Below are 72,089 nucleotides of genomic sequence, written 5' to 3' on the forward strand. Positions count from 1 at the left end.
CTTCAGTAACCACCACTCTGGTCAGTTAGAAAACAACAATGAGGCAAGACCCTCTATCAGAAAAAAAGATTATAGCTTACTGAAGGCTCAGATGATGGTTGACACTTCTGAATCATAATAAAAGGTGTCTTTTTAGACACAATGCTATTACACACTTCACTAACTACAGTATAGTGTAAACATAACTTTCATATTTACTAGGAAAAAAAAATTAAGAAGTTGTGACTTGCTTTATTGCAATATTCCCTTTGGCCTGAAAAGGAACCCACAATACCTCCAAGGTTTTTATAAATATCCCTTTCAATACAGCACTTGTAGATGTTAATCTCTTTATTCCTAAACCTAGAGGTACAGATTGAAAGGATTATGAGAAGAAAGGGAAATCTCATTTAAGATAGAGTTGGGAAGGCCTGAAGGGAGAGTTCTTACATACGACCTATTACTCACCCCTTTCACAAGGTAAAAGAAGAAAGAGATTTCTTTTTAACCCAGTAATAGGCGCTTGGGCCTGCAGCCAATGATACAATTCCACTACTTCAAACTTCTCTCTTGCTCCAATGAAAGTTCTTTCAAAACTGCTCCTCCAAGCTTCTTCCTTTGGACTACAGAGAACACTCCTCTCTTGTTCTCCAGACTTACTCAAGGTTTCCTATAGTTTGCATGTCCTGAAATTCTGTTATTCATCAACAAACTATTTCTACTAATTTTGTTTGCTTTAGAAAGTGACTTTGCATTTAAATGACCAAATCCAAGCTGATTTTTCTTTTTATTTTATTTTTTCCTCTTTTGTTGCCCTTGTTGTTTATCATTATTATTATTGTTGTTGTTGTTGTTGTTGTTATTGCTGTCTTTGTTGGATAGGACAGAGAGAAATGGGGAGAGGTGGGGAAGACAGAGAGGGGGAGAGAAAGATAGACACCTGCAGACCTGCTTTACCGCCTGCAAAGCGAACCCCCTGCAGGTGGGGAGCAGAGCTTGAACCCGGATCCTTACGCCAGCCCCTGTGCTTCATGCCATGTGCGCTTCAAACCTGCTGTACTACCATGCGGCTCCCCAAGCTGATCTTTTTAAAAAGCCCATCAAAATCCATAATCAAATTCATATCTGTTATACCTTTCCTAAATAGACCTTATTGTTTCACCTCAATTTTCAATCTGGAGCGTAAAATGTCCCCATGATTTCTCATTCAAAGAAATGCAACTCATTCCCAAAGTGGCACTGTGCTTGCACACTATTATAAGTGCATTGTTGTTTGCACATTTTTCTCCTCACTGGGCTACAACCTATTCAAAGGTCACACTTAAGCAAGCTATCCTTTCAATATTGTTAGGCAAAGGAGCCAGGAGGGGAAAGAGACAGTACTGCTTTTTATCTTTTGGTCTTAGAGATCATACAGTGATAATTCAACTCCATCCTACCTGTTAGAATTAACTCACAAAGGCTAGCTGGTATATCAAAATTGCTACATGTTTAAAGCTACCAAAGCAATTAATCACTGATACTGAATTATAGAAATCAGAAGGCCTTCTTCATTGCACACAGAAGACTCTCATCTCCTCTAGAAGTAGAAGACAGAAGCAACTAAGCGTCAATCAGTCTCAATGCAAATAGGAGAGCCATGAAAAAGGGAGGCTTATCAGAGATATCAAGGAGTATTGGGGTATCTCTCCTTCTCTCTGTGTCCTCTCTTTGTCTCTCATGCTCTGCCTGGAAAAATAAAAGAGTTTGGTGGGAGTGTGGAATTATGCAGGCCTGAGGCCTTAGTGAAAGCTAAGTTGCAAGAAGGTAGTAAGATACAAGATCTTAGAGATATGAAATTAAATTCTTCTAATATTAGGTTAGGTAGAGACAAAGAAACAAATTCTTAAACTTGAACATCATTAAATTCTTAATGAATCTGAGACTCTGATCTTTTACTTGAACGATCTCCAGAAAAAAAAAAAAAAAACCATCATGAACCTCCCGCAGAGAAATAGCTAAGGGAAGGAACATATTTTTGTACTTGCTTTGCTCCAATTTCTGCTATATAGAGTGCTCCTGTCTTCCCACTGATATCTAAGAGATGAGGTAAAACTTGATCTCCTAGCTGGATTGTGCTGATCACAGAACAGCTGCCAATGCTTCCTGGTGGTGGGGCTGCCACAAATAAGACTCTGCTAAGATTCAGTTGGGCTATAACCAAGTACTTCCCGTCAGGAGTAAATCTAAAGAGAAAAACAAACAATAAATGTATATAAGAATTAGATGGGTTTAGTTTGCAACAGTTTCATCCCTTAGAGTGCTAAGCAGCAAATTACTTGCTGAAAGTTTTTTTTTTTTAAGGAGAATTTAAGTTTGATCTAATTCTGTCTATGAGGAAGCAAGAGATTTATGATGCTAGACATAGCCAAAGGTCAACTTTCTAAAAAAAAAAATATATATATATAGTCTCTAGAGTGAAACCATTTGGTAGTTGTCTAGAGATCTGACTTACATGAACTTGCAAAAAAATATATATATATATCCAAACAAAACAAAACCAAGAAAACTGTTTCTAAGACTTAATGAGAACTACAGTGGTTATCTTTGGGAGGTGGGAGAGTGAGAATATGGAACTCTGGTGGTGGGTATGGTATGGAATTATAAATTGTAATCTTACAATCTTGTAACAAAGTAATAATAACAAATTTAAAAGTTGAAAACATATGACACAAGATAAAAATAATGAAGAGGTAGTATTAGGCTGGATCTGACACTACAGACAGATTTTGAATTTCATTCTATGCTTAACATTTTACTGGATCATCTGCTTTGCTCTGTACGTGAGCCAGATTTTGAGTTCCTGGCCCCCTTCTGCACAGGGAAAACTTCAGTGCTGTGATGTCTTTGTTTCTCTGTCTTTCTCTTTTTCAATCTGATAAAGTTAGTCAGGAGAGTGGTGAAATAGCCAGGAAAAAGAAAAGACCAAATTATCTTGAGGGTAAAATGCAGTGAGAGGCCCAGTATGTCTCATCTCTGATACTTAAATCCTACAATGCACTTGTAGTTCAATCATTTTCACTCTGCCTAGAATTCAAACTATACTTAGATATTTTTTGCATGTCTATTTCCTTTCTTTATCCTCTACCCCTCAACCCTTGCTACAAATTTAACAGCAAATATTTTAAACTTATAGCTAGCTCTACAAAGCTACGTAAACTGAACAATCACTTTAAAATTAAAAAAAAATTAAATAAAAAGAACAATTACCTGACTGAAGATGGGCCCTCTTCTGTGAAACAAGACTTCCATTCTCCTAACCACTCTCCAGTGTCTTTATCAAATATCTGAATTCTTTTGTTTCCTCGGTCAGCAACCCACACCTGAGAAACCATGAAGTATGTATTTATCGGGAAAGATCCACATGATAATGAGAAGACAAAAATTGGGGGGAGGGAATAAAATTAATACTTATTTTCATTAGCTTGCCATATATTATCTCTATTAGCATTCAGAGGATTACAAAGAAGGCATTTTATAGAAGCACCATTTTTACATAGGAAACTAAAATTCAGAAAGGTTAAATAATATGTTTGAAGTGAGCTTAAATTATAGGAGAGCTATGATCTAAAAGCCATCTGTCCTAAATTAAAGCCTTTAATACAACCTGCTAAACATGTAAAGAAAAAAGAGAGACTGGAGTATTTCATTATCATGGAGAAGTCTAGTAAAAACTGAGAAGTGATAGGATTTGCTCACTTCTCATGTAAATACTTACTTTCACTGAGTAATCTGTCAATTCCTGGGCCAGGCAGTAAGGCAAAGAAAAGCAACCCTACTCCTCAGGAGATGATGCTCGGAGGAAGTCAGGCACTTATTCATATTTGCAATATGACTAAACCTCTATCAAAGCATAACCATTTAAAGATGAAGCTTGGGAGGGTTTATGTAACACAGAAAGAGGCAAAAACTAGATTTGATTTAGATTTGTTATAGGTTGTAATGAGTCACTAAAGAAACCACTGCTATCAAATAAGATTCACTCCAAATGAAGTTTCAAGGTTTGCTGCTACTATTGTTTTGTGGTGCCAATGAGTGTACCCAGAAGCACATGAATGTGTGATACTGCTAAATGGAATTCCCAGCCTAGATTTTTATTCTATATACTTAGAGAGAGATTAAAAAAAAAAAAAAGGAATGAGAACAAAACCCTGCTCCACCATCCATGGAACTCCTTAGCTGTTAACCATGTAGTAATGAGGTTCAAACTTAAGGTATATGCTGTGTCCACTGAGCCCTCTCCCAACCCCCATTTCATCCATCCATCCATCCTTCCGTCCTTCCTTCCTTCCTTTCTTAATCTTTATTTATTGGATAGAGACAGCAAGAAATTGAGAAAAAAGAAGGTGAGAAAGAGAAACAGAGACATCTGCAGTCCTGCTTCACCACTCACAAAGCTTTCCCCCCTACAGGTAGGGACCAGGGGGCTTGAACCCATGTCCTTGCACATTGTGACATGTGCACTCAACCAGGTGCGCCACCCCCCACCCCCCATTTCTTATATTTGATGTATACAATCTACAGCTGATATAAAGTTTAACAGCTGTAATGACCTATGGTTAAAGATATAGAGAGCAAGTAAGAATAGTCTGGAAGAGGAGCTATTCCTTGATTTCTATCTTGCTGCTCAAGATCTTTGAAATTCTTGGATTTGTGGATTCAGAGACTTATCTCTTCAAGACAACCCCATAAGATGTTTGCTAATGAGTGTGTTTTGGTAGTCAGTGAATTCACTTCCAATCAGAAACAAAGACTCATTGTGAAAATGCTACTAGCCACCCTGCAAGGTGGCACAGTGAACTTAAAAGCATGATCCTTGTTATCACTTGTACTAGAGTGATACACTGGTTAAAAATATTGACTGGGCTTGGCGTACTGTACCAAAGCAAAGAACTCTGGGGGTAGAGGGGAGGGAGGGGACTAAGGAAGCACAGGGTTCTAGTGCATGATGGTGGAAAAGGACCTAAATTGGGGGTGAGAATACTCTGCTATTTTTCAGACAGCTACCATGGGGAGATGAGCAGTTGTACCCATGTGTCAGCTACTGCACTATAAACCATTAACCCCCTCAAAAGAACTTCACATATATCTTAAACCTCTCTGTTTGGGCCAGAGAAAAAGTTCAATGGGAAGGACACATGCCTTGCAATGCCTGTGGTCCAGGTTCCGACCCCGGTACTACATGGGAGGAGCCAAGACACTGGAGGAAGCTTTTGGTGCTCTGGGGCCTCTCTCTTATCTTTCTAGCTGAATGAAAAAAAACAGCCCAGAGTACTTAGATCTGGGTTCAGTTAAAAATAATAATAATAATTAAAAACAAAGTTTTGTTCCGCAGATAAAATGGAATTAATAAGAATAAAAGCTTGCTTATATGGCTCTCACCTTCAAACTTTTACGGTTAACCTCTCTCATCTTGCTTCTGATCAACACATTCTAGAATTAAGTGAATTCTAGAATTTAAAAAATACATTCAAACACATTATAATAGATATTTTCTTAACAGAAGCCTCTATTATCTTTAGGTAACTTTATTTATATCCAGTTCCACTATTTGCCCTTCCAACCTTTTCTGAGGGTTTCTCACATAACTATTACGCTGTCTCCTAAGCCCACCCTTCCTACCTTTTAATCGATATAGGTAATTCATCTTGCTTATTTCTCAATGTTTGGAGAGTTCCATTATAAGATGCATGCGTATTCACTAAAACACACAGATGCAGATGAGCAGACTTGCATCTGTGCATCAAGACCCATATATACATGCCTAGACATACAGATACACAGTTCCAGACACAGTAACATTGTATTTTTACCCGACCGACTGCATCAACTGTAACACTGTGAGGTATGTTGAATCTAGCATGTCCTGTTCCATTTTCTCCACGGAGCCAGAGCACCATGAAATCTGTAAGTGGTGAATATATATGGTCAGAGCAACATAGAAAATGTCTTAATGCATCTCCACATTTGATGTTATAGGTTACAGATGCACAGTCAAGCCCACAGTTGGCAGTTGCCCTCGTTCATAGCTACTTGTGTAATTTTTATGCTTTTTTTTCTTTCTTTCTAGTTTTTTTATTAGCTAGGATAGAGAGAAACTAAAAGAGGAGGGGGAGATAGAAAGAGAGAGAGAAAGACACCTGCAGACGTGCTTCCCAGCTCACGAAGTAGACCCCCGGCAGGTAGGGAGCAAGGGCTTGAACCCAGGTCTTTGCACTTCGTAATATGTGCACTTAACCAGACCACTGCTCAGCCACTGTCCAGCCCTACTTTTATGCTTTACAAAAAAGTCTGTTACTTTAAGCAATTCAACTACTTTAGTAATTATCTCCAGTTGACTTTTTTCACCAGCCAAAAAAAATTTGTTCACCAAGTGATAAAGTGATCAGAGAATCTCCAAATTACAGAAGAACAGATATACTTATAAATCACTATGTCTTATAAAAACTCAACTTATAAAATCATTTTCCTACAATAGATTTTTTCCAAAGAATTGTGTGTGTGTGTGTGTGTGTGTGTGTGTGTGTGTGTGTACACACTTATAGCTTCAAAATCTACTAAAAAGTTTCTAAGGCTATCCTAAATTTGATTTTCTGCTCTTCAAAACAGTGTACCTAAAACTTTCCTAGAAGCCATGCTAAATTACCACTTGCCCATGAGGTAAGGAAAAATCTTGTGAATATTCTGATCATATTCTTCTTCCACCAAAACCAACTGAGTTCAAGAACAAATCCTACCAGGACGACAGACTAGCAGTTTAGTTGTTTCATCTAAAGTAGACCTGCACCAAGAATGCCCCTGAAGATGCAGGAAAGAACACAATAAAACACTTGCTGATCAGCCAGGCTGTAAAATACCTCCTCTCTGGAATGCAGTTTCTTAACCTCACCATTCTCTGCTTGCATGCTTGTTTGTGTTTTACCAGAGAACTACTCAATGCTGGCTGTCAGTTCTGTGGGGGGATCAAACCCAGGACCTTTGGCATTCAAACCCTGTACACTAATCTCACCATTCTTAACTTGGTTGGATTCCATTTATTTCTTGAGTCCACTATAAATGTTCATGCTGTCTCCAGTTCATTTTGGAGAAAACACCTAGCTCCAGGTGAAGAATAAGAAGTTTACCACAGAACCATTTGTTACAGGCTGCTCCACACACATTGTTTCTGTTTTATTTTTTTCCCTTGAACACTTGATCACTTTACACAGGGTTTCATTTATAAAAGTTACAATATGATGCCAAGTGTCAAACAAATTAAACTTATTAAATAACAGTCTCATAATAGCATATAAAATAAAAATCATGTACCTTGGGACAACTTGATCAATCTGTTATTCAATCCTCCATCACCATCCACAATGTACATATCTCCTGTGTCCTCTACATATAATTCTGCAGGGTTATCAAACTGTAGGGGGTTCAAACCAGTGCCTTTTTTTCCTGGGGTACCCAGAACTTGAATGAGATCACCAACAGGATTATATTTTTTAATAGTATGACCATAGGGCCCTATAAAGACAAAGAAACATATATTACATTTATAAACACTCAGCATCTTCATATTTCAAGTAAGCCAAGAACAAAAATCTGACTGAATCAAACAGTAGTAAAATCAATAGGATCAGAAATTTATATGTAATATTTGACAAGCAACTGCGTTTCTTCATTAGGTACAGCCAAATCCCTAATTACAAATTAAAATCGCAGGTACTCCAAAATAAGTAGATGCTTACGTTCAAATAAAACCAAAAACCTTGACTCCTTATATAGAAGGTATATAGAGCTTTCATTTGCCCCCCCCCTCCCCCTACAGCTTTATTGGGTAGTTTAAAATTACATTTCTATTTTCTAGGATTTCAGTTGCTTTTTCCATCTGACTTTAAAAACTGCGTCGCCATAATCATTGTTGTCATTGTTGCTGTCGTTGTATGATAGGACAGAGAGAAATCGAGAGAGGAGGGGAAGACAGAGAGGAGGAAAGATAAGACACCTGCAGACCTGCCCCACCATCCTGAAGTGACTCCCCTGCAGGTGGGGAACCAGGGGCTCCAACCAGGATCCTTATGCCGGTCCTTGTGTTTCTTGCCATATGCACTTAATCTGCTGCACTACCGCTTGACCCCCTCTATGGAGTTTTCTTATACAGGAACTGTATAAGAAAATGTTTTCTTACATGTACACATGCATTCCTTTACGCACATATTCAGTACAGATACTGCATACGTGTATAGAATATGCACTCTAATACAGAATAATTTAAATTACTGGCACACCATTTTCTGTTTTAATCTTATGACCTGAATAAGCATACATGTAAAATGAAATAATATATTTTTGACAGAACTGAGAAAGCAGGGGTGGAAACATCCAGCCTGTGAATATCTGGCCTGCAAAACCATTTGGTCTGGCTCTGTTGAGTTAATTGTAGGCAGGACTCAAAATTTAATGTGTGCTAACTTTCAAGTGGATAATGTTGTGTGGCCCACAAATGGTGGTCTAAAAATCCAAGTAACCCTTGGCAGAAAAAAAGGTTCCCCAACCCTGTGATAAAGACTAATTTACAGGGACCAGGTGGAGGCACACCTGGTTGAGCACACATTACAATGCACAAGGACCCAGGTTCAAACTTCTGGTCCCCACCTGCAGGGGGAAAGCTTTCCAAGTGGTTAAGCAGTGTTGCAGGTGTCTCTGTCTCTATTCCTATCATCCTCTTCCCTCTTGATATCTGGCTGTCTCTATCCAATAAATAACTCAAGATTTAAAAAAAAAAATTAAACAAGGATCAATTTACATTTGAAAGTCTTATTTCAGCCATTCATGGGCAGATTTCTAATTTAAAAGGTCAATAAAAAATCCCCTATACGGTAGCACAGCAGGTTAAGCGTGCAAAGTGCAAGGACCAGCACAAAGCACAAGGACCAGAGCAAGGATCTTGGTTCAATTCCCCGGCTCCCTACCTGCAGGGGAGTCGCTTCACAAGTGGTGAAGCAGGTCTGCAGGTGTCTTTCCTCCTCTCTGTCTTCCCCTCCTCTCTCGATTTCTCTCTGTCCTATCCAAAAACAACAACAGCTATGACAACAATAACAACTACAAGGAGCGAAACAACATGGACAACAAAATGGGAAAAAATGGCTTCTAGGAGCAGTGGATTCATAGTGCAGGCACCAAGCCCCAGCAATAACTCTGGAGGCAAAAAAAAAAAAAAAATTCCCCTATAATACAGATTTTTCAAAAATATATTCTACTCTATTTGTTTTCTAGTGAAAATAAATTTGAAATTTATCCCACTAACTTCTCTGTCCTATGAAGAAGAAACTTTCCAAATTACTAGTATCTGCTTATTTACAATAAAATTTACTTGACTTAAAATCATCTCACAAACAAGAGTATAAAGCAGACTATTCATAAATAAGGGAAAACCATAAAGCATGAACTTGAAGTCATACCAAGATCAAAATAACTGAAAAGTATTCGAAAGATAAACTGTATATACTGAGTTTACCAGGAAAAAAAAAAAAAGCAAATCAGCTTACATTATAATTCTATCTTGGTAAATGTGTTTACTACTTTTGTATCAAGTATAAATATGGTTTATACTTGATGTGGAGGCTTGAGCTAAAGCTTACAGCAATAGAATATCCAAATGATATTGTTGGATATTCTCCATCTACACAGTCAGCCTCCTTTGCAATGCAAACCCCCCAGGTTTCAGCCCAGTCCATACAGGACTGTGGGAAGCTTAGGTTCTATGGCTGGTATTTCTTTCTTAACTGCCTGAAAAAGTTATCCCAGAATGGTGAAGCTCTCATGACAACAACAATAAAAAGAATAAAACATTACTGAAGAAGCAAACTTTAAGAGAGAGAGAAATGGACATAACTCTTAATTGAAGAAATGTTGGCTAAGAATTTCCCTAAACTCAAGAAAGAGATAAACTCAGGGGTCAGGCATGTGGCTGCAAAGCTCAAGAACCAGTGCAAGGATCCTGGTTAGAACCTGGCTCCCCACCTGCAGGGGAGTCGCCTCACAGGCAGTGAAGCAGGTCTGCAGGTGTCTTTCTCTCCCCCCCCCCCGTCTTCCCCTTCTCTCTCCATTTCTCTCTGTCCTATCCAACAACAATGACAGCAATAACAACAATAATAGTAACCACAATAATGATAAAATAACAAGGGCAACAAAAGGGAAAAAAAAAAAAGGTAAACTCTGCTCCAAGAAGCTCTAAAAACACCAAGAAAAATAAATCCAAACCTAATTTTACCAAGACACATTGATTAAAGTGGTAAATGTTAAACAGAGAATATTAAAGATAGCTGGAGAAAAACAGAGTCACCTATAAGGGTAGATAGCATAATGGTTATGCAAAAAGACTCTTATGCCTTAAGCTCCAAAGTCCCAAGTTCAATCCCCTGCACCACCATAAACCAGAGCAGGACAGCGCTTTGGTAAAAATAAATAAATAATACAATAATTTAAAATAAGAGTCACCTATAAAAGAACTCCCATAAGTCTATCAGTTGAATTCTCAACAGAAACTACAAACTTTGAATATATCCTGCCAAATACTTCTATCTAACCAGTATCTATCCACTTAGATATACTCATCAGGTTTGAATGACTGATGGAAAGCTTTTCAAATAAGCAGCAGCCAGTGAAATTTACTACCACTACCAAACCAGACTTGCAAGAAATTCTAAAAGTACTTACATAAAAGGAAAATACTGAATGCTCTCTCCTATGGAAAAAACAAAGAGACACAGTAAGACAACAAAGTCAAATGAGAATAAGCCTTGGATAGAGCTAGAAGGAATTATGTTAAGTGAGCTAAGTCAGAAAGATAAAGATGAGTATGGGATGATCCCACTCATGAACAGAAGTTGAGAAAGAAGATCTGAAAGGGAAACTAAAAGCAGGATCTGACTAAATTGAAAGTAGGGCACCAAAGTAAAAACCCTGTGGTGAGGGGTAGACATACAGCTTCCTGGGCCTGCGGGGGTTGAGGGTGGGTGGGTGGGATGGGACACAGTCTTATGGTGGTGGGAATGATGATTATGTACACTCCTAATAAAGTGTAGTCATATAAATCACTAGTTAATTAATATGAGAGGGGGGAAATTAATTGTATGTCTCGAAGCCTCTGTCCAAGATGGGTCAGAGAAGGTGGGTTCATTATTCTTGATAGCTGTATAGTATTCCATTGTGTATATATATATATATATATATATCTCCTCTGTTTCTCCTTGGTCTTTCACCCTTTTTATGAAAAGAAGGGGGGAGGGGGAGAGGGAGAAGAAGAAAATGAAAGAAGAGAATGAGGAAGGAAAGAAGAGAGGGAGAGGTGGAGGGAGGGGAGAGAGATGGAGAAAGGGAGGAGAGGGAGGTAGAGAAAGAGAGAGAGAGAGAGACACTACCAGAAGCTGTGGAATCATGCTGACACAAAGCCCTAGTGAAGTCATGGAAGTGGAAAAAAGAAAAGTTTTGGTTTTTTATTCTACTTTGACTATTCTTATCAACTAAAAAACCAAGCTTAATAGTAAAAGGATCATTCGTTGAAGTTCAAAAATCTTTTTGTTAAAAGATTTTATTTATTTATTTATGAGAAAGATAGGAGGAGAAAGAGCCAGACATCACTCTGGCACATGTGCTGCCGGGGATCGAACTTGGGAACTCATGTTTGAAGAGTTAGTTCAAAGCTTTATCACTGCACCACCTCCCAGACCACAAGTTCAGAAATCTTTTAGGGTTTGAGAACAGATATTAGACAAAGCACTTCTTAGAAAGATGTCATTATTCCCAAAGTAATACCTGAGTTAGAAATGGGAAATCAGGGAATCAGGCAGTAGCACAGCAGGTTAAGCGCAGGTGGTGCAAAGCACAAGGACCGGCGTAAGGATCCTGGTTCAAGCCCCAGGTTTGCCACCCGCATAGGGGAGTCATTTCACAGGCGGTGAAGCAGGTCTGCAGGTGTCTATCTTTCTCTCCCCCTCTGTCTTCCCCTCCTCTCTCCATTTCTCTCTGTTCTATTCAACAACGACGACATCAATAACTACAACAATAAAAAAAAGGGCGACAAAAAATGGGAAAATAAATATAAAATTTAAAAAAAATGGGGAAACAAAAAAATTCTTTAATCCATGAATGTAACTTGGTCAAGGTATACTGTAGTCTTTTTTTTATATTTATTTATTTATTCCCTTTTGTTGCCCTTGTTGTTTTATTGTTGTAGTTGTTGATGTCATTGTTGTTGGATAGGAGAGAGAGAAGTGGAGAGAGGAGGGGAAGGCAGAGAGGCGGAGAGAAAGATAGACACCTGCAGACCTGCTTGACTCTTGTGAAAGGACTCCCTTGCAGGTGGGGAGCCAGGGGTTCCAACCAGTAGACTGTAACTTGGTCAAGGTATACTATATTGTCTTTTTAAAAAATATTTATTTATTAATTCCCTTTTGTTGCCCTTGTTTTATTGTTGTAGTTGTTGATGTCATCATTGTTGGATAGGACAGAGAGAAATGGAGAGGAGGGGAGAGAAAGACACCTGCAGACCTGCTTCACTGCTTGTGAACGGACTCCCTTGCAGGTGGGGAGCCGGGGGCTCCAGCCGAGATCCTTACTCTAAGGTCCTTGTGCTTCGCGCCATGTGCACTTAACCTACTGCACTACCACCCGACTCCCTATAAATACTGTCTTAATAAACCCAAATCCTTCCTGAGATTCTGAGATAGTACCAGGTTGTCTCTGGTAATATCTCTCCATAAACCACAAGCACATGCAAACAGCTACCTCTGGAAACTTATCTGCATAGCTATACCCTCAACTATATATTGCTTTTCAGCACAGTCTACTAAAATTATTTGATAAAAGAAAGGTTTCATATAAGTTGCTGTCAGTGGGGTTTCAGAAATGTCAACACCAGCCATTTCTGCAAATCTTTCACTTATGCTTTCTCAGGAAGCATAATATCTTTTAAAAAGAATTGATGAGATGGAAGAATTCCACTGATTGGTTTTAGATGACAACTTGGCTTCACACAGATGTTTACAGAGTTTAATCTGAGAATAATTCATGTTTAAAGATGAAAGTCCAGGGCCAGGCAGTGGCACACCTGGTTAAGGGTACACATTGCAGTGTGCAAGGACCCAGGATCAAGCCCCTGGTCCCCACCTTCAGGGCTGCAGGTATCTCTTTGTTTCTTTCCTTCTCTATCTCCCCCTTCCCTCTCAATCTCTGACTATCTAGCCTATCAATAAAGATAATAAAACATAAATAAATAAATAAATAAATAAATAAATAAAATAAAGATGAAAAGTCCCAAGGCCAGGTAGTGGCTCAGCCTGTAGAGTACATGTTATACCAGCACCCAGGTTCAAGTGTCCAGTCACAACCTGCAGAAGGGAAGCTTCACTACTATCTTTCTCTATCCCTCACCTTCATAAAAATATATAATATATATATATTATATTTTTAAAAGGAAGGATGGACAGGAGTAAGGAAGGAAAAACAAACAACAACAAAAATGTCATGGGCAAAGATGGGAGTCTTGCAGGAACTGAGCCTCAGAAATAACCTTGGTGGCAAAAAATAAGAAAAATTCCTTGATGAGTTAAAGGAAAGACCATTATCATTTCAGTCTTCATGTTAACGTTCCTGATTTTACGGAAGTACAATAAATTTATAGAAATAAGTAACTTCATAAATCGTTAAAGAAGTGATTAGGTTCAGACACTGATTTTTTATTTATTTATTTACTTATTCTTTCCTTTTTCCATTGCCGGTGCTTCACTAATCTGGACTTACTTTTTTTTTTTTCTTCTTCAGAAAGAGAGAAACAGAGAAAAGCACCACAGCAGTCAAGTTTCCTCCACTGCAGTGGGGATTGGGCTGAAATCTGGGTGTTGTGCATGGCAAAGCAAGTGCCACTATCCAGGTAAGCTATTTTGCCAGTCCCAGAAACTCTTGATTTGAAAATGTACAAAAGCACGGGCAAAGTTGTGATTTTAAGTAAAGTAACTTAATAGATATGGCTACACATACCACTTCCTACATCCGTGATCCAGATAGACTGCTCATGTAGTGTGCTGGCTGCAAATATACCATGAGGCATGTCAACTGTGTAATTCCAGGCTCGTAGAAAATACCCATTCTCTGTGAACACTAACACCTTGGGGACGTCATTCCCTCTCTGAAAGCAGACAAAAATTATTACTTACATAGGATCAGTTTTAATGAAGTAATCTTTATTTTGGCAGAGAGAAACAATAATAAAGGTGAGTAATGTTTTAAAATAAACAATGTCATAGTGTAACAATATTAATACATATATCACATTCAAAGTCAAAATAGTTAACTCAAAAATAAATACAATTCACAGCATATAAAATGTTGTCAAGTCAGAAGAACAAAAAACTAAACAGAAAAAGTGCGATCTATTGTCTTGAAAACAATTTAAACTGGTAAATATGTCTAGATTATCATAGGCTGCAGAGAAAAAATTCAAAAAGAGGAAGTAGGGTCTGGTTTTCTGCCAAGAGTCTATCCATATTTAATTTGCCTGGGGGGAAATAATGCATATTTATGAAGGAAGAAAGTGGGCATTTCCTGTTAATGATCCTAAGTCACCGCTGCAGAAAAGAAGAAAGAAATCTCACCCAGAGAGTACTTTTAGTATGATAAGGAGGAATGAGAAGACTACAGGTCCAGGAGGGTTTCCTAGCACAGCCTCCAATGACCAGTTTTGTCCAGTGTGGGGACTGGAATCCTAATTAATGATTTTAATTATTGGAATGCACATTTTAATATGCAAATTAAGTTTTAAAACATACACACACACATAAGTATTCGTCAGGCAATTTTACAAAAGAATATTAACAATGGCCACTCCAAAAAAGAGGTAGTCACATAGTCACAAAGATCCAAACTGAATCTCACTGAGTATTTTTTACTTCCTTAGTTCTAGGAGTTCTCTCATTCTCTCTCTTTTACTTTCTTTTTTTTTTTCTTTTCTTTTCTTTGGTTTGATAGGGTGCTTGTTTATTTCAGGAAAGTACTGCATAGCTCAGGCTTTTGGTTAGGAGTTGGGGGGTATATAGAATCTGTGACTTCAGAGCTTCAGGCAGGAGACTTTTTTGCATAGCCATCATGCTATCTCCCTCCCTTCCCCAAAGTCTCAAATTTGGCAAGGTAAAGTGGAGGAGGCTTTTATAAAGTTTTTGTTATTTATTATAAATCACGTATATTTGCATAGCACAATAGAAAAAAATATTTTCCTGTTATATTAAAAAAAACTCGCAAAAAGGAATCGAGTAAAAAGTTAATTGGTTTTATTAAGCACTCATGGATTAAACATATTCTATGTAGCTGACAAAGAAATGCTCCAATATTCAAGAGTCATCTAAGCAAGTCAATTAGATGTTTAAATTTACTCTACTGTTTTTTTTAAATTGTTTAATCCCAATTTTACTTACTTGGCCTACATAAACCAGTCCCGACAGGGAGTCAACCGCAATACAAAATGTTGTTCCAGTAAAGTATTCTGAATGCTTAGGCCAATCCACATCCAGCTGGTAAAGACTTTGCTCAGCTCGCCCGATAACTTGGAAAGCAAAGTTCCTTAAAACCTACAATAAAATCACAAGACGAAGATTCATTTAGCCTCAAAAAGAAAGAAAGAGAGAGGGGGCGGGGGGTATTTAAAAGCCTGCCGTAACACTTGACAGAGATGTTCGATCTGCTGGACTGAAATCATCAGAAAAAAAGGGGAGTGTCTAAAGACCAAGTTGGCCACGTAAGAAAAAAAAATCTGCAAATTAGCCGAATATAGTGGGAGCTGAAGAAGAGTTGCAATTCGGTAGAAAAAAAAAAGGGGGGGGGAGATATGCCATATACACACTAAGAAAGGCCGTGCACCTGCAGGCAGCTTGGCCCGCTGAGCGGACAGTGACCGGCAGGAGCGGAAGCCCGCGCCCTCATCTCCACCCCGCAAGCGCTGTGCGCACACCCGACAGTCGTTTCCTCACTACTCAACTCACAGTAGAGTCACAAAGACGCCAATGCAAAACCAAAAATGCAAGAAAGAAAACGGCACAGGTCACGCAGACCCAGAATCTCGCCATGACCAAACACGCAGCTCAACCGGGTGGAGGGTTCCAAGCGTCAGGTTCACATGGCCCCGGGCTGCACAGAACGCGAGCTCGTCCTCAAGGCAAGAACCCCAGCCCCTTCGTCCTCATTCCTAGAAGCCGGAGCTTTGGGAACAAAAAAAAAAGAAAAAAAGAGGAACAACCAAAGAGGAAAGAAATGAAAAATCAGAATTCTGTTCCGGATCCCTAGTGTTTCCTCTCGTCATGTGCTTTTGGACTGGACCAGTGACCACCCGTTCCTGCCCCCTTGGGGCGGTCCACATTGCTGCAACAGCCAACCCTCCAAAATAGAGGTGCCTGTAAATGTGCCTTAATAACTCTGTGTCTATTGTTTTTTTATTTATCTTGAACGTTTACGATTTCACACGCATAAACCGAAAGCGTATGGGTGTCATACTCAAGAAAACGAACCCTGGGCTTGGGGAAGGGTTTAAATCGCATCCATATCCGAGACATCCAGGCACCTGCTGAAGACACTGTCATTCCCACATCAGGACCCCTCCACTTGCTTCCAGGGGAAAAAAAAAAAAATGGCCTAAGTTGGCGGCGCAGAGTTGAGTTTATTCGGGCGCGACGGCCTTCACTGAAGGTCCCTGTACACTGGTGGGGACAGTAGGGATAAGCGGGAAAAGCCTCCCGGGCTGGGGCTCGGCGTTGTGCAGGATCCCCCCCTACCCGAATCCGTTCCCCCCTTCGCCCGGTTTCGGGTGCTCTCCGGCGGCTGGCCCGCTCCCGGAAGCCGTGGCAGCTGTTAACAAAGAGCCTGCCAGGCCACCGCTGTGGGTTGCTGCGGGGACCCGGAGCACAGCGTTGCTGCTGCTGCGGGGCGGGTGGTGAGCGCCAGCCCGGAAATGAGTCCAGGATCACGGAGGTGAGGGGCGGCGATCGAGGCGCCGGCGCGGGCCGGGGGTCCGGCGTGTCTGCTCGCGGTGCTCCCGGAGCAGGTGCCTCTCTCTGCTCTCCCGGCGGCGCACCGCGGCAAGCTGCTTCCTCGTCCTCCTCCAGCGGCGCCTGGCCCTCAGCGCTGGGGACCAGCTCTGAGCCACAGCCAAGGGACTCAAGAGGACCCGGCTCTTCTCCGATGTTGTCTGGAAGCTTTGTCAAAAAACTGGAGGATCCGTTTTGTTTTGTTTTTGATAATAAAAGTTTTGCTGAGCCTCCGATTTTAGACTTTTTTTTCCCTGCAGTTTGCAAGTACTCTACCTCTAAAGCACTTCCTCCCTCCCTCCCCCCCCCGTTCCTGAAATCGTTTTTCCTCCTCGGATCTAAACATTTTTACTATCGGAGCAGACCAGGGATGAATGTTGTGTAATTTTACGTGTGACTGTTGAAACCATAGCGGAGACTGTCAAGATGGATAAAAAATCCTTTGAAATGGTGCTGGATGAAATTAGAAAGGTAACTAACTGCGCGTGATTCCTCAGATCACTCGTGTGAGCTACACATTTCTCATGGTTTATGTCCTTTTGAGGGACTGCGCAAAATGAGGACTCGAAAATGTGTCCGAATTTTAACTTGTACGGTAGGAGTTTTGTATCTTGATTCATTTCACCGCACACAGAGAAATTGTGTCAACGCTAGGTTCATGAAAATCAGTGTGATTGATATTGTGGAAATGATATTCACAGAGCCCAAGGTTCCGAAACTTGCTCTACATTTGCTTTTTGTAGGGTTACTTTTGGAAAAAGTGACTTGAAATTTCTGAGTCTGTTTCTTCATCTTTTTTAATTTGCCTGAAAACAGCGGGGGGACTATCTAGAAGGTTTCTTTAGTAGTAGGCATTACTACTACAAATCTTTCAAATCTAAGTATAAGAGTATTTGTTGAGTGGCAAGATAAAATAAATTAGGGGGGAAAGGGAGTGTTGCAATTTAAAGTCATTTAATAAGCTTGATTTCAAAGCTTCTTCCCCCTCCCAAAATAAAAAATCCTCTTAAGGGTATTTTGCATAACGTATCTACCAGGATGAACCAGATAGCAAAAGCAGAGGACCTACTTAGAACTAAAAAGACTTAGCATACTGTTCTTGTGATTCTAATGCAGGGTCCTTAGCGGAGAATTTCCGGGCAATTATTATGCCATTTCCTTCCCTCAGAGACCCTTGCTGACTGACGGGGAATAATTGTTATTTGTGCTCAAGTGCTTACTACTTTTTTGGGTTTATGAAGTTATTACTAAAATTGCTCATGAACTTCATTGTTTATAATGCAACGTTTTTTATTCTTCATTTATAAAAGCTTGTTTCTCTTTTTTTTTTTTTTTCAAATTTGCATGCCAAGTTGAATTTCAGTATTTGATAATAGGAGTGTTCTCTTGTATGGGTGAGGAAGCTCTCAAAGTGACTAAAAATGCCAGTTGATGGCAAATACAAGATTGAGGTTACTCTTTGGCTCCTCGTTCTTGGGCCCCTGCAGAAACACCTAGAGTCCGTGTTCAGTAATCTCTTCTACTTGGAATCTTCTCAAATTGAAGTTACACTTGCAAGAATTCTATATGTAATTTCTATTACTGTTAAATCTTGCCTATCACAGTTTCAAGATCTTTTCTTTGTGGGAATAAGGGCTCAGAAAGTTTTCCTGCTATCTCTGTATTCCTTAACAGTATGGATGGAGCCTAGAATGGTAGACTATCATGTCACCACATTGATTTCAGCTGCCAAGGCAAAAGAAGGTCTGCCACTGTTTGGATTGTTTAGACAGTTTTGATATATGCATATTACTGTTTTATGTACATATACTTACCCTCTTTTTCTGTTTTTAGGCTGTCTTGACAGAATACAAATTAAAAGCAATTGAATATGTACATGGATATTTCTCTAGTGAACAGGTATTCCTCTCTTTGTTTAATTATAAGTCTTTTTTGAACACCGATAGATATTCTAGCCTGGTATGTTATCCTGCCAATCAAATTCAGAATGGCTTTTACTGAATTGTAGTTTAGGGCCATTTAGAGACAAGCACATTGCCACAATTTCAAGTTGTAACACAATTTCAAAGTGATGTGTCTTTTTGAAAAGACATTTCAAAGTGTTTGCCATTCTGAAACAATATCATAAGCTTGTAAATATATGATTTTAAGTGAACCCAGATTTGTACAGGATTTGTGGAATAATTGCTAAAATGTATTACATATTGTAAAAAGAAAAAAAAAAGGGGGTAAATGATGAAATGTCTTCTTTTAGGGAGCTACTAAAAGTAAGAAAAGAAATGCATGGAGCAGGTGGTGGCAACCTTGTAGAGTATACATATTACTCTGCGTAAGGACCAGGGTTCAAGCCACTATGGACTAGTGTATGGACAACTTGTATGTGTGGGGGCAAGAGGGGGGCTTTATAAATGGTGAAACAGTGCTGCAGGTGTCTCTCCTTCTGTATTTCTTCCTTCCCTCTCAATTTGTCTGTTTCTATCCTAAATATTTTTTTTTTTTTTTTTACCAGAGCAATGCTCAGCTCTGGCATATGGTAGTACGGGGAATTGAACCTGGGACATCGGTGCCTCAGGCATGAGAGACTCTTTCCATAACCATTATGCTATCTACCCCCACCCCAAAAAGAATTTTTTATAAAAAAAAAAAAGAGAAAAGAACTAACAATGTCAGTGTATAGTTTATATAGCTGCTGGCAAACTAATATTTTAAGCATTATAACTTAGTAATGACTTAAGAGGAAGTTTGCTAACTTAACAGGAGATAGAACAAGGAAGATAGAGAACCAGAACATCACTCTGGTATATACATACGATGGTGAGATTCAAACTCAATACCTCATGATTTTAAGTTTAACATTCTAGCCACTGTGCCACCTCCAAGGCCATTTTTTGCTGACTTAAACACACACACCCATACACTCCAGATTTCTGAGGGACTCATTAAAAATACTGGATAGGGAAATTAAAAATAGAAATGTCTATCAGAACAGCTTTTGGAAAGCATGGAAACAGGGGAAAGGTTAGTCAGTGAGGGAATCTATGTATTATCTCCCAACTTTTCATTTATCTCCTAAGACTTTGAAATTTGAATAACCTAGAGAAATCATGCCTACTAAATCCTGGGAAGCTAGTTTTTTATAGCCTATTATTATTTATTATAAGTTACATTATAACTTACATATATTGCTGCTGCTTTGTTTTCAGCTGTTCCATTGCTTTTTAAAAATACCTTTGTTTTGGGGGAGTCGGGCTGTAGCACAGCGGGTTAAGCGCAGGTGGCGCAAAGCACAAGGACCAGCATAAGGATCCCGGTTCGAACCCCGGCTCCCCACCTGCAGGGGAGTCGCTTCACAGGCAGTGAAGCAGGTCTGCAGGTGTCTATCTTTCTCTCCTCCTCTCTGTCTTCCCCTTCTCTCTCCATTTCTCTCTGTCCTATCCAACAACAACAACAATAATAACTACAACAATAAAACAACAAGGGCAACAAAAGGGAATAAATAAATAAAATAAGTATTAAAAAAAAGCTTAAAAATACCTTTGTTTTTTTCAAATACAAATGTTTTGAGATGCTTTATAATTTTCTCATAGCTAGTAACTTTTTAAAAATATACTCTTTTTTAATGTTTTATTTATTTATTAGATAGATACAGAAATCCAGAGGCAAGGGGAAGATAGAAGGGGAAAGAGAAAGACTTCTGTAGTCCAATTTCACCAGTCTGGAAATTTCATCCATGCAGATGGGGACTAGGGGCTTGAACTCAATCCTTGCACAATGTAACATATGCACTCAACTGGGTATAGCACCTCCCTGCCCCTAGCTACTAACTTTTCTTGCCTTTCTTATGTGTATATATGTTGAAAACTTAGTTGTTACTGCCATATGGTAATGTCATAAAGAAGACATTTTCTATGGGGCTGGACAGCAGTTCACCTGGTTAACCACAAGGATCTAGGTTCCAGCACCTTCTCCCCACCTGCAGCAGGGATGCTTAGCTAGTGGTAAAGCAGGTCTTCCCGGTATATATCTTTCTCTCTTCTCTGTCTTCTCCTCCCCTCTCAATTGCTGTCTGTCCAATTGAATAAAATAGGGAAGAAAAGTAAAAAAGGCTGACGGGAGCAGTGGATTTGTAGTGCAGGCACTGAACCCCAGCAATGACCTGGGAGGCAAACAAACAAACAACCAAGAATTTTTTTATGTGGTGCCAAGTCTCATGCTATGCACATTTCCACTGAGATGCCACCCTGGCCCAAGTAAGTGTGTGTGTGTGTGTGTGTGTGTGTGTGTGTGTGTGTGTGTGTGTGTGTGTGTGTGTTTTATAGAAAGGGGATAGAGCCAGGCAGTGCCTCACACTGTATTCTTCCTCTCCTCTCTGTCTCCCTCCCTATTTCTGTCTCTCACCAAGCAAGGAAGGAAGGGAAGGAAAAGAGAAAGGGAAAGGAAAAAAGCTAATAAAGAGAAAGGAAGGGGGAAGAGGAGTTTGCTAGTAATGGTGGAGCTGTCCAAGCACTGATAATGGTGGTGGGAAATAAAAAGGGGAAGTTAAGCACATCTTCACCAGCTTTGAAACTCTCCTTGCTGCTTCCATCCAGCTCTGCTTCCTTAGTCATTCCTTTGGCAAAGGTGGCTTCCCTGGTAAAGCACACACTTTAACATTTTTGAGACACACCCTACCCACCCCCCAGATACCACATACATACAAAGAAGTGTCTCTTGTCTCTCATCTCTCACTGCCTCATGTTCTCTTGCCTTGTACCTGAGGGATTAAAGGGGGAAGCGTCTGTAGGGAGTAGTGGAATAATTGGAAGAGTGAAGAAGCTCTGGTGGCAAAAGTTAAATAAAAATTAAATGGCCTACTGTTTAGAACTGGCAAAGAAGGGACTGGGTGGTGGTGCACATGCTGAAGCACACATTACCATACCTTAGGATTCGGGTTCGAGCCCCTGCTCCCCACCTGTAGGGAGTCGTATATCAAGCAGTGAAACAGGTTTGGAGGTATCTATCTTTCTCTCTTCGTCTCCCTTTTTCTTTTTTTCTTAATATCTTTACTTATTTATTGTACTGATACAGCCAGAAATCAAGGGGAAGGGAAGAGTTAGAGAGGGAGAGAGACTCCTGCACACCTGCTTCTCCACTCAGAAAGCTTTCCCTCTGCAGATGGGAACTGGGGCCTTGAACTTGGCCTTGCCTATTGTAACATGTGCGCTCAACCAGGTGTGCCACCACCTGGCCCTTCACTATCTCCCCCTTCCCTCTCAGTTTCTGCCCTATCAAATAAAATAAAAACAAAGAGGGGAAAAAACTGCTGGTGGAGGGTGCGGGAACAGCACAATGGTTGCGCAAAAAGACTTTCATGCCTGTGGCTCAGAGGTCACAGGTTCAGTCCTTTGCACCACCATGAGCCAAAGCTGAGCAGTGCTCTGGTCTCTGTCTCTCTGTATCTTTCTCTCTGCATATCTCTCATCAAAATAAAACAAATGAAATATATAGAAGTTGCTATAGTAATTTATGGTGTGTCTTAGCATTTTCAGGAAATAGATTTATGGTGTAAATTTGAGATTTTTTTTTTAAGTTTTTTAAATTTTATTTTAATGAGAGGTAGAGCAAAACACAGAAAGATCAGAAAGCACTGCTCAACTCTGGTTTATGAACTAAACCTGGGAATTCAGAGCCTCAGGGATGAAAGTCTTTCGCATAACCATTATGCTGTCTCCCCACCCACCCCCCCTTTTTTTTTTTTTAAATCTGAGCACTGCTTGTGGTGGTGTGGGGACTGAACCTCAGACCTTGGGGCCTCAGGCATTAAAGTCTGTTTGCATAACCACTATGCTATCTCCCCCAGGCACACTGGAGTATTTTAATTTATATTCCAGGAATAGTAGACATTGGGGGACCTACCCTGAGCCTTACTACTGAACACCCTGTTGTGACTGATGAGCTCTTTCACTTCTCACTACTGTTTTATATCTTTATGCAGTCCGAAACTGACACTCTGTATCCATCTAGTGCTTTCCTAGCATTTCTTTAAGTACTTCCTTCTTCCTGTAGTTAGGCTTTCTTTTCTTTCTAGACCACTGTTAGCAGATAGATGCTCTGTGATGGAATTTTTTTCTCTGTGCTACCCATTATGGTAGCTACTACCAGCTTCATAAGACTAACACTTAAAATGTGGTTTGTGCCCATAAAAAACTAAATTTTTGATTTGCTTTGCTTTCAGTCGAGATAAGTGTGAGTAGCTACACATGGCTATTCTATTAGCACAGTCTAAGTGGTGCTCTCCTCATCATTCATCATCTATGCCCCAACAGCAGGGTTTGCATAGTCACTCAATGTACTAAGATAAATCATGTAAAAATGTTTGCAAACTCATTGTCATTAGAGCTAAATTAGTTCTTTGCTTTCAGGTGGTTGATTTACTGAGATATTTCTCTTGGGCTGAGCCTCAGCTGAAAGCAATGAAAGCATTACAGCATGTAAGTAATTTCTTCTTCCTTACAATATGTATTTTGTATTCTAAGTTCCCGATAGTTGAACTCATCTTGTAATCTATCTGTATTAGAAAAACTGATCCCCGGAGTTGGGCGGTAGTGCAGTGGGTTAAGTGCACATGGCACAAAGTGCAAGGACTGGCATAAGGATCCCAGTTCGAGCCCCCCAGCTCCCCACCTACAGGGGAGTCACTTCACAAGTGGTGAAGCAAGTCTGCAGGTATCTATCTTTCTCCCCCTCTCTGTCTTCCCCTCCTCTCTCCATTTCTGTCTGTCCTATCAACATCAATAACAACAACAATAATAACTACAACAATAAAACAAGGGCAACAAAAGGGAATAAATAAATAAATAAATATTTTTTTAAAAAGGAAGAAAAACTGATTCCACAGTTTTATTAAATTACGATTATACAAAACAGTTGTTACAGTTAAAACCTTCCATACTGTAAATTTAAATTACACTTACTTTACTGTTAAATTGTACATCATAGTGCTCTAATTATCAGGTTGAATGGGAGATAAAAAACATAGGATTGAAATTTTTTAAGTGCTTTTTATGCACTTTTGTTTTTTACATCTTTATCCTCTTGTATTAAGTCTTAGAATAGTCAGAACAGGTCTTTATATTCTCTAGAAAAAGATTATCCAAATGAACTCTCAGTAGTGATGGGGTTGTTTTTATTTTTGCTATTGAGTATGGTAACTACTGGCTACATGTATCTGTTGATCACTTAAACTATGTCTAGTCTGCCAGAAGAACTGTATTTTCTTTTGCTTATTGTTTCAAATTTTATCTTTATTTTATTTGATGGGACAGAGAGAAATTGAGACAGGGAGGAGGATAGCCAGGAAAGACCGAGAGCTATCTGCAACAGTGCTTCATTGATTATGAAGCTTCCCCGCTGCAGATAAGAGACCAGGGGCTTGAACCCAGGTCCTTGTGCATGGTAACGTGTACATTCAATCAGGTGTGCCACCTCAAAGGCCTCCTCTGTTGCTTCTGTTTTTAACTGGCACATATTTTTAGGAGTAACTGTATTAGAAAATTCCCTGTCTGGTGGTCCTGGAGGTGGCACAGTGGATAAAGCATTGGATTCTCAACCATGAGGTCCCGAGTTCGATCCCCGGAAACACATATACAAGAGTTATGTCTGGTTCTTTCTCTCCTCCTATCTTTCTCATGAATAAATAGATAAATTCTTAAAAAGAAAAGAAAAGAAGATTTCCTGTCAGAGCCAAGAATTACAAACAGGAACAGTGTTAAATGGTATCTGGCTATATAGGAGTATTTTTCAGGAAGTATCAGACATGCAAAACTTGAAATCTGCAGATCCCTAATTTCTTAAACTAATCTGCTTAAGAAAGTGCAGGTTAGTTAGTACTTCTGCTTTTGTTTAGTTTTTTTTAATAACTGTTTTATTCCTCTAATTTATAAAAGAAAGGATTATCCCACCCCTCCACTCTACCTGGAAATGAAAATCGTTCTCCAGGAACTCAGCTGAGAGCTTCTGTAAGAAATTCTCATGGAGACCTTGCCTTATTTTGTCCAGACAACACATCCCAGGGAAAACTCTGAAGCCTGCTTTTATGAGAGAGACAGTGAGTGAGAGGTCAAAGCACTGCAACTCTGACTTACAATGCTAGGAATTCACCTGTGATCTCTAGGCCCACAGACCTAAAAAAAGTGGCCTGCTACCTCCATGCTATTTTCTGGCCTTGCTATGGGATGTTAATCGAACAGATCTTCCTTACATCTACTTTACCTTTGAATTCCTTTTGCTGTTAAAACAAACCTATAGCGTATCCTGGGATTTGACACCATGATTAAAACATTGAGACTCTAAATCATCAAGTTCCAGCTTCAGTCCCCATCATCACATGTGCCAAAGTGATATTCTGGTTCTCTTGTCATTGTGAAATAATTAATTAGATTTAATTAATCTTTAAATTGGCCCAATTTTTTAATGATTTTTTTTTAAATTTATTTATTGAGAGAGGAAAATGCAGGGATAAAGATACAGAGAGAGCTAGACGCAAGGACTGATCAGCTCTGGCTTATGGTGGTGTGGGGGATTGAAGCAGGGACTTTTGGTGCCTCTGGTGCCATTTCCCCAAACCAACTGGCCCAATTATTTACTTGCTTTTTAGTGTTACAGGGATCCTGATCAGTGAAACCGCATTGTTTTTTAAATATTTTAGCCATCATCATATATATTAACGTACAACTTTTAATCTTTCTAAAGGGAGTAGTACATGTAAATGCTTTTTGATTCTATAAATAAGTGTTGTGAAATAGGTGAAAAAAAAGAGCACATAGAAAAATTAGCTATTGGGAGTCGGGCGCAGCAGGTTAAGTGCACGTGGCACGAAGCGTTAGGACCAGCATAAAGATCCCAGTTCGAGCCCCAGTCTCCCCACCTGCAGGGGAGTCGCTTCACAAGCAGTGAAGCAGGTGTGCAGATGTCTGTCTTTCTCTCCCCCCTCTCTCTGTCTCCCCCTCCTTTCTCCATTTCTCTCTGTTCAATTCAACAACAATGACATCAATAACAACAATAATTACAACATCAAAGAAAAAAAACAAGGGCAACAAAAAGGAATAAATATTTTTTAAAAAAAGAAAAATTAGCTATTCAGTTGAAATAGCTATATGAAAAGCCTAAGTTAATTAAGTTAATTCACAGAGTGAAGTCTTACTTTTTGAGTAAGCATTGTACTTCAAGTATTTATTTTTCAAATATTGAACTTTCCTTCTCCTAGAAAAGCAATTTCTGGCATGAAAACCTTTCAGATTGAAACTAAAATTATTTTTATATCACTAGAAAATGGTGGCTGTTCACCCTGCAGAAGTGGTCAATATACTCAACTGCTTCACCTTCAGTAAAGACAAACTAGTTGCTCTTGAACTGTTAGCTTCGTAAGTATTTCTTTCTTTTTTTTTTTTACTTCTTGGAGAAATTTTATGACTTGAAATATCTTTTAACTTAAATGAACCTCAGAAGTTTTTGAAAAGGGGGGCTAGGTGATGGTGCACAGGTCAAGGACACATAGTCCAAATCCTAAGGACCTAGCACAAGGATCCCAGTTCGAGCCCCCGGCTCCCACCTGCAGTGGGTTCACTTCACATGTGGTGAAGTAGGTCTGCAGGTTTCTATCTTTCTCTCTCTCTAGCTTCCCCCTATCTGTTCTATCAAAAATATCGAAAAATGGCCATAGGAGCAGTGGATTCATAGTACAGGCACCAAGCCCAGTGAGAACCCTGAAGGTGAAAAAAAAAAAGTTTGAATGGTATGATTACACATGGTTTTGGCATAAAAAAATTAAGCTGCTTGTCACAAGTATTTCTTTTGATTTGCCTTACATTACAGTGACTTGCTCTGCTTTTCTTCTCTAACTTGAAAACTTGTTGCTAAAGCCTTAAGACTTTCAGTTTCTGCTACTTTCTTTTTGTATTATTATTTATTTTTATTATTAATAGTATGTTACCAGATTGTAAGATTGCAATGTATAGTTCCACACCACACCCAATACCAAAGTTCTGTATCCTCATCTTCCCAAAGATAACCACTGTAGTTCTCATAAGTCTTACAGTTTGCTTGCTTCTGTTTTGTTTGATGATATGTAGATATCAGTTCATGTAAATCAGATCTCTAGATTCTGCATATGAGTGAAACCATCTGGTAGTTGTCTTTCATCTCTTTACTTACTTTGCTAAGTATGATCACCTCCAGCTCTATCCAAAAACCACAATATCATCTTTTTGATTGCATAGTAGTATTCAATGGAATGTATATCCCATAACTTATTTAGTCAGTCATCTGATGATGGATATCTAGGCTGCTTCCACTCTTCGGCTATTATGAATATTGCAGCTATGAACATGGGGGAGCATATGTCCCTTCTAACTAGTGTTGAGTGTTTTAAGAGTGGCATTATTGGATCATAAGGTCATTTTACTTTTATTTGTTTGAAGACTGCCTGTACAGTCTTCCAAAAGGGCTGTACCAGTTTGTATTCCCACCACCAGCAATGTTTTGTGACCCATTTTTTTTTTCTTTCTGGAATCTTTATTTGATAGAGACAGCCAGATATTGAGAGAGGAGGGGGAAGATTAAGAGAGACACTTGCCGCATTGCTTGCACCTCTCTTGAAGCTCTCCTCTCGCAGTTGGAGACTGGGGATTTGAATCCAGGTCCTTGCACATTGCAACGTGTACTCAACCAGGTGCACTACCACCCGGCCCCTGTTCTGCCACTTTCTGAGGACATGTTTTTGGTTGGTTTATTTGACTTATTGTGTACTTATTCTATCTATACCTTCTTTTCTTTAATTGTAAAAGTGAAGACTTTTGCTTATTAGTACAGTATATGGATTTTAAATACAGTAAAAATATATGAAAGCACCTAGCACATTTTGTAAGTGATTATAATTAAAGTGAGCTCAAAGAGAAAAGAAACCTATTCTTTTGCATAATGGGAAAGTCTAGACGTTGCTGTTTTATTTAAGATACGGGTTTGTTATATTGCCATAACTTTTTTTTTGCCATAACTTTAAAAAAAATTTTTTTTGATTTATGAAAAGGAAACATTGACAAAACCATAGGATAAGAGGGGTACAACTTCGCACAATTCCCACCACCAGAACTCTGTATCCCATCCCCTCCCCTGATAGTTTTCCTATTCTTTGACCCTCTGGGAGTATGGACCCAAGGTCATTGTGGGATGCAGAAGGTGGAAGGTCTGGCTTCTGTAATTGCTTCCTCGGTGAACATGGGCATTGACAGGTCAATCCATACTCCCAGCCTGTGTCTCTCTTTCCCTAGTGGGGAAGGGCTCTGGGGAAGCGGAGCTCCAGAAAACATTGGTGGGGTTGTCTGTCCAGGAAAGTCTGGTCTTGCCATAACTTTTTAACTCTCATTGAGATGTATTCCTAATACTGAGATTTATTTTCAAGAATCTCAAAATAGTGATTTTTATTTATAGTGTTACTTTCTGTTTATTAGATAATCTTTAGTTCAGTTACATGTTAGCTTTATATTAAGTATATTACTTACACTTATCAGGTAAATTAAAATAATTAATCATACTTTCCTCCCTATGTCTTAGGACATAACTTGCTCCCATATTTTTGTGCAGGCAACAATTGCTGGTCTTTTTATTTGCCCAGATTCTTGAATGAAAAGCTAAATTGTATTTCCTTGGCAGAAACATTGTTGATGCACAGAATTCTCGTCCCATTGAAGATTTATTCAGGATAAACATGTCTGAGAAGAAACGGTGCAAGAGAGTACTTGAACAGGTAAGTTTCTCAAAATTGCTGAATGAGTGGTTCAATTGTATTTGTTTTAATGTCGATGAAAAAAGTTCCTTGTTAACCTTGATTGTCTGACTACACTTATTCGATGGGTTAAGGATGAACATCCCTATAGTCTGTGGGGTAGGACTAGAGTGGGATGAAAAGGGCTACTGGAAGATGAAGATATAACTTAAGAGAAGCAAGTTGGCTATCCAGCTTGAACCTGAAAAGGTATTGTATTATACCTTGGCTTCTTGGTAGTTTTACTGTAACTCTTAAGTTTTCCTATTTAGTTTTACATATTTATGACTTTGAATTCTTACCTTGTCATTAGGATTTTGCCAATCATTCATGAAGTAGGTAAAAATTCCAGTTTATTAATCTAAAATTTCAGAAAATGGGAGAGGTAGTCTTTTTCAATCCTAGGAAAATTGATTTGTCATCTCAGGTAGTTATTTCCTAGCAATCTGGGGAAACATCTCCTTGAAGAAGACGCAGACCAGTCATACATAATCCTCACACTCAGGGAGGGTAGATAGAGAACTTTGGCCTTAGACGTAAATTATCATAGCAGAGGCAAGGTCTCAGTTTATGTTTCTTTATGTTAATAACTTCATTCATTTTTCTTGACTTTATTTTTAAGGAGTCATGCATATTACTGCTATAGTTTGGTTTCTTAAAAAACATTCTGGGGGTTGGGCAGTAGCGCAGCGGGTTAAGCACACATGGCGAAAAGTGCAAGGACTGTCATCAGGATCCTAATTCGAGCCTCTGGCTCCCCACCTGCAGGGGAGTCACTTCACAGGCAGTGAAGCAGGTCTGCAGATGTCTCTCTCTCTCTCCCCCTCTCTGTCTTCCCCTCCTCTCTCCATTTCTTTCTGTTCTATCTAACAACATCATCAACAACAACAGTAATGACTACAATAACAAAAACAATAAGGGCAATGAAAGGGAAAATAAATAATAATAATTTTTTTTTAATCATTCTGATCTTATCACTGAATGATCTGAACTTGATGTGGGTTAGGCTCCCTGATCAATGTAAATTAGTACAAATGTTATAGAAGAGTCTTTAAAACACTCATACATTAGGGGCCAGATGGTGGTGCCCCTGGTTGAGCTCATATATTAGTGCTCAAGGACCCTGATTCGAGCCCCTGGTCCCACCTACAGGGGAAAAGCTTCCCAAGTGGTAAGCAGGGCTGCAGGTGTCTCTCTGTCACAATTAGTGTGCAATAGTTATAATTGCCAAAAGTCAAAATGATTTTTAGGTTGGGTTATTTAGTAGGAACTGGAATGAATGTATACCTTATACGATCATATGTGTTATAAAATTTATTCATAGAACCAGTAAGAATTTTACAACAGAATATATAGCATCATAAATACCTGAAAATAGTTTTATATGTAACTTGATAGTCCTATTATGCAAAATAGATCTATGAGACTATTTAGTGCCAATTTAGTATATTAGAGACAATTCTAGAAACTGTGAATACTATAATAAACTAAACCAAAACCCCATCCCTCAATATGTCTCACAGTTTCTATGTTGAACACGACATACCCAAATAACTTGCTTTTTCAGCAGTACAGCTTTTTGGACACACATATGACTCATTGGTATTTTCTTCACTAAACTTCTTCAAAGCAGAGACCATCTCTTTTGTCTACATTTTCCTCTTGTCTATAAAATCAGCAAATTGGGACTCAGGTGATGGCATGCCCAGTTGAGCATATACATTACTATGTACAAGGACCCAGGATCAAGTCCCCATTCCTTACCTGAAGGGGAGACACCATGCACAGTCGAGCAGGGTTGCTGGTGTCTTTTTTTTTTTTATTTCTAATTTTTTGGAGTGTACATAAACACCATTCCCACCACGAAAAAACTGTGTACCATCCCATCCCTGCCTCCTGAAGCCAAACATCCACCCTCACCTGGCTAGCTGCAAGTGTCTTTCTTTCTCCCTCTCTATTTCTCCTCCATTCTCAATTTCTTTCTGTCCTATAAAATAAAACAGAAAGGGTGTGTGTGTGTGTGTGTGTGTGGTGGGGGGTGGGGGGTGGCTGCTATGTATGGTGTATTCATCGTGCAGGCACCAAGCTTCAGCAATAACCCTGGTAGCAATAAATAAAAATAAATCATTAAAAAATAAAAAAATTGTAGAATTGGGTCACATTATTTCTTGGTATTTAGGAAAATGTCTCTATAAGTGATAAATGGATTTTTGGTACACAATATATAAAATCCATTGTGAAGATATCTTTGAATGGGAATCCTACATTAAAAACATTGTTAGTATTTTAGTGGTCCTATTTAATTATCATCAAGTTCACTGGAGTATGTGCTGATTGATGTATGAACAGATAGAGTGTATGTAATTCATGTTTTAGTAAGGCTTCCTAGTACCCAGAATAAATTTATAAGTTTACTTTACATTTTTACCACATTCTTTTTTCTTTTATGTTACAGGCTTTCAAGGGAGGTTGCAAAGCTCCTCATGCAATGATATCTTCTTGTGGAACTATCCCAGGAAATCCATATCCCAAAGGAAAACCTAGTCGCATAAATGGGGTTTTCCCAGTAAGCATACTTTCATGACTATATGGAAACTTCTTATGAAGTTTAGCAGTTAGAATATGTAAAGAAAATATCACTTACTACTTCTATGAAGGAAAGGAGTTTATTCTGTCTGTAATTTAATTTGTACATTTTCCTCTTAATTGAAAGTTCATACATATACTTCATCAAATTATCTGTTAATTATACAGAAGAAAAAGGATATTATTTTATTTTTCTATGAATTTTAGAAGAATTTACTTACATTTACTAAAGGCGTGTTTTCCAAAGTTTCAGTGTTCCTCTAACAGCTGCATCATTAAGTATCTTTGGGAAACTATATATAATGTCCCCTTCCTAGAGAATCACATTGCATGATGGAGGCTTTGAGAAATCCTCTAAGAAAGGTTTTTCTTTTCCCCCTAGATCACTATTCATTCAGCTCTGGTTTATGGTGGTGCTGGGGATTGAACCTGGAACCTCAGAGCCTTAGGCAAAAAGTCTTTTGCATAATCACTCTATCTCTAGCCCAAGGATCTTATTTTTAAGTCATATATCAATTTCAAACCTTCCTTGTAAAATAACTTTTTTTGAAGAATAGCATATTTTTATTGTGGCATAGCAATTAACTCTGATATTTTGTGGAGCAAAACACAACATATTTGCTATTAACAACAGTTTTTAAAGATGAGGAATAGTAGTGACTTACCTGCTCCATCTCAGGGTTTCTCATGAGGCTGCTGTCATCTCAGGGTTTGATTAGAGCTCAAGACTATTTTCCCAAGGTGGCTCACTTGTTATCTGACATATCAGCATTAGTTGTTGGCAGGGATGGCTCTCTGTTTCTCACTGTAATGGCTTTTCCATAGTTCTGCTTGAGTATCTCCTGATGAGGCAATTGACTTCCTTCTATCAGAACAAACAATTCAGAGAAGGCAAATAAAAGCTGTAGAATCTTGCATGACTTAGCCTTGAAAGTCACTTGCCATCATTTCTGTTGTATACTATGCTGTCAAGTCTCCCCTGTTCATTCTAGAATGATCATTGGGAAATGTCTCAGACACTGGTTTCTATGTCAGTGTGTGCCATGAGAGGATGCAGATTCTGATAGTCTTATCAACAAAATCTGATGTTAATCCTAAATCTTGAATAGGGTAACATTTGTCCTTAAACAATATAAGCTATCACACTTAATGTTTATAGAGAGCACTGTTTTTTGTCTTTTTTTTTTTTTTTTACTTCAGTATAGGTACTCATTTTAATTCCTTGATCCTTAAACTTGGGGGAAGCTGGCATTGGGGATTTGCTTCTGGTTGCTCCCCTTATAGAGAATAAGCAAATTAGAACATTCTTTCTCCTGCCCTTTATCATTCCCCTCATATTAAACGTTTAGTTGCTGAGTAAATCCTAATAAAGTTTTGAGTCTTATCAGGATCATTTATTTCCAGGTCAGGACTGGTCCTAGAGTCCAAGTCCTTAGTCTGTTAGCATGTCAAATTATTTTCTTTTATGTAATACAATGAGGAGTTTTGGTTTTGTTTTATTTAAAGGCACAATCCTTTATTGTTATCATTTTATTGAAAATAGGGTACCCCTTTGAAAAAAGACGGTGAAGATTATACCAATGAAGGCAAAGGAATAGCTGCACGTATTCTTGGACCATCCAAACCAGTATGTTTTCCCAACACCATTTGTAGAAGATACTGTCTCCATTTAATAGTTTGTGCCCCTTGTCAAAAGTTAGATGACTATAGGTGTGAGGGCTTACTTACAGGCCCTCGGTTCTAAAGGAAATTATAAGTTAATGGTGTCAAGGACTTTTTAATAGTTTTAAAATGAAGCCAGTTGTGTATAGCAAATTTTTTGTAGATAATAGTCCTGACATATGACCTGTGATGTACAAGGTCACTATTCCATCAGGGAATTTCCCTCTCCATATCTTATACCTCTAATATCCTATAATTTTTGGATTGTTCTGGATCACTTGCATGTAAAAAATCAACTATAAGGTAAAATATTTGAAAAGGGGGGGAAAGACTAGATTTCTAATTCCAGTTTATTTTCTACAATAGTTTGTGCATTGTCAAATGCTGAGGGAAACAGTCTGAGGACAAGATGAATTCCTAATGTGTTTAGAATATGTGAAAAACTGCTAGGTAGTTGAGAATCCAAAACCTAGTGAATTTCTTGTGCTATGTAAGAAGAGGTAGAAGTTCTTGGATTAGTGTGGGCTAGGGCAGAGATCTTAATGTGAGCTGTTGAGGATAATGACTTGACATTTCATTGGAGATGATTTAATATTGAAATATAAATAAATACCTTCCCAGCAAGCAGTCTTTTGCAGGATATACCTTTGAAATTTAACAGGAGTTACAATTAAAGAGCAAATAAATTTCCCTCACTTGTGATAGTAGTATTAATCTAGTTAGCATCTGTTACACGGGGACATTTTTAACCTCCTCAAGACAAATACTCTGAAAGCCATGTGTTTTGTTTGCCAGTGGTTATTTACTTGATCTCCTGACTGCTATACTTTGTCCCTCTCATCTAGCCTCCTTCAACGTATAATCCACATAAACCTGTTCCATATCCAATACCTCCATGCCGCCCACATGCAACTATTGCACCAAGTAAGGATTTCTTTCCATTTTTTTCCTCTTTAGTCTTTATTTAGTTGAAAGTAGGTGCCTGGTATATGCACTTGAGAAGTCTCAAGCACTTTAGAAATATGCTACCAGGTGTTTACACTTCTCCACAGTCAACTGCTAGTGTCTTGGTCTACAAGACTGAAAGCAATAAGCAGAGTTTACTTAGAGTACTGTCCTTTTGATTAATTATAAGGTAATTTTAATAATTACTATTATTGTATTTCACTTTGGTAACTCAGATTGAATCTTTTTGGTAGTTATTTCAATGGTAACAAATTTATTCAACTTATAGTTGTGAAATATATGTGCTTGTTAAAAATAAGATAAATAGGGGGCTGAGTGGTAGTTGTAGGGGTTGGGCACACATGATGTGAGGCACAAGGACTGGCAATGGGGATCCCGGTTTGAGCCCCCAGTTCCCCATCTTCGGGGGGGGGGGGGTCGCTTCACAATCAGTGAGGCGGGTCTGCAGGTGACTGTCTTTCTCTCCTCCTCTCTGTCTTCCCCTAGTCTCTCAGTTTCTCTCTGTCCTATACTACAACGGCAATAACAACAAGGGCAACAAAAATGGAGGAGAATGACCTCCAGGAGCAGTGGATTCATAGTGCACTGAGCCCCAGTGATAACCCTGGAGGCAAAAAAAAAAAAAAAAAAAAAACTATTTAAAACAAAAAATAAGTATGGAAGCTTCTATTTGCCCTGCCATTCATTAAACATATGCTTACAATAAAAAATAATTCATTAGTTGCCTTATGTCTTAGTTTTCAACTAATCCTAGTCCTAACCCTCCATGCCAAATGTAACTCTATTATAGAACAGTTTTTAAAAATAAATTAGGTTCAAACCCCGGCTCCCCACCTGCAGGGGAGTCGCTTCACAGGCAGTGAAGCAGGTCTGCAGGTGTCTATCTTTCTCTCCTCCTTTCTGTCTTCCCCTCCCTCTCTCCATTTCTCTCTGTCCTATCCAACAACGACAACAACAATAATAACTACAACAATAAAACAACAAGGGCAACAAAAGGGAATAAATAAGTAAAATAAATATAAATAAATAAATAAATTAGGTACCTGTATTAATACAATTTAAAATTCAGAATAACAAATTAATTTTCCCTGCTTTTTCCTAGGTGCTTACAACAATGCAGGTCTGGTGCCATTAGCCAATGTCATAGCTCCAGGTGTACCCCCACCACCTCCATATACTCCTAATCCAGTTGGAACAGGTACAGTTATGGCATTACAGGTGCTGAAAATAGGTCATTCGCATACAAATGCACACCTGGAGGGCACAATCATTTGACAACTGTCAATGGAGGGAGCACCTCAGAACCTCTTGACAATCTCTGTGATCCACGGTTTCCACTAGACTTGACTGTGACCCACATGTGTGAACATGAGCAGGTTGTAGAAATTAGAACCATTTCTCATAAGCAAGGAACATTGACCAGATCTGGGAAAATATAGTTTACCTAATAAGTGTCACCAGTTGTAAAAATTACTATTGCTGTGGAAGTGAAAAGCTTATAAGGAGCTGATTTCATTCCTCAGCAATTTCCAATTCAGCTTTTTTTCCCCTGGCCCCATTGGGAGCATGAGATATAAAGTCTAAATATTTTCTATATATCGCTAGAAATTTCTATATATTCTATAAATACTATACCAGTTTAAGCAGTTGTCAAACTATTTGGCTAACATATCTGACATTTTTATTGGTATATCTTACAAATTTAAACTTTCTTTTATTTTGTTTGACTTTCTAGTTTTGTATTTTGCTTGAGAAACCCTTTCCCATCTCAAAAGTATGAAAATATACTATACTCTAATTGTATAGTGATTTTTTTTTTTTAAATATGTAGTTTTTAGTCAACTTGCCCTTTATTTGTGTGTATGTGTGGAGAAGGTATGGAGCTTATTTTTGTCCTGAAAGATCAGAGTTACCTGTCAGTATTTAATGAATTCTTTTGTTTTTACAGGCTAGGATGGTTCAGTTGTATGCCACTGTATTGTCTCAACTGATGAGAGTTGCCATTCTTTCCAGAACATATACTTTTTGCCCTTGCCCTTGTTTATGGTACCTATTTGCCCTTAGAGCCTTGCACTTTTGCCTAGACAAATAGAAGCTATTAAAAAAATAAGCAAAAAAAAAAAACCCTAGAACTATGGAATCTTGATTAAAACCTTCTTACTCTTAGTTAGTTGTGGCAGTTTGGTCTTGTAAAACTTAATTCCATCTAGAATTTGTTTTCAAATATATGGTAAAATAGAAATTCTTCTTAATTATGGCTTTTCAAATGACAGCCAGTAGTGCTAGCACCAATTAAATAGTTGCTTCACTAATTTGAAATATATATATATATATATCTAGTTTTCATATACACAGGACTCAACTTCTGGATTCTCTGCTCTGTTCCACTCTATAATCATTATATTCTCAGTGTTGATTTGATTAGCTTATTTACTGTGTCTTCTGATATCTGATAGCACAAGCACCTCCTCAGTATATTTTTATATTGTGTTTAGAAAAAAAAAACTTTTATCTCAACTTTAGGACTATGCAATTAAAAATGGCTGGATTTATGTGCAGACCGTTATATTATAATTTGCTAGAGAATCAGCATTTTTATGATATTAGTCTTAACACTCACTCATGTATGTCTGCATCCTATGAAATAATACTGTAGTCTCCTCACAGGACTTACTTTGTTTCTTTCAAGGAGATTTTATAGTTTTCTTCATACAGCTTCAGTGCCTTGGGTTTGTTTCTAGGGATTTAGGTTTTTTGTTGTTTTTTGTTGTTTGTTTTATTTTTCCTCCAGGGTTTATCACTGGGGCTCGGTGCCAGCACTACGAATCCACTGCTCCTGGAGGCTATTTTTCCCATTTTGTTGTGCTTGTTGTGGTGGTTATTGTTGTCATAGCTGTTGTTGTTGGGTAGGACACAGAGAAATCGAGAGAGGAGAAGAGAAAAATACCTGCATACCTGCTTCACCGATTGTGAAGCAATGCCTTGCAGGTAGGGAGCTGGGGGCTCAAACTGGGATCCTTAATTCGGTCCTTGTGCTTTGTGCCATATGCGCTTAACCCGCTGCGCTACTACCAGCTCCCTGTTTTTCTTTTCTCTTTTTTAATTTTGGTTTTTATTGTTATAATTACAAATAATATGTTTCATTCTTCAATGTTTATTGCTAATTACCTACTATTTTATTTTCTTAAATTTTTCTTGTGGGGGCCAAGTCGTGGCACACCTTCTTAAGCACACACATTACAGTGTGTAGGGACCCATGTTTAAGCTCCTGGTCCCCACCTGCAAGGGAAGGCTTCCTTAGTGGTGAAGCAGGTTTATAGATGTCTCTCTGTCTCTCTCCCTTACTGGGGTGATAACCCCCTTCCCTCTCAATTTTTATCTCTGCCCAATAATAAAGTGAAACAGATTAAATTTTTAAAAAAAAATTTTTTTTTCTTGTGTTTTCTGGATGTGACCTGGGAAGTGGCTCAGTGGATAAAGCACTGGGATCTCAAGCATGAGGTCTCAGATTTGAGCCCCAGCATTGCATGTGTCACAGCGTTGCTGTGGTTCTCTTCCCACCCTACTCCCCCATAAATAAATGAAGAAATCTTTTTTTAAAAAAAAGTCAGATGGGTTATTCTTTTATAGTAAAATAATTTTTCCCTTATGATAAACTATTTCTACTTTCCACCTAGCCTTATTTATGTTGTACGAATGCTTTTGATTTTCATTTTGGATGCACATGGACAGTGAGATGGGACACTCGGTTTACAGTTTTTTCTGTATTTTTCTGTTACAGAAATGACTGTCAAGAAGTAACTGTTTCCTCTCTACACTACAGCTATAGTCTTTGGTTTTTTCCTAGATGGCATACATATACTGTCCTCTTTATATAAAGTTTTCCTGAATGTGTCTGTAAAACAGTAGTGTTTATGGCGCAGTGAGTTAAGCGCACATAGTGCAAAGCACAAGGACCCGCATAATGATCCCAGTTCGACAACCCCCCCCCCCGCAGGGGGTGTAGCTCTGCAGGCAGGGAAGCAGATCTGCAGGTGTCTTTCTCTCTTCTCTATCCTCCCTTCCTCTCTCGATTTCTCTCTGTCCTATCCAATAATAACAAGAAGTAGGGCAACAAAATGGGAAAAATGGCCTCCAGGAGCAGTGGATTCATGGTGCTGGAATTGAGCCCCAGTGATAACCCTGGAGGAAAAAACAAAAAAAAGAAAGAAAAATTATCTAAAAGATAAAAAGTGTTTATTTAAAACATGATTAGAAGAAGGTATTGTGGGGGGAGTTGAGTGTTCATAATCCTGTCAACCTTCATTTAGTTATGATTTTTGTTTCCTTTTTTTTGTTTAATCTTTTTTATTTATTTGAAAGAGACAGAGAAATTGAGAGGGGAGGGAAAAATAGAGAGGGAGTGAGACAGACACCTGCAGCCCTGCTTCACTACTCAGGAAGCTTTCCCTCTGCTGGTGGGGACCAGGGGCTTGAACCCGAGTCCTTGTGCACTGTAATGTGTGCACTCAACCAGGTGTACCACCACCTGGCCCCCATTTCCTTTTTCTGTAAACTACTTTTTTTTGAGCCCACCCTCTGATTATTAAAGTGATGAATAATTTGATGAGAAATTAAAACAATTTTTAAAAAATTTATTCTCTTATAGATAATGAAGACCTTTCCAACCAATCAAAACCTACACAGAACCAAAGTAAGTACACATTTCATCCAAAGAACGATCTAAATTCTATGTATTTTGATTCTTCATAGTATTTATATAGAATTTTTTTAAATATTTTTAATCAGAGAGAGAGATACAGAGGAAAATACAGAAAGAAAAAGGCCAGAGCGCTGCTCAGCTCTTGCTTATGGTAGTGCTAGGGATTGAACGCAGGACCTTGGAGCCTTAGGCATGAAAATATTTTGTACATCCATTATGCTGTCTACCCAACCCTATAAAATATTTCTGATTTAGGAGTCCTGTGGTGGAACACCTGGTTAAGTACACACATCACAGTGCACAAGGACCCAGTTTCAAGCCCCTTGTACCCACCTGCAGGGGGAAGCTTCATGAGTGGTGAAGCAGGGCTGTAGGTGTCTCTCTGTCTCTCCCTATCATCTCCTTCTCTCTCAAGTTCTGGCTGTCTCTATCTAATAAATAAAGATAATAATAAAATTTTCTTTCTTTAAGTTTCTAATTTTAAAAAAAAAACCCTTTTGACAAATTTTGTACTTAAGATAACAATATAGAAAAGGAGTATACCAAAGCAGAAAATGGAATTGAAAATAAAGGTTAATTATGGTCTGCATAATGCCTATAGATGGCAGCAGCACTTCATTATATAGAATATATATAGATGGCAGTAACATTTCATTCTTTCCCTACTTGAGGAGAGATGTATGGTCACAAAGGAGACATTTTCTGACATGAGACAAAACTGGGATTTGTTTTTTAAACCAAAGTAGTACAAGAATCTAATTATGGTGCACGGTAAGAATTTTTCTCTAGGTGAGATTTTTGAGTTCCAAAGAAGTAGTTTTTAAAAGAATGAGCTAGAAGAATGCTAAATGAGATGTTAGGATATCCAGGTTCTTAACTCTGGCTGTGGCTTGTGACTTTACAGTCGTCATTTAACTTCTCTGGAAAGACTATTTGGTGAACTTCTACTTTTATGCTAAGCTTCACTAGCATCTTTGTTTTTGAAAATATTAGACTAAATGTAAAAAAAAAAAAAAAAGGGAAGACTAGTATACATTTCTACATTGTGTTAGTAATGACAAAGATTTTCTTTTGTTTTGTAAAAAAATTATATTTTTTGTTGTAGCTAAGGCTTTACTTTTTCAGATAGACAAAGATAGAATAGGGGAGGCTACTACGATCCCAGAGTTTCTTCCATTGCAGTGGGAGCCAGACTTGAACCTGAGTCATGTGCATGACAAAGCAGATGAACTTTCCAGATGGCTATTTTTCCTGCTTTGTTTTGTTGTCATATTAAGAAACAAAGGACAAAATATTATAGTGGCTAAGGATGTGGGCCTAACCCAGGTTCAAATTTTGGTTCCACCATTTCATATCTGTATGAATTTTTATTTTACTTAATATCTCACTTAATGAGATCTAGACTATTAATACAAGTTTAAAATTTTTAAATACATTTTTCCTTTTATTAAATTATCTTTATTTATTTATTACATAGAGACAGCCAGAAATTGAGAGGGAAGGGGATGATAGAGAGAAAGACAGACACCTGCAACACTGCTTCACAACTCTCAAAGTAAAGCTTTCCCCTTGCAGATGGGGACCAGGGGCTTGAACCCGGGTCCCTGTGCACTGTAACATGTGCACTCAACCAAGTGTGCCAACAGCTGGCCCCATGAGTTTAAATTCTTAATACAGTATAATTAATTATACTCATGGGCAGGGCAGATAGTATAATGATTAGACAAAGAGACTTTCTTGCCAGAGGCTTCAGAGTTCTAGCTTTAATCTCCTGCACCACCATAAGCCAGAGCTGAGCATTGCTCTACTCAAATAATGATACTAATAGTGATAATTGTAGTCATAATTATTCACCTGGTCTCTAGAACTTACTCATCTTTCATAACTGGAATTTTATATCCTCCAGACACTGTAGAATAACTTCATGATCTTTTAACAAGTTGCTTCAATACACTAAGCAAGCCTCAAGTTGCCTCTCTAAAACATGGATATTAGTACCTATCTGAGGGTTATATAAGAACAAAGAAAATCATGAGTGTCAAGTGATTAGCACAGAATCTGACAGTATTTCATGATTAACTAAATTAGATAACAGAAAAGTGATGTTTACGATATATATTTAGGAGCTTTTGTCTTGGTTTCATCGCAAACACTTTAATAGTGCAAACATGGATTTGCTTTGGTATATAAAATTATCTCCAGCAGGGACTGCAAAGAATTCTATAGGACAGCTTGGTTTACCTTGCTACTTGTCACTAACTACATGGTCCTTCACATGTTCAGATATTTCCTATCCAATTCTAACTTAAATTTAATATTTGGTATACTGTTTACAAATACAAAAACTAGGTATATATTGTATGTCTAGTTCTTATCTAAGCATAAACAAAAGTTTTAATCCATTTACATGTATACCCTAAATTTACAATGAATTTTATTGAAACAAATTTTATTGAAACAAAATTACCACTTATGCCATGATATCACAGACATCAAACTTTTCAAATTTGAATTTTATGCATTTGCCTATTACTGTTTATTAATTTCTTTTTTAAAATTACTGTAAAGTTTATTCAGCCCACTCAGGCACCCTTTGACAGTAATATGTAAAAAAAAAAATTATTACTTGTTAATATTTCTATTGGTTCTTTCCCTACTTATGGTTAACATTTACCATATCAGTTTCCTTATGTCGAAATAGTTTTTAGTAAGCATAGATTTAAAAAGTTAAGTCTTAGTTCATGAAAATATCTTTCAGTTGATTACCACTACAAAAGGAACAGTTTCTATTTACAACTGAAACAGACTTCCATGTAAGTATAGCAGCAGGTAATAGTGATCATTATTTAGCTGAGTTATATTTTCTATCTGGCATCAAAAATATCAGAAAAGTACACACATTGTCACTAAATTCATCCAGGGAGGGAAACCCCACATCACCACCACCACCCTGCAAGTGCTTATATTATTTGTAGTTTATTAGAATAAAAATATTATAGCAAACTGTACAAGTCTTGAGATTTAAGTAGTTTTCACATCCTTGAATGGGTTTAGGGAATGTCATTTAAGGTTATTCCTATGTATGATGTTTAGCAAACCCTTATTAAATGCACAGGTACTGTGTACTAGGTGTTAATGTTCCAACAATGAATCAGTCACCGTTACCCCTGAAGGAGTGAGCTAGAAGAACACTAAGAGGGAGTCGGGCAGTAGCGCAGCAGGTTAAGTGCACGTGGCGCAAAGCGCAAGGACTGGCTAAGGATCCCGGCTCGAGCTCCCCAGCTCCCCACCTACAGGGGCATTGCTTCACAGGCGGTGAAGCAGGCCTGTAGGTGTCTTATCTTTCTCTCCCGCTCTCTGTTTTCCCCTCCTCTCTCCATTTCTCTCTGTCCTATCCAACAATGACGACAATAATAAAACAACTAGGGCAACAAAAGTAAATAAATAAATAAATAAATAAATATTAAAAAGAAAGAAAGAAAGAACACTAAGTGAGATGTTAGGATATCCAGGTTCTTACTCTGGCTATAGCTTGTAAGCTCCTAGGACAAGCCAAGTAAAGGTGGGAAGATAATATAGTTTAGAAGAAAGTCTGAGAAAAAGCATGGAGGGGCTGCTTAGATGAATAATACAGTATATTAAGGTCATCATCTCCTGAGTGGTGATTAAGAAAGAATATGGGGGAGTCAGGCGGTAGCACAGTGGCTTAAGCTCAGGTGGCACAAAGCGCAAGGACTGGCATAGGACCTCAGTTCGATCCCCTGGTTCCCTACCTGCAAGGTAGTCACTCCACAAGCGGTGAAGCAGGTCTGTAGGTGTCTATCTTTCTCTCCCCCTCTATCTTCCCCTCCTGTGAGGCCCCCTACGTGAGTACCAGCACCCTTCTCTCTCCATTTCTCTCTGTCCTATCCAACAACGACAACAACAATAATAACTACAACAATAAAACAACAAGGGCAACAAAAGGGAATAAATAAATATTAAAAAGAAAGAAAGAATATGGGAGAAATTGATATACCCAGAAGGCCTTGTACAGGGTGGGGGTATAGCATAATGGTTATGCAAAGAGACTTTCTTTTTTTTATAATTTTATTTATTTTCCCTTTTGTTGCCCTTGTTGTCTTTTTATTGTTGTTGTAGTTATTATTGATGTTGTCGTTGTTAGATAGGACAGAGAGAAATGGAGAGAGAGGGGGAGAGAAAGAGAGACACCTGCAGATCTGCTTCACCACTTGTGAAGCGACTTCCCTGCAGGTGGGGAGCCAAGGGCTCGAACCAGGATCTTTATGCTGGTCCTTGCGCTTTACGCCACGTGCGCTTAAACTGCTGCACTACTGCTGGACTCCTGCAAAGAGACTTTCATGCCTGAGGCTCTCAAGTCCCAGGTTCAATCCCCACACCACCATAAGCCAGAGCTGAGCAGTGCTCTGATTAAAAAAAAAAAAAAAAAAAAAAAGGCCTTGTACACCCTTAGGAGGGAAGAGATGGCATGAAATCTTTTAGGGAGATCTGTATGGATTATTATGTTAGTTAAATGATTTGAAAGAATTCAATATTCAGTCAGTACATAAATTCCACAATTAAAATAAGTTCTTTGAATTTTAAAAATTAGGAAAATGTGAGCAGGGGTAGACAGCATAATGGTTAGGCAAAGAGACTCTCATGCCTGAGCCTCCAAAGTCCCAGGTTCAATCCCCTGTACCACCATAAGCCAGAGCTGAGCAGTGCTCTGGTGTTTCTCTCTGTGTCTTTCTCTCTCTAAAATAAATAAATAAATCTCTCTCAAAAATAAATCAGAAAAATGTGAACGTTCATTTGCTAACTTCCCAATTGAATTGGAGTGCTTTGCTAAGCCAGGAGCTAGAAGACAACTGAATCTGAGGCTAGTCAGCATAATGAATCCAGCAGTTTCTATAGTCCGTTACACCTCTCCCTGAGTTTTCAAGTATCACAAAAATGGGTAGAGATTCCTTTTGAGATCTCATTTCAGCATGATGATAAATCCTTGCCTCTTTTTTTTCCCCCACAGCTTTTGCCACCCCAACAAATCAACTCTTTTCTCCACATGGTTCTAATCCTTCAACACCTGCTGCAACTTCTGTCCCTACTGCATCCCCAATCAAGGCAGTAAATCACGCTTCAGCAGCCGCCAGCATTTCTGGAATGAACATCCCGAACACCGTCCTTCCAGTGTTCCCGGGGCAGGTCTCCTCAGCTGTTCATACACCTCAGCCATCAACACCAAATCCAACAGTTATCAGAACCCCTTCATTGCCTGCTACACCTGTTACTTCTGTCCACAGCACAACATCTACCATTCCTTCTGTTTTTTCTGGCCTAGTGCCAATGCCAGGTCCTTCTACTCCTACCCCAGCCCCTCAGGCTACATCAACACCTCGAGCCACTCCTGCTTCTAATGAAACATTTGCTTCTACTTCTACCCCTTTCACTAGCCTCCCCTTCCCTGCCACTTCTACTGCTGCTTCTACCAACAACCCCAATTCCGCTTCATTGTCATCGGTTTTTGCAGGTCTCTCCTTGCCCTTAACGCCAACATCCCAAGGTTTAGCCAACCCAACTCCTTCTGTAATTGCCTGTGGTTCTGCTCCCAGTGTTGCCGGTTCTCTTGGTGTAAATAGTCCTCTTTTGTCAGCTTTAAAAGGCTTTCTGACATCAAATGATACCAGTTTAATCAATAATTCTGCTTTATCCTCTGCTGTTACAAGTGGCCTGGCTTCACTCTCATCTCTTACTAATCAGAACTCTGATTCTCCTGCTTCAGCCCCTAACAAGTGCTACGCACTCTCAGCCATCTCTGCCCCACAGCAGTCTTCCGCTCCAGGGCTAGTGTTCCCATCACCTCTAGCCAATACAACTTCCACCACCCCTACTTTGCCTGTGCAGTCTCCTCTAGTGACTGCTACATCATCTTCCACTTCAGTACCAGTTAGCTGTGGCTCCTCGGCTGCCCTTTCGCACGGCTCCCACCCAGCTAATTCAGACCTCCATATTTCATCTACGCCCGCTGTAACAACTCTTCCTGTAATGATCAAAACTGAGCCAACGAGTCCTACTCCCTCAGCCTTCAAGGGCCCGTCTCATTCCGTGAACCCCTCCCATAGTACTTTAGGTCTGTCAGGGACATTGGGCCGTGCATATACTTCCACATCAGTGCCCATCAGTTTATCCACTTGCCTTAATCCTGCACTGTCAGGTCTCTCTAATTTGAGTACTCCCCTAAATGTTTCAAACCCTCTTTCCCTTCCTCCGCATGGCTCCTCCACTCCCATCACTCCTGTATTCACGGCTCTTCCACCTTTTACTTCTTTGACCAATAATTTCCCCTTAACTGGCAACCCATCTCTTAATCCATCAGTATCTCTTCCAGGGTCATTAATAGCCACCTCATCTGCAGCCGTCACATCCACATCACTCCCTCACCCAAGTTCCACTGCAGCCGCTCTCTCAGGGCTCTCTGCCTCAGCTCCAGTCTCAGCAGCACCTTTCCCCCTCAATTTGTCCACTGCTGTACCCTCGCTGTTTTCAGTTACTCAAGGACCTCTGCCATCTTCAAACCCCTCCTACCCTGGCTTCTCTGTCTCTAACACTGCCAGCGTTACCCCTGCTCTCCCTTCATTCCCGGGGTTGCAGGCGCCGACTACAGTTGCAGCGGTCACACCACTACCTGTTGCTGCTACAGCGCCCTCGCCAGCCCCTGTCCTCCCGGGATTCGCCTCAGCATTTAGTTCTAATTTCAACTCTGCTCTTGTTGCACAAGCCGGGTATGTTGATTATTTGGAAATTACATGAAACCAGCCTTTGCCTAACTGGTAGTTCATAGCCTTGTTTTTTTTTTTTTTAAAAAAAAAAAAAGTCATTCAAATCGGGAGTCGGCTGTAGTGCAGCGGGTTAAGCGCAGGTGGCGCAAAGCACAAGGACCGGCATATGGATCCTGGTTCAAGCCATGGCTCCCCACCTGCAGGGGAGTCGCTTCACAAGTGGTGAAGCAGGTCTGCAGGCGTCTATCTTTCTCTCCCTCTCTCTTGTCTTCCCCCCCTCTCCATTTCTCTCTGTCCTATACAACGACAACAGTAATAACTACAACAATAAAACAAGGGCAACAAAAAACAAATAAATAAAATTATTCAAATCGAAGTCGGCATTTAAGTGATGATGGTAAATTATATTACTCTAGATTGCAATTTAACTCAGAATGGCTTACAGCTCTTTGACTGCACTATGGTAAATATACTAGAGCACTAATGCCTACTCAGATAACTTTAGGATTTATGTTTGGTAGTTTATTTATTTTATTATTATGTTACCAGAGTACTGATCAGCTCTGACTTGTGGTGTTGGGGATTAAACCTGGGAGCTCAAAGCCTCGGACATGAAAGTCAGTTTGCATAATGTTGTTTCCCCAGCCTGTAGTAATTTAGTTATAAATCTACAAGGTGCTATATGCAAAATATAGACCTAGGAATTCAGAATAATATACTTTATAATGGAATGTTTGTGTCTGTAAGTGACTGTATATCTCCTTCCTATAGCGAAGTCCTAAGTTTTTGTTTTTTTTTTTAATAAATATGCCTACATGTCCTAAGATAGTATTTGACAACAAAAGCTATAACATCAATGTCTTTCTTATCTGTGTTTTGATTTGATCCTCTGTTATTCTAGCTTATCATCTGGACTTCAGGCTCCTGGCAGTTCTGTTTTTCCAGGCCTTTTGTCCCTCCCAGGAATCCCTGGATTTTCCCAGAATCCTTCACAGACATCCTTGCAAGAATTACAGCATAATGCAGCTGCGCAATCAGCACTCTTACAGCAGGTGAGCAGACAGCATCTGACATAAATCAGAAAGCAATTAAAGTAGCATAGCTTCTGTAGTGATGATAGTGTGATCTCGGTCAGATACTAACAATGGCAAAAGTGATGAGTTCTCCCAAGTTAAGCAAATAATGGGAAAGAGAAAAAGGGAGTAAAATGTTTTTATATGTTTGAATTATTATTCCACTCTATGGATTTAAAAAATCTCTGGGATTCTTCAAATGGGCTTTTTACACATGACAGGTAATTTTTAGTTTGTCTTTTATAACTGGAGTTAATGTAATATACCATTAAAGCAAATTATGTCTTTACTTTCCCACCCAAAAAAAAAAATTATCTGTGGAAAACCTTTTTTTAATTTATTTATTCCCTTTTGTTGCCCTTGTTTTATTGTTGTAGTTATTATTGTTGTTATTGATATCATTGTTGTTGGATAGGGCAGAGAGAAATCAAGAGAGTAGGGGAAGATAGAGAGGGGGAAGAGAAAGATAGACACCTGCAGACCTGCTTCACCGCCTGTGAAGGGACTCCCCTGCAAGTGAGGAGCTGGGGGCTCAAACCAGGATCCCTATGCCAGTCCTTGCGCTTTGCGCCACTTGCGCTTAACCCATTGCGCTACCGCCTGGCTCCCAACCTTTTTTAAAATTAAAAATACATAGACAAACTCTTCACTGACATTTTTAAACACTTCCACCTTTTGAAGAGCTTACAGTGTTTCTTTAATATTTCAGGAGACTGGGCCTGAAAAAGTACTTAGAGGGCAATGCGCATGTATGCCCTGACATGTGCTTAGCCCAGGTTCAGGTCTTGGTGCGACATGGGAGAACCACACAGGTCTTGGAAGAGCTCCACTGATGCGGTGTCCTTGTCTCTTCTGTCTGTCTCTCTGTGTGTGTGTCTTAATGAATGAATGAATGAATTTAAAAAATGAGCCCAGGAGTAGTGAAATCCCAGTTCCACACACCAAAAAAAAAAAAAAATTCAAGGAAATAAAGATGTACATTGCCTCTACTGTTATTTCTTACCTGGTCTAAATATCTCAAGTATATGCAAAAGTAGCACTGACCTAATTGAAATGTGCATCCTGTTAAATTGTATGTATGTTGTCCTTTCATATAGGTCCACTCAGCTTCAGCTCTAGAAAACTATCCAGCTCAGCCAGATGGGTTTCCTAATTATCCTACAACTCCAGGAACAGCATTTTCTTTACAACCAGGCTTGTCTCAAAGTGGGTGGCAGTGAATATATTTCAACTTTGTATTCTTCAGAGCAGCTTCAGAGTTGTCTAAGAAGTACAGTGAACAATTTGACAACTGTGAGGTTGGCCAAAAGTCAGAAAATGAGAATGAATTGCATCTTAGGGTAATTTTTTTTTAATGGTTGCATTTTTTAATGGTTTTAAATATGAATACTTCCCTATGTATATAAGCTGACAAATTGTATGGCGCATAGTAATAAAAAAAAAAAAGTGTTCGGGGGCTTTTCACCTCTCATCCTATGAACTTTTGAGTTGTGTGTGATCTGCATAGGAAAAAGGAGGTTGAACTCTTTAGAGCCGAATACAGCCTTAAATCTGCTTGTATAGCATCCACTGACAGAAGTAGTAGTTGTGCCTCAGACATTTGGATTGCATTTGGCCATGAGGGAACTTACCACCCTTGGTATGCACTAATGGTTCCTATAAGCATCATCGGAACTCAGTATTCTGTGTATTTGAAAAAGGGAACTTAAGACTCACAGTTACGTTTAATTCCTGGTATTAATGGTCATATATATGTACTGCTGAATTTAACTCATTATATTTCTGGTAAGTGAAAATGGTGCTTAATATAGTCTTCAGAGTGACATTCAGGTTTTTTTTTATTATTATTATTATTAAAAGTATGTATCCAGAACTATTTCCTTACAGAAATACATGTAAGGTTTCTGATAATTTGCCTTTAAGACTTATTTCTTAATCTCAGCAGTATCCAGATAAGTGAGGGACACGTGACTGACTCTTGGGCCACCTCTATTACTCAATGTGCTCTGGAAGCTCTTGGTGAATGTTTACAATCATGGGATGTAGTATTTTATTTGTACTTAAAGCTTATCTAAAATAATGATGTGACAACAAATAGGGAAGATTTGCTCTGTTAGTAATTATACAGTGTGTACTCTATTTAAGGATATGTGGTAGATTATAATAATTGAATGTCTTTAATTTAAGTATAATAACTGCCACATTTGGGAAGGTGGGGAGTAGGGAGAATAATTTCTAATCCTGTGATTAAAATTGCAAACAATAGAATCTGCTGTAGTACATTTTGGGATCTAGAAGGTTTACTTTTATAAAGATGGTGTCTGGAAGATGTTGCTAATGTATTTTCCTTCAATACGGGGAACAAACTTTTTAAGTATATTAAATATTCCTGGATGATTAGTTTTTAACAGTTTTTTAAAATAAACTTTATGGATATGACAGATACTTTGTGATTTTTTTAATTGCTTTGATATACTCTTTATACTTTTATGTTCTAGAGCTAGATTGTAGAATACTTTGTTTTTAAATTTTGTGGGAGAAGATCTTTACATGCCATACATCAGACAAAAGCTAATAACCACAATATATAAAGAGCTCACCAAACACAACCACAAAAAAACAGATGACCCCATCCAAAAATGGGGAGAGGATATGAACAGAATATTCACCAAAGAAGAGATCCAAAAGGTCAATAGACATAGGAAAAAGTGCTCCAACTCATTGATTGTCAGAGGAATGCAAATTACAACAACAGTGAGATACCACCTCACCCCTATGAGAATGTCATACACCAGAAATTATAGCAACCACAAATGCTGGATGCTGGAGAGGTTGTGGGGGCAAAGGAAATCCTCTTGTGCTGCTGGTGGGAATGTAAATTGGTCCAACCTTTGTGGAGAGCGGTCTGAAGAACTCTCAGAATGCTAGAAATAAACCTATCCACTGACCCTGCAATTCTCCTGAGGATATGTCCTAAGGAACCAAACACACCCATACAAAAATAGCTGTTTACTTGTTTTTTACTTGTTTTCATAGCAGCACAATTTGTAATAGCTAAAACCTGAAAGCAACCCAGGTGTCCAACAACAGATGAGTGGCTGGAAAATTTATAGTGTATAAACACAATGGAATACTGCTCAACTAAGAATGATGAATTCGCCTTTACTTCATCTGGGATGGAGCCTGAAGGTATCATGTTAAGTGACTTAAGCCAGATTGAGAAACATGAATATGGGATGATCTTGCTTATAGACAGAAATAAGAACAGAAAGGTGAAACACAAAGTAGAATTTGGACTGGGTGTGGTGTTTGCACCAAAGTAAAGACTGGGCAAGAAGGGTTGCAGTTCCTGTATCATGATGGTTGAGGAGGACCTAGGTGAGGGCTAGAGTGTTATTCAAAAAACTGAGAAAATGTATATATGTACCAACAACTGTAAACCATCCAATAAAATAATTTTTAAATGAGAGAAAAGATATTTTCCCAAGGGAGTAGCAAATCCCCTGGAACAGGTGCTAATGGTGGATGGCATTTGGTGGAAGAATCTTCCTGAAACCAGTACTTGGGAAAAGACAAAAACCCAAGATTGGCCTGAATTGTCTAAAGATGGGTTTTAATCTTTAAGATGAGCATTCGGGGGGAGGGGGGATCAAATACATGTGTTTAAGGACAATATTCTGTATATGAAGAGTGGTAATTAAGGCTTCTAAAGCTGTTCTCATTTTAGAAGTTTCCCTGACTCAGGATTTGATAGAATATAAACACAGAACACTAGGGCTAGGTGGTGGTGCACCTGCTTAAGTGTACAAGTTAGTGTGTAAGGACCCAGGTTCAAGTCCCAGTCCCTACCTGTAGGAGGGAAACTTCATGAGCAGTGAAACAGGGTTGTAGGTGTCCTTATCTCGCCCTCATTTAAATAAAACACAAATAACTTCATCTGGAGTTTATTCCAACAACTCCAGATAAGCATACTTCCCACATTTTCACCCCCTCATGTTGGAGAAAGTTCCATTAATTCAACTCTAAAAGACGTTATAATCTGAGCTTAATTGTTTTTTTTCTTTAGAGGAGAAACCATTGTAAGTGGGCACATTTTTATTTATTCCCCTAAGGCACCCCTTTTGGCAATTCAGTTTGTCCTTGGTGCTTCTTATTCAAAGTATCCTTGCTTTCTAGACTAAGATATTTAGAACACTTTGCAAGAAAAAGAAAAACAGTTGCTTAGTCATCTTCCTAGGGGATGCATTTGGTGCAGGTGCCCTGGAGACACTTCTCCACTGCTGTCAGGGGAATAATTACTGCTACTGTTGTTTTGTTTCTTACACCTCAGTGAGTGGCAGTCCTGGCAGAAGAGGTATTTAGTCCATAATAATGGAAACTATTATAAAAGTACCTTGCTGTACAAGAAAGGGTCACCTAATTAGGAAGTAAAGGGGCTTCCCAATAAGAAAGGATTGTCTCTGGAAAGAGAAATTTTCATGTTATTCTTCTCAAGATTGTTTATTTCTAAAATAATGATATGGTGGTCAAATAGAAGTCGGGAAGAAGGGAGTCAGGTGGTAGCACAGTGGGTTAAGCACACGTGGTACAAAGCGCAAGGACCGGCATAAGGATCCCAGTTCGAGCCCCCAGCTCCCCACCTGCATGGAAGTCGCTTCACAAGCAGTGAAACCTGTCAGCAGGTGTCTGTCTTTCTCTCCCCCTCTCTGACTTCCCCTCCTCTCTCCATTTCTTCCTGTCCTGTCCTGTCTAACAACAATGACATCAATAGCAACAACAATTAAAAAAAAGTCAGGAAGAAGCAGAGGGAATCTATGAATTGACAATATAGAACCTTCAAAAGGCAGAATTTTGTTTGTGGATATATATATATATATATATATATATATATATGTATATATATATTTTAAAGATTTTATTTATTTATGAGAAAGATAGGAAGAGAAAGAACCATCACTCTGGCCACTCTGGCACATGGGCTGCCAGGGATCAAACTCGGGACCTCATGCTTGAGAGTCCAAAGCTTTATCACTGTGCCACCTCCCGTACCACAAATTTTTTTTTATTATCTTTATTTATTGGATAGAGACAGCCAGAAATTGAGAGGGGAGGAGGGGGAGAGAGAGAGACAGGGAGAGACACCTGCAGACCTGCTTCACCACTCGCAGAGCTTTCCCCCACAGGTGGGGACCAGGGTCTCAAACACGGATCCTTGTGCACTGTGATATGTGCACTCAACCAGGTGCACTACCACCTGGCCCGTGGTAAAGTGTAAATGCCCTTTGGAATGGTCTTAATTTTTCAAATTTGTAGCAATCTAGAGTAGCACTCACTTTACAAGGGAAGGGAGAGAAGAAAGGTGCTGAATGTTTTCGCATCCGTTTTAGTCTGTTGCTGGTTCCAAACCCCTTTCTCCAAAGCTCTAATATCTGTATTCATATAATTGCAAAGTATGAATGACAACCCTGCTTTTTGCTGTAATTTGAGTTTGGGAAAAGATGATTAGGGTTACTGAGTAGCTGGCAAAAGAACCCTACAACCTGGGAGGGCTTTTTAGATGAAGTTGCTATGAAGACTATATAGATGATAGGGAAAAGAGAAACGAGAAAAACCAAGATAAGCTAGGCAAGACCAGTTGGTTTTGTATTGTTTGTTTCACAAAAAGGTAAGCTAATTATGATGTAGGCTACAGTTACGAAAAAGATAATGATTATAAATTTAGAAAATTTGTTCTTTCTGTCTGTATTTGAATAGTTCAAAATTGTCCTTGACTTCATATGACCTATTGAAAGTACAGCTGGGACAGGAATCAGGGAATCTGGATTTAAAAACAACAACAAAAAAAACAAACTGCTATTTGTGAGCTATTTTCCTTGACCAATTATTTATACATTTATTCAGCAAGTATCTTTTAAGGAACACTATGTGCCTGCTTGTGTCCTAAATGCAGAAGAAGGCAAGAGGGAAGGTGCCATGGTAAATAACAGACGTGGTCACTTTCCTCATGGGTATGTTAATGTGTGGCAGGGATCAGAAACGCAAGGAGCATGCAATAATCCCAGTTCCAGCCCCTGGCTTCCCACCTGCAGAGGGATTGATTCACAAACAAAGAAGCAGTTCCGCAGGTGTCTATCTTTCTCTCCCCTTCTCTGTCTGCCCTTCCTCTCTCAATTTCTCTCAGTCCTATGTAACAAGAGCAGCAGCAGCAACAACAATGGAAAAAAGATGGCCACCAGGAGCAGTGGATTCCTAGTGTAGGCACTGAGCTCCAGGGATAACCCTGGAGGCAAAAAAAAAAAAAAACACTTAGGTTGTAATGGTTACATATATATGGTCTTTGGCTCAGGTTTACTTAACAGTAGGTGGTATGGCAATGAAGGAGGAAGAGTCAGGTCAGTGATGTTTTCTGCCTCTGTGTTTGAATAAAGTGGGGGGAGGAGAAAGAAAAGTGACACAGAAAGATGAAATCATGCAAATGCAAAGTCTTAATTCCACAAGAAAAAAAATACAAAAATAAATGGGCATGGCTTTGTTACAACAGTATTCTGTTTATAAAAGTATGTTGGGGAAGTCCAACGGTAGTTCAGCGGATTAAGCGCACGTGCTGCAAAGCGCAAGGACCGGTGTAAGCATCGCGGTTCAAGCCCCCGGCTTCCCACCTGAAGGGGAGTCGCATCACAGGCGATGAAGCAGGTCTGCTGGTGTCTTTCTCTCCCCCTCTCTGTCTTCCCCTCCTCTCTCCATTTCTCTCTGTCCTATCCAACAATGACGACATCAATAACTACAACAATAAAACAAGGGCAACAAAAGAGAATAAATAAATAAATATTTTAAAAAGAAAGATTTTTTAAGAAAGTATGTTGGAAGGGGAGTCGGGCAGTAGGGCAGCAGGTTAAGCACAGGTGGCACAAAGCGCAAGGACAGGCATCAGGATTCTGGTTCGAACCTCCGGCTCCCCACCTGCAGGAGCGTCGCTTCACAAGCAGTGAAGCAGGTCTGCAGTTGTCTTTCTCTCCCCCTCTCTGTCTTCCCCTCCTCTCTCCATTTCTCTCTGTCCTATCCAACAACGACAACATCAATAACAACAGCAATAATAACTACAACAATAAAACAACAAGGACAACAAAAACGAATAAATATTAATTTTTTAAAAATATCTTGGAAGTGGCTCAGGAGGTGGCACAGTGAATAAAGGACTTGACTTTCAAACATGGGGTTCCCTAGTTTGATTCCGAGCATTGCATATGCCAAAGTAATGGTTTGGTTCTCTCTGCCTCTCTCCCCCACTCCTCTCACAAATCAATCTTTAAAATATATATTATTTGTTAGATCAAATATGGCTAGCAGGCTAAACCTAGGCGAGAGGAAGAAACATACTATAGGGGCCAGAAGGTGGCACACCTGGTTAAACGCACACATTACAATGCAGAAGGACCCAGGTTCAGTCCCCTGGTTCCCATCTGTGGGGGGAGGAGAGATTGGTGAAGCAGTGCTGCAAGTGTTTGTCTCTCTCCCTCTCTATTCTCCCCCCTCCCCTCTCAATTTCTCTCTATCTATCCATTAAGAAATAAAGGGTGTCGGGCGGTAGCGCAGAGGGTTAAGCACACATGTCTCGAAATGCAAGGACCCGTGTAAGGGTATGGTTCAAGTCCCAGCTCCCCACCTGTGGGGGGGGGGGGCGGTCGCTTCTTGAGCAGAGAAGCAGGTCTGCAAATGTCTATCATTCTCTCCCCCTCTGTCTCCCCTCCTCTCTCCATTTCTCTCTGTCCTATCCAACAACAACAACATCAGTGGCAACAATAACAACAACAACGATAACAAAATGGAAAAAAAAATGGCCTCCAGGAGCAGTGGATTCGTGGTGCAGGCACCTAGCCCAAGTGATAACTCTGGAGGGAAAGAAAGAAAAGAAAGAAAGAAAGAAAGAATTAAAATATTTTTAAAAATTTATAAAAAGAAACCCCTTTTAAAAAAGAAATATTTTTTCTTTTTTTACTGATTTAATTATGAATGACAAGTCTGTTGGATAAAAGGGGTACAATTCCACACAATTACCACCACCAGAGTACTACATCCCATCCCCTCCATTGGAAGCTTTCCTATTCTTTATCCCTCTGGACCGAGGATCTTTATGGCATGCAAAAGGTGGAAGGTCTGACTTCTGTAATTGCTTCTCCACTGGACATGGGTGTTGGCTGGTCAATCCATACTCCCAGCCTGTTTCTGACTTTCCCTAGTGGGGCCAGGCTCTGGAGAGGTGGGACAAATATTATTCAAATAACTGTATTTGTAGTAGCAAGTGCAAAGGTCCTGTGACACACACAAAAAAACTCAAAGCTGGGAGCCAGGCGGTAGCACAGCAGGTTAAATGCACGTGGCGCAAAGTGCAAGGATGGGCTAAGAATCCCGGTTCGAGCTCCCGGCTCCCCACCTTTAGGGGAGTTGCTTCACAGGCAGTGAAGCAGGTGTGCAGGTGTCTGTCTTTCTCTCCCCCTTTGTCTTCCCCTCCTCTCTCCATTTCTCTCTGTCCTATCCAACAACGACATCAATAACAACAACAATAATAACTACAACAATAACAACAAAAAAACAAGGGCATCAAAAGGGAATAAATAAATAAATATTTTTTAAAAAAACAAAGCTTTTGAGAGACTATCAGACGGCTGCTGAGGATGCGATTGCTGAGCAAGTGAGGTGAATGAGGCTGGAATGAGAAGCAGGGGTAAGATAACAGGACTTTTAAAATTATTATTATTTTACTTATTTATTTTATTTTAATGAGAGAGTGAGAAAGACTGAAAGGAAGACCAGAGCACCGTTCAACTCTGGCTTATGGTGGCAGTGGGACCACGGAGAGTCAGGCATAAACGTCTTTTGCAGGACCGCTATGCTGTCTCCCCAGCCCACCAGGAGGCTCTGATAGCACACTCCGGATTTTAATGTTTTTTTTCAATGGTCAATATTGACAGCCATTGTGTTATTTTAAGCAAAACAGAAGCATAATCAGATTTGAGTTTCAAAAGGTGATTCTCAGCAATGTGCACACACACAAAAAAAAGAACAAGATTTCCTCATTTGACATATGGGCAGACAGATTTGCCCGGGGTGTGGGGTAGTTCACAGAATGCCTAAAACATAAATGTAGAAAATTAGAGACATTTTATAGGCAGCACCAATATTGGCAGGTTATTTTCTTTTGACTTTTCTCTATGAACTAAGGCGGTGTGAACTCTTGAAAGGGATGTTTTGTTTATGCTAATAGGCTTCCCTCACCAGGGTAACTGCTCCTTGGGGTGTTCACTAAAGAAGAGGAACTTCTCTCACTCTCTCACTCTGACTCTCTCCTCTTTCCTGTTCCCAAATACTTCTGTGTTGCAGCCAGGAGCCCAGAAGGACTACAACCCCATGAAAATTGGCAAAGTATAAAAGCTTCTCAAGAATGCAATGGATCCTGGACTGTCCTCCCCTGAGAAGCTGGATAAAGAGAATCTAGTGGGTGAGTTCCTGTTTCTTGGTTTAACCTTGTTTATTTAGATTGTGCAATGGGAGACTTGTAGTGATTTTAGAGAGATCTAGAGCAAGCACGGGGTGGGTTGGCCAATATTGAGATTGGGTTTAATTTTTTTATTTTAATTATTATTTCACCCTTTTAAAGATTAATTTTGTTACACATGGGGGAGAGATTTTTTTTTTCTAAATAACCGTAACCACAAACTCTTTTATATTTTTTATTACTTATTTATTGGATAGTGGCAGAGAGAAATTGAGAGGGAAGGGGGAGACAGAGAGGGAAAGAGGCAGAGAGACGCCTATAGCCCTATTTCATCACTCCTGAAGTTTCCATCCTGCAGATGGAGATGAGGGGTTTAAACCCAGGGTCCTTACACACTGTAATTTATGCACTTAACTGGGTACATACTACCTGGCCCTCAGGGAGACAATTTCACATGAGATAGACAAAGTCAGAGCACCAGTTTGGTACATATGGCACTGGGGATTAAACCAGGAACTTCAGCTATACAAGTCCAATTCTCTACCAGCAGAGCAATTTTCCTGGTCAAGAGACTAGAGCCTGTAGTTCTTATGTCTTATTCTGGTTTTATTTTCTCCTTGTTTATTAGTCTATGGCTCATTCTTTTTCTTGAGTTTTAGATAGAATTTATATTTATCTTTGCATACTTTATTTTATATTCAATAATAAAAAACATGTTTGAACAGACTGAAATTTAGTTACTTTCAAGCAACAGGTGATGGTATTATGATTAAAAGCAAAGCTGACTTGAACTGCATCATGTCTGATAAATGAAAAGAAGTTAAAAATAATAATAATAAAGTACCAGGCAAGGAGATAGCATAATGGTTATGCAAAAATGTTTCCAAACCTGAAATTTTGAAGTCCTAGGTTCAATTCCTTGGCACCACCAAAAGGTAGCATTGAACAGTGCTCTGATGTAAATAAATAAATGATAACAGGTATTTTTACAGTTATTTTTTAATATTAGTCATTATTATGTTTTACCAAGTATTTTGATCCTTTTTTATTTTTTATTTTTTTACCTCCAGGGTTATTGTTGTGGCTCAGTGCCTGCACTACGAATCCACTGCTCCTGGAGGCTTTTTTCCCCCCTGTTGTTGCCATTGTTGCTTACCGTTGTTGTTATTATTGTTATTGTTTTGCATAGGACAGAGAAATATTCAGAGAGGAGGGGAAGACAGAGAGGGGGAGAGTGAAGCGACCTCCCTGCAAGTGGTGGGGGGGGGGGGCGGAGGAGGCTCCAACCGGTCCTTGAGCATTGCACCATATGCTCTTATCCCGCTGCGCTACCGCCCAACCCCCCCTTTTCTTAATCTGTAAAAATTTGAGGTGTAATTGAAAATTGAATCGTTAAAAAAAAAAACTTTGTTAAAGTTCTAGAAAGCAGTGATGAAAATGACCTGTTTGTGTGTAGGTGATTTAATATGTGGTATATATGATGTATTGCCAAATAAGTCACAGTACACATTAAAACTAAGGAATGCATTTGGTGTGATCATTTTACAAAAGAAGTAAATATATGCTTGATATATTCACTGGAATTGGAAAATAAGCTTTTCTTTTGAAGTAGACAAGGCAACAGCAATGTGTTAGAAGCCATAAAACCGTTGTTTAAAGTGCTAATAATGGAAGGTCTCTATTCTTCATTCTCTTCTCAAGCAAAAAGTTTCATGAAACATTTTAGCTCAACTTTATCAAGTTAAGACATCTGTGTCCAGCTCTGTTATAACATGTTTGAAGCTCTGACACTAATGAGAGAGTGTTCATGGGGTTTCTTAGTTTGGGGTGATTGACTTAATGGAAAACATATGCTATCGTAAAGCAAATAGAAGAGGGACTTAACATTTTAAAGATACTGTTTTACACGCTTTGGGCAACTTACGAAAGATACAATATCAATCATTCTCTGAGATGTGTGGAGAAGCTTTCCCTTGCCTGATCCATGTTAGGCACAGTAGCAAGACATAATTCATAATCAATAGTCCTTCACACTGTCCAGAAATCACAAATGCTAAGAGAATTAAATGAATAACTGAGTCCCTGTTATCACCTCGAGCAAGGACTTTGTGCAGTAACACATGTCTGATTTACAGCAGTTTTCAAAAGTCACATTGTGCATGGCGTCTCAATTTCAAGTAAAGTGACATCATGAGGGTAGATCTACAGAATGTTGTAAATTAGATCTTTTCCCACCCCCAGTCTCTGCCGTTAGGCATTTACCACTCTACTTTGAAGTTCTCTCACATACCTTCTTTTCCTTGTTCTTTCCTCCTCTTCTTCCTTCTCCTCCTCCTCTTCCTCTTCCTCATCCTTCTCTTTCTGAATCTGGACCACCTAAACCCATTAGTTCTTCTTAATATTAATATGCAAAAAAGATGTTATTGGGAAGCTTATTACAAGAAAATTTCTAGAAATTCTGAATTAGCTAGGTTTAAGGTGGACTTGATATTCTGCCTTCCAATAAGTTCCCAAACTGAGAGACTGCCAGACTGGAACCACAGTATGAGTACTGCAGTTTCTCCTTGTTCTGTGTTTCTCCTGAAAATGTTCCTTGATGCAGTGTGATATTTAGAGAAAAAGCCAATCAAGAAAATGACTTATAGGTGGTGAAAAGATGATGTTTACCCCTAGGTAAACATTTTAGTTTTTATGCTTGGTGCTTCAAGTTCTTAATTCTCTAGAGAAATAACCAGAAGTTTACAGACTATTCTACTGACTATATTTCTTTCTTTATTATTATTTTTTATTATTTTTTTGCCTCCAGGGTTATTGCTGGGGCTCAGTGCCGGCACTGCAAATCCACTGCTCCTGGAGGCCATTTCCCCCCATTTTTTGTTGCCCTTGTTGTTCTTGTTGTTATTATTATTGTTATTGATGTCATCATTGTTGCATAGGACAGAGAGAAATGGAGAGAGGAGGGGAAGATAGAGAGGGGGAGAGAAAGATAGACACCTGCAGACATGCTTCACCACTTGTGAAGTGACTCTCCTGCAGGTGGGGAACCGGGGGCTCGAACCATGGTCCTTTAGTTGGTCCTTGCGCTTTGTGCCATGTGTGCTTAACCGGCTGCATTACGGCCCAACTCCCACAGTTTTTAGTTTCTTTATTGGGGGATTAATGGTTTACAGTTGACAATAAAATGACCAGGTGATGCTGGAACTCCAATCCAAATCCTGTGCATGACTGAGCTATCTTCCCGTTGCCTGATGTTCTGTTTATGCATATTTTCTACTAATTAGAAGCACACTGTACATATTTTCCATTTAATTTGAATACTTTTATCTATTAGAATTTTTATGGTTTACTTTATTTATTACAAGAGAGAGATTCATATAGGATAAAGAAGAGTGAAAGAGAGAGAGAGAACCCACAGTACCACTCTGGTGCATGTGATACCAGAGATTCAGTCAGGAACCAGGAACCTTAGACATGAAAGTCTGATGCTCTGCTGGGTGAACTGTTTCCCCCCAGCTATTCCTATTAGTGCTATACCATAGTAATTATCCATGGCACTTTGAAATTAAAAAGAATTCATATTATGATATGTATCCTACTTTAGTTAATCCTCCTTTCATAGTTTTAATGTTAGGATTTGTTTTCTTTCTTTCTTTTTAGCTTACCACTGTTACAAGTAGCACTATCATGAGTGTATTAAAGCTTAAAACTTAAGGATAAAGTATCTATACTCTTTTGCTTTTAGAGTACTGTTGCTTCAGACAAAAAGGGAAGAGTGGGAGAGGAAAGAATGCTGCAAAGAAAGTTTTTCTTTCTTCTTCTTCTTCCTATTCTTCTTCTCCTCCTCCTCCTCCTCCTCCTCCTTCTTCTTCTTGTTCTCATCATGTTGTGGAAGGAAAGTGTAGGATAAGATGGAGAGAGATGTATAAGGGAGAAAATGTGAGGGTATATGGTTCTCAGGTTAATCGATTCTCTTGAGAGAAAGTGGACTCTCCTCTGATGGGTCATTATTTCCAGACAAGAAACTTCAAACAGATCAATAAGCTGACTAGCTGGATGGAGCATGATCCTGATGACTTAACACATCTAGGGGTGCCATTCACTTCATTCAGTGAATGAATTCAGAATCTATTGTGTATCATAAAATGAAGACATAGCGATCAAATGTCTAGGACTCAAGGGTTAGCTCACTTGGGAAGACTCCTGCTTTGCCATGTACATGATCTACTGGGGGAAGTTTCAGTGCTATGGTGTCTCCCTATCTCTGTGTCACTTTCTACTGAAAAAAAAATGATCCCATAGAAGTGAAGACACAGTGACAAAACAAACAAACAAACAAAAAACTGCTCTCAATGCCTATAGGGAACACATACAAACAAATTGATTAAAAATGACAAGGTACTTTGGGAAGTGGTGGTAACTGTGTATTTGTGTATCAGAAACTCAGGAGAGAATATAGTGCACTGCTTTACCATGTGCATGACCCAGGTTGGAGTCTGGTTCTCACTGCATTGTAGGAAGCTGTGGCTTCTTTCCCTCTATGATTATCTGTCTTCCTATCTGAAAAAAGTCAGCCCAGAATAGTGAAGCCCTAGGAATGACAAAAGAATAAAGAAAAAGAAAAAAAAGAAAGAAGAATGGAATAAAGGTAGAAAGAGGAATGATGAAAGAGTGGGAGAAAGAAAGGGAGAGATAAAAAGAATAGGGAATGTTGACTCTAAGGGAGGAACTCACAAGAGGTCTTTCATTCTAAGGGAATAAAAATAAGTAAATTTAAAAACCCTGCTCCCCAGATCAGCTGATTTCTCTCTGGCTGCTTGGTTTTTTTGTTTGTTTGTTTTGTTTTGTTTTTTCTGCTCCATAGATTCCTTGGCATTTGCTGTCTCTCATAAACATATTTCTGTGATTAAAAAAAAAAAATGAGGACTTTCATTCTGTGGCTCTGCTTCCTATCTTAAGGGCAGGGGCAGGTATCAGGTAGCAGAAGCTCTGTTTTTTTATGTCTTTCTGAACATTCTGTCTCAAAGTATAACTTAAACATTACTAAAAACACACTAATATTATTTGGGGGGCTGGTGTTTGCACACTTGGTTAAGTGTACATGTATTACTATGCACAAGGACCAGGGTTTGAGCCCACCAGCAGGGAGAAAGATTCACAAGTGGTGAAGCAGAGGTGCAGGAGTTTCTCTGTCTCTGTCTCACCCTATCTGTTTTCCTCTACCTCACAAATGCTCTGTGTTCAATCAAGTAGAATAAAGTTTTAAAATAAAAAAAAACACTTTAAAAGCACAATCCTATGGTTAAAAGGAATCTAGTGAGAAATGTTTTGAAATGAACTTTAGCTTCTATCGCTGAGATATAAATCAGACAATTTAGGGTTCTTGGGGGTGGGGGCACAAGTGCAAGGACCAGAGCAAGATCATGGTTCGATCCCCTGGCTCCCCACATGCAGGGGGAAGAGAGGTTGCTTTGCAAGTGATGAAGCAGGTCTGCAGGTGTCTATCTTTCTCTCCCCCTCTCTGTCTTCCCCTCTTCTCTCCATTTCTCTTAGTCCTATCCAGCAATAACAACAGCAACAACAATAATAACAATGATAAAACAACAAGGGCAACAAAAGGGGAAAAAATAGCCTCCAGGAGCAGTGGATTTGTGGTGTAGGCACTGAGCCCCAGCAATAACCCTGAAGGCAAAATAAACAAACAAACAATAAAATAAAATAAAATAGTCTCCAGGAGCAGTGGATTCATAGTGCAGGCACCAAGTCCCAGCAATAAACCTGGGGGAAAAAAAAAAAAAAAAAAAGAAAATATTCTTACAATGGTGAATCCAGGAGCTTTGAGTTGGGAAGAGGAGCTTGAAAAAATCATGTTATGTGAACTAAGTCAGAAACAGAAGGATGAATATGGGATGATCTCACTTACAGGCAGAAGTTGAAAAACAAGATCAGAAGAGAAAACACTAAGCAGAACCTGGCCTGGAGTTGGTGCATTTGTATTGTACCAAAGTAAAAGTCTCTGGGGTAGGGTGTGTGTGGGTGGAGAGTACAGGTCCTAGAAAAGGCTAACAGAGGACCTAGTGGGGGTTGTATTGTTATGTGGAAAACTGAGAAATGTTATGCATGTACAAACTACTATATTTACTGGTGACTGTAAAATATCAATACCATAATAAAGGGGGAAAAAGTTAAAAAAAAAAAAAAAAAGGAAATTCTTTTTCTCAAAAAAAAAAAATTCATTTACTATTCACTCAAGCTGAGGGAAAAATCAGCTTGATTGTTTGACCAAAGTTCACCTCTAGAAAATTCTATGCGGTAGTCTGGCTGTTTAGAGGACTTCATGATATGATAATCCTTTTGCACAAGTTATCATGAGGTTACCAGAGAAGGAGCCCAAGACTTCAGAAGGCTAAGTGACTTGTAAGATGTCATTTGGCTTTCAAATAGACATGTCTCAGAACACAGGGCTAATCAACCCTAGCCCCAGATGTTCTTCCTAATTCATCTGTGCACATATTTACTTTACTGGAAGTTTTCCATTCTACCTGTTCTCCTCATTCTGAGAATGCAGAGCAATCAGAGCAATTCCATCGTCAGTACTAGCCCAACCCTAATGCTTTGCTACTTGAATTATTTTCTATATTTTTAATATTTATTTATTCCCTTTTGTTGCCCTTTTTTTTTTTACTGTTGTAGTTATTATTGTTGTTATTGATGTCATTGTTGGATATCACATTGAGAAATGGAGAGAGGAGGGGAAGATAGAGAGGGGGAGAGAAAGATAGACACCTGCAGACCTGCTTCATCACTTGGGAAGCGACTCCCCTGCAGGTGGGGAGCCGGGGCTCGAACAGAGATCCTTATGCCAGTCCTTGTGCTTTGTGCCACGTGCACTTAACCCACTGGGCTACCGCCCAACTCCCGCTACTTGAATTATTTATTGAGGTATGAATCCACACAATGACGTGCACATGTCCCAAGTGTTTGACTTGGAGAATGGATATTCTGGGGCTGGGTGGTGGTGCACCTGGCTGAGTGCCTATGTTACAATGCACGGGAACCTGGGTTCAAGCCTCCAGTTGCCCCCTGCAGGGGGAAAGCTTTGCAAGTGGTGAATCAGTGGTGTAGGTCTCTCTCTCTCCTTCTCTATTTCCCACTTTCCTCTCAATTTCTGGCTGTCTCTGTCCAATAAATAAATGAAGATAATAAAAAATTGTTTAATTAAAAGAGTGAGTATTCTAATGGCCATAGAGAGATCTCTGACTCATAGCATGCAGCAACCTGCTCTGAGAATCAACCATGACTTATATTAACTGGCCTAGGAAGTGAGCCTTCTACATCAGAATTGCAGTTCAGAAAGCTATAATAACTTCTGGAACTATCAGCTCACACTGGTTAGGACCTGAGGAGTCAGTGAATTTCTTAACTGTTTGACCCTGCTTCCATATTAGGACCAAATTAGAAATGCCAGATGTGTACCCTTAACCAATCACATAGGACTCCCTGCTCCTTACCACAAAGTTTCTCAGTTGCCAGGCTCTGAGTCTCTCTGCCACATGCCCCAGAAGGAGGCTGACCCTCTTGATACTGTAAATTGAGAATAAATAGCCTTAGTTTCTCTGATATGTTTTGGGCTTCATTTATTCCACAAGCTCAATTGTGTAAGTCTAAGCAATTGCCATGCATGTCAGCACATTTTCAGCACCCCAAGGACTCCTTCATTCCTTTCTAGTTAACATCCTAGTTACAAATAAACCCCCTACCTAGAGACACCTGCTACTCTGACCACACAAACAATAGACTAGTTTTACTTGCTCCCTAACGCAGTGATGTACATTCACTGTGTGTTCATACATGGAATAAAAAGTGTGTGTTCTAGTGTCTGGCTTATTTAGCTCCATATATTGTCATTTTACACCTGGAATCAAATGCCATCAAAGATTATTACAGGATTAGCTTTCTACAAACAACTTTGCTCTCTGGGTATAAATCAATGTCAATGAAATAACACATAAAACTATATAGTAAGTAAAGAACTTTAATCAGTCTTTGTTTCAAACTTGATTCCCCGGCTTCTTCAGCTTAATTAGCTGACAAGAATGAGCTGTGTAAAAGCAAAAACTTGAAGTAGTTACTGGGAGCTGCTATTTTGTAGCTCAATATTTTATCTATGGCCTCAATTCACAGTTTACATGTCATTAGCAGGTGAAGCAGGTCTGCAGGTGTCTATCTTTCTCTCTCCCTCTTTGTCTCCCCTCCTCTTTCCATTTCTCGCTGTCCTATCCAACAACATCGACAACAATAACAAAAATAATAATAACAACCACAACAACAATAAAACTGAACAAGGGCAACAAAAAGGAAAATAAAATAGCCTCCAGGAGCAGTGGATTTGTGGTGCAGGCACTGAGTCCCAGCAATAACCCAGGAGATGGAAAAAAATAATAAAGAAATATTTAAAATTTATTTTAAATACTTTTTATTATAAAAAAAAAAAGGGGGGAGGCAGCAGAATTTTGGTTCAACACCTTCTCTTCAATCTGCCAAGAGAAGGTTCTATGCTGTGCAAAACCTTCAGGTCCATGTTGCTGACACCAAAAAGATCACTGGTACAATTCCCACCACCAGAGTTCCATGTCCCATCCCCTCCATTGGAAGGTTCCCTATTCTTTATCCCTTGAGAGTATGGGCCAAAGATCAGAAAGATCACTTTCACATAAATGATAGCATGCTGTTACAATAGTTTTGTTTCATTATTTCTTATTATTTGTAATCTCTTAGTATGTCATATCTATAAATTGAACACTGTGGGTTTGGTACTTGTTAACAACTTTCCAGGAATCTACTGGAAGTCTTGGAATGTATCCTCCTGCATAAGGCATAGGTGGGCAACTACTGTAAAATTGTTTTGTGTGAATAGACGTAGCTTTATTCAGTTATTCTACTATTGTAAGCTCTTCATTTCATGGCCTTTGAGAATACAATTTCAGTGAATTTCTTTGAGTATATTTGTCACTGTAATCAGTACTCATTTCTCATGGATATTACTTAGAAGTGGAAGTAATTGCTTCCCCGCTGAACATGGACGTTGACTGGTCGGTCCATACTCCCAGTCTGCCTCTCTGTTTCCCTAGCAGGGTGGGTCTCTGGGGAAGCGGAGCTCCAGGACATATTGGTGGGGTCTTCAGTCCAGGGAAGCCTGGCCGGCATCCTGATGACATCTGGAACCTATTTATTTCTTCTTTTTTTTTTTATTTATTCCCTTTTGTTGCCCTTGTTGTTTTATTGTTGTAGTTATTATTGTTGTTCTCGTTGTTGGATAGGACAGAGAGAAATGGAGAGAGGAAGGGAAGACAGAGAGGAGGAGAGAAAGATAGACACCTGCAGACCTGCTTCACCGCTTGTGAAGCGACTCCCCTGCAGGTGGGGAGCTGGGGTTCGAACCGGGATCCTTATGCCGGTCCTTGTGCTTTGCACCACCTGCGCTTAACCCGCTGCGCTACAGCCCGACTCCCTATTTATTTATTCTTAATGTGATAGGACAGAGAGAAATTGAGAAAAAGGGAAGAGAGGGGATGAGAGAGAGATGAAGAGAGAGAGAGAGAGAGAGAGACAGACAGACAGACAGAGAGAAAGCTGCAATACTGATTTACCACTCATGAAGCTTCCTCACTTCAGGTGAGTACAAGGGGCTTGAACCCTGGTCCTTGAACATGGTAATGTGCATATGGTAATGGGTGCAACACTGCCTGCCCCATACTCTGCTGTTCTTTGGCAGAGCTGTACACAGAAGGCATGCTCCGCCAATTGCACTAGCTAGAGACTTTCTAGAAGGAAGCAGAGCATGGATCCTTTATTGTTTCTGTTCTTGGGCCCTGGTTCCCTGCTACTCTTGAACTCCTCACATTTCCTTTCCTTATTATTCTCTGCCATATCCCCAGCTCCAGCACAGTGTCTGGTATATTACTTGCAAAATATTTGGCAAATGGGTAAATGAGAAATCAGGGGGGCAAAATCCACTTCTCCACCAGGAGGTAAGCACATGGTAATTACGGTATTGTGGCAATCACCCACAGAACATACACATCCACAGACTTGGGGAAAGCAGGAGGTGATTTGCTGAATTTATGGATTCCAGGCTAACACTGACTGTTTAGGGAACCTTTTCTTTTCGCTGTCTTAGCAAACATCCTGTCACAAGACTCTGGCAGAAGTGGGAGCGTGGAAGGGGGTTTATCTAAAGCAGGTTAAAGGTGCTGTGGGAGATTTCTGAAGAGCCTTTGTAATACAAAATCAGCACAGCCTTGAAGTCAGAATTGTAATCCTCAAATCCTCTACTCTGCACTGCATCCTGGTTGTCACTGTGGGAGAGCTGGGGAGGGGAAAGCTAACTGAAAGATTTGTTCTGTTGGAGGCCTCACCAGCTGTGCTGTCCTCTCTCCAAAGCTGGAAAACTCACTGTTGAGCTGCTGGGGCTGCAGGAAAGCCACCCCAGTGCTCACAGCCTCACTTTAACTAGAGCTAATGACACCTGTAGGCTCCATAACTCTCTCAGCAGTGGTGGCCTGGGTAATTGTAATGCTCAGGTGTAAATCTTGGCAGATTAATCACACCCTCATCTTTTGTCTCTCAGCCCTTTTGGTACTGCCCACAAAAGTAATGATGCACAAAGGCTTGATAGAACCCTGAGGAGCACCTGTATGTAGGTCAGAGCCATTTCCTCTGTCAAACACTTGCTCCTGCAGCTTGGTGCTAAGACTGTGGCCACTCTGAACATATTCTGAGCTTATTCAGGGCACTGGCGTCCTTGTGGTCCCCCTCTATCTGTAGGTGTCCTGCTGCTAAAATCACAGCACTGGAACTGTGCCCTCCACCTCCAACCCAAATATTGCAAAACATCAATAATCGCAATGTTAGTAGGAGGGATCAAGCAAAGGCAGCAAAAACTGTGCTGTCTTCTCAACATTTTCATTAAAATTCTAGGAAAGTACAAATTGGACTGATCAGGTCATACAAGCACCTTGCTCATACGGAAAATGGGGAATAAACCTGTTGAAGAACAACAGGAAAAGTAGCTAATTCAACTGAAACATGGTTTCAGGTGGAATATAATGAAGAAGAAGAGGTAGAATTATCTGACATGGAAATAGGTCCAAGAAGCACTCCCCTTAAAAAAAAAAAAAAAGAGGGAGTCGGGCTGTAGCACAGCGGGTTAAGCGCAGGTGGCGCTAAGCTCAAGGACCGGTGTCAGGATCCTGGTTCGAGCCCCCGGCTCCCCACCTGCAGGCAGGTCCCTTCACAGGCGGTGAAGCAGGTCTGCAGGTGTCTGTCTTTCTCTCCCCCTCTCTGTCTTCCCCTCCTCTCTCCATTTCTCTCTGTCCTATCCAACAACAACGACATCAATAATAACTACAACAATAAAACAACAATGGCAACAAAAGGGAATAAATAAATAAAATAAAATAAATTTTAAAAAAAAGAAAGAAAGAAAAGAATAAATTATACATAGTGTGATGCTATCATAAAATAAAATCTAAACAATATATGTTTTTTCTTCCTGGGCCCAAATATATATATTTTAAATCGTGTGTGAGTACATAGGAATACACCAGATCACTATTACGGAATTTCTCTCAATAAAATGAACTGTGAAGAGGATTATCAGGGGTATTCTAATTTTATTTTTTATTTTTTAAAAAGAATTTATTGTTTATTCATGAGAAAGGCAGAGAGAAAGAGGAAGAACCCGACACCACTCTGTTACATGTGCTGCCAGGGATTGAACTCAGGACCTCATGGCTGAGAATACAATGCTATATCCGCTGCACCACCTCCTGGACCATGGGAACTCTAGTTTTATCTATAGTACTTAGAATCAATTTCCTTCTTTCTTTACTTTTCTTTCCTTCCTTCCTTCCTTCCTTCCTTCCTTCTTTCCTTCCTTTCTTTCTTTCTTTCTTTCTTTCTTTCTTTCTTTCTTTCTTTCTTTCTTTCTTTCTTTTTTTCCCTCCCTCCAGGGTTATTGCTAAGGCTCAGTGCCTGCACTCTGAATCAACTCCACTGCTCCTGGTGGCCATTTTTTCCCCATTTTGTTATTATTGTTATTGTATTGTTGTTGTTATTGTTGGACAGGACAGAGAGGATTGAGAGAGGAGAAGACAGAGAGGAGGAGAGAAACAGAGACACCTACAGATTTACTTCATTGCTTGTGAAGCAACACCCCTGCAAGTGGGAAGTAGGGGGTGGGGTGTGGGGGTGGGGGGCTCAAACCAGGATCCTCGTGCTGGTCTTGAGTTTCACACCATGTGCGCTTAACCCAGTGCTCTACTGCGTGGCCCCTAGAATTTATTTTACAGTAAGTCATATATATATATATATATATATATATATATATATATATATATGTATATGTATATATATATACATATATATATATATTCACACACATAGACATATATCTAGGGTAGTGACTCCATGAGAGTGTGTGTGTAGATACGTGTGTGCACATGTATATGTACACAGTGTAGGCTGTGCCATTGATAATTTAAAACACTAATAATTAAATGCAACAAAGACTATAAGAATGCACAAACTGACTTTTTATCTTGTAGAAAGGCAGTATTTTCCATCACTACATAATCCAAGTTTTTGGAAAGTGCTACGTTAGGAATAAAACTTTGGAGAATGCAGACAAGCTTTTCCTGTTATGTTGAGTATCTTGATGTGTACAATCCTCAGGGTCAAGGTATCGTAGAGAGGGCCCACCTCTCCTTAAAGAATATGATTGAAAAAACTAAGAGGGTTGACTGGTACCCTACAAAAGGTACCCCAAGGAACGTTCTTGCACACTCACTTTTTGTCCTGAATTTTTTAACTTTAGACAGGGATGGTCATTCAGCAGCTGATCGTTTTTGGCACCCCCACACAGATAAAAATTTCGCTTCTGTTATCTTGAAAGATCCCTAGACAACAAATGGAATGGACCAGACCCAGTACTAATCTGGGGATGAGGAGCAGTGTGCATATATTCACAAACCGTCAATTCTGCTCGTTGGCTTCCCGAAAGATTGGTCAAACAAGTTGATGAACCTCCCTAAACCCCTGAGAGTCACTAATGTATTCCATGCCCAAGAACACAAGTTCCTGAGGCCATTTTCTTTTTCTTTCTTTCAAAAAATAACACTTAACTCTGAAGATGGCTCCAGAGAAGTTCAGCCATAAGATGCTTCCCTTTCTTCTCTACACACCCCTATTATTGGCCATCCCTGCCCGCACTGCTCTTGTTTTTTTTTTTAATTAGGAAAGGATTAATTAACAAAACCATAGGGTAGGAGGGGTACAACTCCACACAATTCCCACCACCCAATCTCCATAACCCACCCCCTCCCCTGATAGCTTTCCCATTCTCTATCTCTCTGGGAGCATGTTCCCAGGGTCATTGAGGGTTGCAGAAGGTGGAAGGTCTGGCTTCTGTAATTGCTTCCCCGCTGAACATGGGCGTTGACTGGTCGGTCCATACTCCCAGTCTGCCTCTCTCTTTCCCTAGTAGGGTGTGTCTCTGGGGAAACTGTGCTCTTGTTTATCAATGGGAATTCCAGGTTAGAGAGACACAAACCAAAGATACACACACTACAGTCCAAAACATTGGCACGGCACGCTGTCCTCCTAAAGGTTGCCAGGAAACTGTCGTTATTAATATCTCTCCCAAGACTATCTCTAGCACATATCGGCCTTATGCCTGTTTTCCCTTTGATAATAAAGATAGAAGCAGATGCCTCACTGACGTCCCCACTTATGGAGGCTGCCGCTACTAGTCCTACATTTTCCATGACGCCCTCTCGCCAAAGACTAAAGCTGGAAAACCTAGTATCCTCAGGTTGCAGGGGTCCCAATTCACTATTCAAATCTCTGATCCCTGGGATACTCGTTGGCAAGAGAGAGTTACAGGTAAATTATATAATAATGGGTACTCCTCATACCCTGCAGGGACTATATATAATATATATCTCCCGGAAACTGACATTGGCCGATCGCAGAGAGCAGATAAATCAGATCATTATAGAAATAGAAAATAATCTCCAATCGGCTTTTCAAACTAACTCAGCTATGGAAACTAATAATAATAATAAGTGGGCTACCTGGCCCCTATACCTTCAATATGCAATTAATCTTTTAAATCACTCTCAGATCATTCCCAGCACTTCCCACTGCTTGCTGTGCGCATCTCTTTCTTGACCCATCCTCGCTGCAGCACCTTTAAATAACACATCATCAATCTTCCCAAATGCTACCACAAAAAGCCCCCCTGCAGGGCCATATCCCCCTGTCCCCTCAGTTCCGCTGTTTTTAGAACACATAAGTAACTCATTCATCCTGGTATGCCTCTATACCAACAACTCCAGCCCAGTTAATTTCACTTGCACCCGTAATGTCTCAATAAGCTCTGTCCATACAGCGCCCCCGCTGACTTACTATTGGTGCTGCGGGACACTCCTGACTACTATAAATATCACCACCACCGGACCCTGCCTCATGGTGGCCATAGTCCCCCAACTTACACTGTACAAACCCGACGAGTACGCATGGCTCCTACACTCCACTCATAAAAGAGCTGTTTTCCTCCCACTGATAGTTGGCATAGGGTTAGCCACCTCTACCGGCATAGCTGGTGGTGTGCTAGGACATTCTATATATTCCTCCCATGAATTTTCTGACAAATTACAACAGGTTATAGACTTCACCACAAACAGTCTTGAGTCACTACAGAGACAGATTACATCCCTAGCAAAAGTTACCTTACAAAACAGACAAGTCCTTGACCTCCTTACTGCGGAGAAAGGAAGACCTGCTTAGCCCTACAAGAAGAATGTTGCTTTTACATTAATGAATCAGGGATCATAGAAGAAAATGTTAAAAACCTACAAACACTCAGTCAAGAACTACGAAATAGATATGATCCCACCTCTTCACACCGATGGATAAATTCCCCCTTCCTTACCTGGCTGCCTTCAGTTGTGGGACCCTTGTTTGTTTTACTTCTTCTGCTCACAGTAGGTCCTATAATTCTTTTTTTTTTAATATTTTATTTATTTATTCCCTTTTGTTGCCCTTGTTGTTTTATTGTTGTAGTTATTATTGTTGTTGTCATTGTTGGATAGGACAGAGAGAAATGGAGAGAGGAGGGGATGACAGAGAGGAGAGAAAGATAGACACCTGCAGACCTGCTTCACCACCTGTGAAGCGACTCCCCTGCAGGTGGGGAGCCGGGGTTCGAACCGGGATCCTTATGCTGGTCCTTGTGCTTTGCGCCACCTGCGCTTAACCCGCTGCGCTACAGCCCGACTCCCGGTCCTATAATTCTTAACAAGCTCATGGCCTTTTTGCGGCAACAGACTGATGCCATAAAAATGCAACCTATACAAGTTCACTATCATAGGCTGAACATGGCAGAAAATGGAGTTGCTGCGGAGGATTTGCCCCCCTCCGTCAGGACGTCCACCATGTAGAGGGCTGGCTAGCCAATGACGGGTAAAGGGGAAACTAGCACTGTCCAGTCAACCTAAGACAGGGCACCTGGTACTACTGGGCAGAAAAAACGACCATGTGTTCCAGTGACGGGTAAGACGGAAAGGCTGATCCCCAACCTAAGACAGGCACAGCCCACCCTGCCACAAAATAAAGTCCGCCAAACATCAAGACATCTCTATCTCTCTCTCTTTCTCTCTCTCTCTTCCTCTCTCTCTCTCTCTCTCTCTCTCTCTATATATATATATATATATATATATATATGGAAGGGGGACATGTGGGGAGCCACATGTGCCCTCAAGGTTGCTATTGGCATGGCCAATAGCCATTGTTCACAGAAGACCTTGTTTACAAGATAAGTTTCTGTTTCCTAACTAGAGTCTTGACAAAGAAAAGTTTCTGTTTGTCACCACTGTACAGTTTCTTGTAAGTCA

General features: G+C 39.6%; 3 protein-coding genes across 3 annotated transcripts in view; 2 read left to right on the forward strand and 1 right to left on the reverse strand.

Moving 5' to 3' along the window:
• Positions 1-1,352: 1,352 nt before the first annotated feature.
• NHLRC3 (NHL repeat containing 3) lies at positions 1,353-16,363 on the reverse strand. The gene is made up of 7 exons (XM_016187485.2): positions 16,038-16,363; positions 15,474-15,626; positions 14,044-14,191; positions 7,327-7,527; positions 5,832-5,923; positions 3,229-3,341; positions 1,353-2,204 (listed from the first exon to the last, which is right to left on the reverse strand). Exons 1-7 carry the CDS (start codon positions 16,119-16,121, stop codon positions 1,952-1,954), a joined length of 1,044 nt encoding a protein of 347 aa, XP_016042971.1. The 5' UTR covers positions 16,122-16,363; the 3' UTR covers positions 1,353-1,951.
• A 1,044-nt stretch (positions 16,364-17,407) lies between these two features.
• On the forward strand, positions 17,408-49,086 carry PROSER1 (proline and serine rich 1). The gene is made up of 13 exons (XM_007521581.3): positions 17,408-17,546; positions 18,909-18,974; positions 23,477-23,545; positions 26,382-26,476; positions 28,764-28,857; positions 31,331-31,441; positions 33,005-33,088; positions 33,969-34,047; positions 35,192-35,287; positions 38,738-38,782; positions 43,821-45,573; positions 46,472-46,622; positions 47,741-49,086. The coding sequence occupies exons 1-13, from the start codon at positions 17,502-17,504 to the stop codon at positions 47,861-47,863; spliced, it is 2,811 nt and encodes a 936-aa protein (XP_007521643.1). The 5' UTR covers positions 17,408-17,501; the 3' UTR covers positions 47,864-49,086.
• Positions 49,087-52,542: 3,456 nt separating this feature from the next.
• STOML3 (stomatin like 3) overlaps positions 52,543-72,089 on the forward strand; it is a 31,180-nt gene continuing 11,633 nt past the window's right edge. The window contains exons 1-2 of the mRNA XM_060194903.1: positions 52,543-52,619; positions 56,026-56,139. Coding sequence (XP_060050886.1) covers positions 56,088-56,139 — 52 coding nt within the window. The 5' untranslated portion in view covers positions 52,543-52,619; positions 56,026-56,087. The remainder of the gene's footprint in view (positions 52,620-56,025; positions 56,140-72,089) is intronic.

The sequence above is a fragment of the Erinaceus europaeus genome, chromosome 7, assembly GCF_950295315.1.
Source record: "Erinaceus europaeus chromosome 7, mEriEur2.1, whole genome shotgun sequence".
Lineage (NCBI taxonomy): Eukaryota > Metazoa > Chordata > Mammalia > Eulipotyphla > Erinaceidae > Erinaceus > Erinaceus europaeus.

Bases quoted from the DNA above. Each gene is read 5' to 3' on its own strand.
- NHLRC3 (XM_016187485.2), bottom strand. From the start codon at position 16,121: ATGGCGAGATTCTGGGTCTGCGTGACCTGTGCCGTTTTCTTTCTTGCA. The intron at 5,924-7,326 runs GTACATGATTTT...CACCACTTACAG, and splicing joins ATTGATCAAGTTGTCCCAAG to ATTTCATGGTGCTCTGGCTC. The intron at 2,205-3,228 runs GTAATTGTTCTT...TTTTCTCTTTAG, and splicing joins GAGGGCCCATCTTCAGTCAG to ATTTACTCCTGACGGGAAGT.
- PROSER1 (XM_007521581.3), top strand. From the start codon at position 17,502: ATGGATAAAAAATCCTTTGAAATGGTGCTGGATGAAATTAGAAAG. The intron at 18,975-23,476 runs GTATTCCTCTCT...CTTTGCTTTCAG, and splicing joins GATATTTCTCTAGTGAACAG to GTGGTTGATTTACTGAGATA. The intron at 26,477-28,763 runs GTAAGTATTTCT...TTTCCTTGGCAG, and splicing joins GCTCTTGAACTGTTAGCTTC to AAACATTGTTGATGCACAGA.